The 52,537-nt window shown below is 45.1% G+C and overlaps 2 protein-coding genes across 2 annotated transcripts; both read right to left on the bottom strand.

Annotated features, from left to right (window-relative positions):
• Nucleotides 1-18,440: 18,440 nt before the first annotated feature.
• Nucleotides 18,441-19,327, bottom strand: LOC117355647 (NADH dehydrogenase [ubiquinone] flavoprotein 2, mitochondrial-like). The gene is made up of 2 exons (XM_033934530.1): nt 19,237-19,327; nt 18,441-19,191 (listed from the first exon to the last, which is right to left on the bottom strand). The coding sequence occupies exons 1-2, from the start codon at nt 19,261-19,263 to the stop codon at nt 18,496-18,498; spliced, it is 723 nt and encodes a 240-aa protein (XP_033790421.1). The 5' UTR covers nt 19,264-19,327; the 3' UTR covers nt 18,441-18,495.
• Nucleotides 19,328-20,834: 1,507 nt separating this feature from the next.
• LOC117354959 (zinc finger protein 729-like) lies at nt 20,835-52,251 on the bottom strand. The gene is made up of 5 exons (XM_033932917.1): nt 52,066-52,251; nt 51,426-51,552; nt 39,401-39,520; nt 22,349-24,899; nt 20,835-20,850 (listed from the first exon to the last, which is right to left on the bottom strand). The coding sequence occupies exons 1-5, from the start codon at nt 52,087-52,089 to the stop codon at nt 20,835-20,837; spliced, it is 2,838 nt and encodes a 945-aa protein (XP_033788808.1). The 5' UTR covers nt 52,090-52,251.
• Between the last annotated feature and the right edge of the window lie 286 nt (nt 52,252-52,537).

Genomic DNA, 52,537 nt, shown 5'->3' with positions numbered 1-52,537 from the left:
TGAAGTCCTATCTTCCCATCGAAGTCCTAACCCTCCGGTCTTGCACATGCACGACCTGTTGGGTTTCTATACTTATTACCTGGTTAGCTTTCTATACTTGTGTTACATCCCAGCTCCTCCCTCAGTATCCCACAATCCCTTTATCCCTCAGGAATCCGTCCAATCCCTGTTTGAATCCCTGTACCGTACTCTGCCTGATCACTTCCTCCGGTAGCGCATTCCAAGTGTCCACGACCCTTTGGGTGAAAAAAAACTTCCTTGCATTTGTTTTGAACCTATCTCCCTTCAGTTTCTCCGAATGCCCCCTCGTACTTGTTGTCCCCTTCAGTCTGAAGAATCTGTCCCTATCCACCCTCTCTATGCCCCTCATGATCTTGAAGGTCTCTATCATATCTCCCTTGAGCCTCCTTTTTTCCAGAGAGAAGAGCCCCAGCCTATCCAACCTCTCGGCGTATGGGCAGTGTTCCAGCCCTTTTACCAGTTTCGTTGCTCTCCTTTGGACTCTCTCAAGTACCGCCATGTCCTTCTTGAGGTGTGGCGACCAATAATGAACGCAGTATTCCAGATGTGGACGCACCATCGCTAGATACAATGGCATGATGACTTCCCGCGTCCTGGTTGTTATGCCCCTCTTTATGATGCCCAGCATCCTGTTGGCTTTTTTCGAGGCTGCTGCGCACTGTGCAGATGGCTTCAGTGATGCATCCACCAGCACACCCAAGTCTCTCTCAAGTCTGCTGTCTCCCAACAATGCCCCCCCCCAATTTGTAGTTGAACAACGGGTTCTTTTTCCCTTTATGCATGACCTTGCATTTTTCCACGTTAAAGCGCATTTGCCATTTGTTTGCCCAGTCTTCCAGCTTGTCCAGGTCCCTTTGCAGGTCCTCACACTCCTCCCTGGACCTAACTCTACCGCACAGTTTGGTATCGTCAGCAAATTTTATAACCTCGCACTTTGCCTCCTTTTCCAGGTCATTGATAAATATGTTGAAGAGTAACGGCCCCAGCACCGATCCCTGTGGCACACCGCTCGTGACTCCCCGCCAGTCAGAATATTGGCCCTTCACTCCGACCCTCTGCAGTCTACCCGACAACCAGTGCTTGATCCATCTGTGCACATCCCCTCCCACCCCGTGGTTCCACAGCTTCCTAAGCAGCCTTTCATGTGGCACCTTGTCGAAAGCCTTTTGAAAATCGAGGTAAATGATGTCTATGGGTTCCCCATTGTCCACCCAACTGCTTATTCCCTCAAAGAAGTACAGAAGGTTCGTTAGGCACGACCTTCCCTTACAGAATCCGTGCTGGCTTGTTCTCAGTAGGCCATTCCTCTCGATGTGCTCGCAAATGCCGTCCTTGATAATAGCTTCCACCATCTTCCCTATAATTGAAGTCAGGCTCACCGGCCTGTAGTTCCCGGGGTCACCCCTCGATCCCTTCTTGAAGATAGGTGTGACATTCGCCAATTTCCAGTCCTCTGGTACCTCACCAGTTTTCAAGGATAGGTTGCAAACATGCTGGATTGTGCCCGCTATTTCTTGTCTTAGTTCCTTCAGAACCCTTGGGTGGATCCCGTCCGGGCCCAGTGATTTACCGCATTTTAACCTGTCTATCTGTTTGAGGACATCCTCCTTACTTACCTTTATGTGCTTCAATTTTTCAGCCTGTTCCCCACTCATGAGCTCCTCTGAGTCCGGTATATTAGATGTGTCTTCGCTCGTGTAAACCGACGAGAAGAACGTGTTCAACCTCTCAGCTACCTCTTTATCCTCCTTAATCACTCCCTTCCTATCCCCATCGTCCAACGGCCCCACCTCCTCTCTCGCTGGTCGCTTCCCCTTTACGTAACTGAAGAATGCCTTGAAGTTTTTCGCCTTCCTGGCCAGCCCCTCTTCGTATTCTCCTTTCGCTTTTCTAACCTCTCGGTGGCATTCCTTTTGGCATTTCCTGTGCGCCTGGTGATTTTCCTCCGTTGGGTTCTTTTTCCATCTCCGGAAGGATACTTTTTTGTCATTTATTGCCCTCTTTACTTCAGATGACATCCAAACCGGGTTCTTTGATCGCTTGTTCTTGCAGCCTTTCCTGAAACTGGGGACGTACATTCTTTATGCTTCCTGCAGGGTGTCCCTGAATAGGGTCCAGGCGCTTCCCACAGTCTCCATCCTAAAGATGTTTCTGAGCTTCCTCCCCACCATTTCCCTCATAGCAACATAGTTCCCTTTCTTGAAGTTGAGCGCAGTTGTTGCGGTCCTCCTTACTATGGGTGTCCCCCTTTCTAATGTGAATCTGATCGCGTTGTGATCACCATTGCCTAGTAGTCCTCCCACTTCTACCCCTCTTGCAGGCCCCCCTAATCCGTTTAGGATGAGGTCAAGAGTAGCATCCCCTCGCGTCGGTTCTTTGACTAGTTGCTCCATGAAGCAGTCCCTCACAGCTTCTACAAATCCTGTTTCCCTAGTGCAGTTGGAGTGACCCGTACTCCAGTCTATTCCCGGGTAGTTGAAGTCCCCCATCACTGTTACACTTCCAGTCCTGCATTCCTGTCTCAGTTCCGCTTCCAAGTCGTGTCCAACTCCTTCTGGCGTACCAGGTGGGCAATAGTACAGCCCCGGTTTTATGCCTGCACTCTTGTTTCCCGGCAATTTGACCCATAGCGATTCCAGCCCCTCTGCCTTCGTTGCCATATCCATCCCGACCGAGTGGATAGAGTCCTTTATATATAGTGCTATGCCTCCCCCCTTCTTGTGGGTCCTGTCCCTCCTGTAGAGCTTGTACCCCAGCAGCGCCACATCCCATTGATTTTCCTCTGTCCACCAGGTTTCTGCAATTCCAATTATATCTAGGTCCTCCCCCTTGGCCACGACTTCTAGTTCACCCATCTTGGCCATGAGGCTTCTTGCATTTGCGTATAAGCACCGCAGGTCCCGTAGGTCCCGTCGCTTTTCCTCCACCTCTGCATTTACCTGGGCCGCCTGCCCTTGGATTTCGGGCAGTTCTCCCGTTCCCTGTGCTTCTGCTTTGCCCTCAGCCTTTACCCTCTTAGCTTTCAGCTTCCCCACATTCCCGCCACCCCACTTCCCCGCTTTTCCTCTGGGTTTTCTAGCCTTACCGGCCCCCTCCTGGGCTATCATCCCTTGAGCCTCTGTTTGATCCCCCTCGCCTTGTGGTACCTCTATATTACCCTCAGCTTTCGCCCTCGTGCCACCCAGTTCCCCTGTGTCTCCATGCCCCTTAGTCTTCTCCCAGCAAGCTCCCTTTACCTGATGTTTCCCTCGCTGTCTGATCATAAGATCCTCCGGTCCCTCTGCTTCCTCCCTGCAGTCAGCCCGTTCAGCATCTGTTCTGGATACTGTTGTCCGAAGCGTCAACATCAGATCAGCTGTCGGCTTTCCCCCTCTCCTAAGTTTAAAGCCCTCTCGATCTCCTTCCTCACATTGGCTGCCAGTAGTCTAGTTCCCGCTGTGCTCAGGTGCAGGCCGTCCCGCCGGTAGAGCTTGCTCTTTCCCCAGAAGGACGTCCAGTTCCTCACAAAGTGGAAGCCCTCCTCCTGGCACCATCTCCTCAACCATGCATTCACAGCCTGGAGGTCTGCCTGCCTCTTTGCATCTGCTCTCGGTACAGGCAGGATCTTCGAGAATGCTATCCTCCGTGTGCTCCGCTTCAGCTTTCATCCCAGGACCCTGAACTGGTCAGTCTGTGTGGCCATGCTGAAGTTCCTCCGGCTCACATCATTCGTTCCGACGTGCATTATTACCGCAGTCTCCTCTCCTCTCTGCTCCGTCCAGGATCCTCTCGATCCTATCAGTGATGTCTCGTGTCTTGGCCCCTGGGAGACAAGTCACTAGCCGGTCCTCCCTTCCTCCAGCTACGTGACTGTCTACCTCTCTCAAGATCGAGTCTCCCACTACAATAGCAGACTTCCCTTTCCTCAGCAACCTCCTCTGCCTCAGGTCCGTGTCCTTGGTGTAGTGCGGTGTCTCTCCCTCGGGGTCCCGGTGAGTCACGGTCTCCTCCCATTGCGTGGTTCCTCCGCTAGGTCCTTTCCCGGTGTCGCCTTGTGGATCCTGGGTCTCGTCTGCCGACATCCGTCTGTGCAGCTGCTGGTCCCGTTCCTCCACCTTCCTATAGGCCTCCTCGATGAATCTCTCGAGGTCCCTCACCTGGTCCACAATGGGGCCTGTTCCGTCTGTGTTCTGGGTTGACCAGCTCGTCTCCTCTGTGGTGCGCAGTCCCTCCAGTTCCTGGACCCTGACCCTCAATCTGCCGTCCTCCATCCTCAGGCTTTCCAGTTCCTGACACCGACTGCATATGTACTCCCGCCTTCCCAAGGGGAGGTAGTCGTACATATTGCACTCTGTGCAGTATACCGGAAAGTACCTCTGGGATCCTGGGTCCTCCATCGCTCTCATAAAGTGCTGGTGTGCTCCTGCTGATTGGAGCCTGTTATTTTGTTAGCTTCAGAATCCAACTGTCGTCACTGCAGGCGCTTCACAAAGGTGCGCACTAAGGCACATGCGCCTTTGTCTCGCGCCTTCATCGGCGCGCCGAACGGCTGAGCGCCGTTGGCGCTGTGCTCTTTTAGATGTTCCCTTTCGGTCAGGGAGAGGGGCGGAGCAGGGCTCCCACGCTGCCTCTCTTCGGGAACAATCTGGATAAGCTGTCTCCCGCTGGTGGCCTGAAAGGGGGCCCGGCTGGCTGCTGTGCTCTTTTAAATGTTCCCTTTCGGTCAGGGAGAGGGGCGGAGCAGGGCTCCCACACTGCCTCTCTTCGGGAACAATCTGGATACGCTGTCTCCCGCTGGTGGCCTGAAAGGGGGCCCGGCTGGCTGCTGTGCTCTTTTAAATGTTCCCTTTCGGTCAGGGAGAGGGGCGGAGCAGGGCTCCCACACTGCCTCTCTTCGGGAACAATCTGGATACGCTGTCTCCCGCTGATTTTAAAATGATAGAAATGGATCCTTTAGGAAGGTGGGTACATATTGAAATGAGCATGGGAAATAATACCCTGGATTTATTTAACATCTACGCTCCTAATACGAATCAGATGGAATTTTTTAAGAACCTACAACAAATTTTACTACCACTGGCTACTTCTAATTTAGTGGTGGCTGGAGATTTCAATGCTGTAATGGATTCAATTATGGATAAAAATCCAAGTAGAGTTATAAAATCATTAGGGTTAGATAATTTGGTAAAATCTTGTGATTTAATAGATATATGGCGTATTCTTCATTTTAATGATCGGGAATTCTCTTTTTGTTCACAGGTCCATAATTCTTTTTCAAGAATTGATTATATTTTTGTTTCAAATAATTTAGTGAAGAATGTAATAGCTATTATAGATCCTATTCTCTTATCTGATCATGGTGCTGTATGGATTGAGTTAAAAGATGGGGAAAAGGATTATTCTAAGCCGGTTTGGAGATTTGATAATTATTTGGTAGCAGATTCAAATTTTATTGATGATTTTAAATTAAAAATGATTGAATTCTTCCAAATTAATGAAACTGATGATATTAATATAGAAGTGTTATGGGATGCATTCAAAGCAACCATGAGAGGTAATGTTATATCATACTCAGCATATATTATGAAAAAAATTTAAGAAACAATTTACTGAATTGGAAAAGGAAATTAAAATATTGGAAAGTAATTTAATTAATAGATGGGAATGGAATACTTTGCAATTATTATTAAAAGCAAAAGTTAAGTATAATGAGTTATCTTCTAAATTTGTAAGGAATGATTTATTTTCTCAACAAACTCAATATTATGGAAATTCAAATAAGGCAGGAAGGTTGCTAGCAAATTATCTTAAAGCAAAGAAAAGAAGAGCAAAAATTATTGTAATAAAAGATAAGAATGGACAATCACATAATAAAATTGATCAGATTCTAAAACAATTTTTTAGTTTTTATAAAGATCAAGTTTCAAGTTTATTAGTTTTTAATATACCGACCATCAACAAATATCTGGCCGGTTAACAATAAAATTTAAAAGGTAAAAAAGATAAGAAAATAAAATAATTGGCGTTTTAAAATAAATAGTGCGAACATAAATGTTATCGACAAGACAAACTTGAGAGTGAGGGTAAAAGGGAGGGGAGGGGAAAAGTTACATGTTTAAGAAGAAAAGGAAAAAGTGGGAATAGGGTAAAACGTATAGGGTAGGGTCGCTTTATTAAAGCGGTTGGATGCTTGAAGAGAAAATAGAAGTAAGGAAAAGAATAGAGGAAGGAAAAAAAAGGAAGAAAGGAAAAAACAAAAACAAAAAAATCTGTACTCTTCTAAGTCTTACAGAGATAGAGAAAAGGATGGTTTGGAGTTTTTGAGTTTATTAATGGGCCACAAATTCCTGAACATATAAAAGGAAGTTTAGAAGAACCTATATCTTTAAAAGAATTAGAAACAGCATTGAAGTCTCGTAGAGTTGGATCTGCTCCAGGTGGTGATGGATATACGGTAGAGTTCTATAAATCATTTCAAATTACTTTGTTACCCTATTTGTTAAAATTATATCAATACCAACTGAATAAAAGTTGTATATCAGGTACTATGGCAGATTCATTAATTATTGTCTTACCAAAACCAAACAAAGATCCTACTTTGGTATCAAACTACAGGCCTATTTCATTCATAAATGTAGATGGTAAACCTTTAGCCAAAGTTTTGGCATTAAGATTAGCTAAAGCTCTCCCTTTTATTATTGATACTCACCAAACAGGATTTGTTGCAAGAAGACATTCTTCTAATAATACCAGATTGGCTTTTCATACTTTAAATTTAACAAAGAACATTCAAGATCCGGCATTCTTAATTTCTTTGGATGCAGAAAAAGCCTTTGATAGAGTTGAATGGTCTTTTATGTATCAGGCATTAGAATGGTTTGGTATAGGGGCTGGTTTTATTCAAATGATTCAGACATTGTATAGCTCCCCTGGTGCAAGACTATATATTAATAATAATCTATCGGATAGATTTAGTTTGCAAAGGGGGGTTAGACAGGGTTGTCCTTTATCTCCTTTGCTTTTTGATGTTGTTTTGGAACCCTTGTTGATAGCTATTAATCAGGCAAAGGGGATACAAGGAATTCCGTTTTCAAATTGGGAATATAAACTCTCCGCTTATGCGGATGATATTCTGCTTTATTTGAGGAAACCAGAGACTACTATTCCATGTTTGCTTGAATTGATTGAAAAATTTGGAAAATTTTCTGGGTACAAGATTAATTGGAGTAAATCTGAAGTTCTTCCACTCAATGTACATTGTACCAAAGGATTATTTGATTCATTTACATTTGTTTGGAAAGAAGATGGATTAAAATATTTAGGAATTACTATTAAAAGTACTCTTGAGGACACAATAAAGGAAAATGAAAAACTTTTATTAAAGAAAGTAACAGAAATGTGTGAGCAATGGAATCCTTTGCATTTATCTTGATGGGGGAGAGTTCAAACAATTAAAATGATGATTTTGCCTGTGGTCTGTTATCAAATAAGTATGATACCAGTTTTTTTTCAGGGGTCATTTTACAAAAAGTTGTTTGGTTAGGGAAAAGACCTAGAATTGCTTTAGTATCTTTACAAAAAACAATTGTGGAAGGGGGGTAAATTTTCCAAATTTTTATAGGTACCATCAAGCCTATATTTTAAGACAGGGTATGTATTGGGTCCTTCCAGAGCTCATGGAGAATGTCCCGGACTGGTTGTATTTAGAATGGCGACTCATGTTTCCTATACATTTGGTTCATCTTTTGAGTATAAAAATGCCTAATAGATACAAAGGGAATAGAATCTTGATTGATACTTGGAAGACTTTGAGATATGTTACCAATTTATCACCTATTCCAATTTCTAAATCATTAAATCAATCAATTTGGCTAAACTCCAAGATTAAAATTGGTGGATATAAAATTCTCTGGAAACAATGGATCATTGCAGGAATAAGAACTTTAAATGATGTTATTTCAAATGGTACGCTGCTTAGTTTTTCACAGTTGCAACATAAATATAGTTTTAATAAGTCACAAAGTTTTAAATGGTTGCAACTGAAGCATGCTATTCAGGAGGGGTTCCCTGAATGGAAAGATCTTAATACTCAATACAGTTTGGAATTCCTATGTTTTCAGGCGGATTTCTTGGGTCACCAAGCCGCTCAGTGGTATAAATTGATATATGGTTATTTAAATAAAAAACCAAAAAACGGGTCTAAGAGACATTTTGGCATTTGGAACCCAAGCACAGTACCGGGTAAAGCTTTGGATTCTTGCCCAGAAATAGCTAAGAAGAAAAATTTTAAAAAAATATAAATTGAATCAGGTTGGGCAGACTGGATGGACCATTCGGGTCTTTATCTGCCGTCATCTACTATGTTACTATGTTACTATGTTACATTTGGAGCATTGAGATTAAGCATCAAATTTCTGCATCTCAATGGCCAAGAATTTGGTCTTGGAGAATTAGATGTACAGTGTCGGCATCTATGAGACAGACTTGGTTTTTTTTGTTGCACAGAGCTTTTTTGACACCAGTTCGTTTACAAAAGTTTGATAGCTCTAGATCTAATAAATGTTGGCACTGTAATCTAGAAGCAGGGACTTTGGACCATCTAATTTTTTATTGTCCTTGTATTAATGCCTTTTGGAAGTCAATTTGGTCTCAAATTAATTCTTTATTAGAAAATCCAGTTGCCCTGTCCTATGATACAATTTTGTTTGGAACATCGATGAGAGCAAAGAGCAAAATTTCAGCAAATAATAATAAATTGCTAATGATTATGACAGGGGTTGCCATTCAGAATATAACTAGAAACTGGAAAGATCATACAAGACTTAACTGTACCTTTTGGTGGAATTCTATATGTTATATATATATAATGGAACAAGTTCTTGCTATACAAAAAGGAAATTATAATCAGTTTAAAAAAATTTGGGGGCCATTGATTGTATATTCGAATGATTAGACACCTTTTAATAGAAAGAATAATATGATATGGGATTGGGAGGGTATAATATATTAGATTCAAATAAAGTGTTTATATGTGTGGAATGGGTGGGGGGAGGGGGGATAATATAGGATTTAATATTGTATGAGTCATACAAGTGAATTGTATGAATATTTATTATTTATTGTATACTTGTTATGAGATATAAAAATGAATAAAGAATTGGAAAAAAAAAGGGATACTGTTTGTTTTTTTGGCTGGATTACATCTTATTGATGATGTGAATTGTTTGGCTTTCTAAATAATTACAAAAAAATATATATATTTTTTTATCGGTATAACTCTTCATCAGCATCCCATTTCTCAACTCTGACCATTTTAAAGGATGCCAGTTCACTTTATGATTAAATAATTTTTATTGAGCAAGAAACTAAACGATCCAATATTTCTTACAATAAACAAGGCTTAATCACACATTTTTACCATCCCATTCCATCCTGAGTCCCCCCATCCCCCCCTGTCCGGAGTCCCAAAGAACTAGCTAAAATATACAAACAACTAATTAAACATATATCAATAATTCAAAATACGACTTCTAGACACAGATGTCATAGTATTCCAAAATGGTTCCCATATAGCCATAACCTTGTTAGCTTGGGAACGTCGAAGTGTCCTGGACCTTTCCTCAACAGGTGGTCGCCAGTTCACTTTAGCGATTGTTCTATACTAGGGGAAGGCAATTCCGGTTCTCGAGAGTCCCAGGCAGGTCAGGTTTTCAGGATATCCACAATAAAAAATGCATGAGATAGATTTGCATTTCAAGGAGGCAGTGCATGAAAATCCATCTCATACATATTAATTGTGGATATCCTGAAAACCTGACCTGCCTGTGGCTCTCGATGACCGGAGTTCCCTTCCTCTGTGATGGCGGTTCTCTCTCTATGAGGCCCATGTCGGAGATTTAGAGGATATATGCAGGGATCAGAGCTCAGGCAGAAAGCCACTGCTCAGCTCAGCATCATCACATGAACCCCTAGTGCATTGCTGTTTAAAATGGAAAAGTTGTGACTGCTAGCTTAAATTTTATTCTGGATAAAATGGACAGCCAATGTAGTTTTTGTAGTAGGGTTGTAAGTGTTCTTATTTCCACAGACCAAATATCAGTCTAACTGCAGAGTTTGTCTGCTGATCAGACACCTACCATCGGCAACCTCCTTCCATCATGTACCCAGCAGCTCAAACATCTTACTGTTACTGCAACAGATTAATCCATCATTGCTGGCATCAAGGAACAGTTCCAGCATTTAATAAACACTTATTTTCCTGATATACAAGAAATGTCTTGCAATACAAGTAGAAACTGAAGTCAGTGGAGACCTCAAATTAGTGTTCAAAATAAATAATCCTCAGGTTCAAAAGATAAATACATCAGATTCAGTGCTGCTAATGGTTATATCTTAATGGTTGCCAGCTCTCTTTTCTCCATGAGAGAATTTGAATCTTAAATTAATTAAAAATATAAATTATTATAAAAAGAATTGAAAACATTAAAATTAATAAAATATTGATTTCAAACAGAGGTTTTGACCTATGATAATACCCCAAACCCTAAATTGGTGTCTTCTATTGACTACATTCCGAGGGTTCTTTGAGGTCTTTTCTCCTCTGTTTGGATATCATAGTGCACCATAGTGTTGAAATAGAAGTACACACAGTATACACACATCACAACTGAGCCGATGCTTCTTCTCTCTCGGACACTGCAGGAGTGTAGTGACTATTCTAGCCGAATTCCAGTCACCTTGTTGGGTCCAAACACGGAGTTGCTGCTGACTAGCTTGAACTCTGCTCAGTAGCTCTTGATATGCTTTCTTCCTGCTGTCCCCCGCAGGATATTTTGATACAAATGTAGTATGGCGTGTGTCAAAAGTGCCGCTTTATATTTGACCGTTTCATCGATGCAATTTTATCATTGCACTAGCTGATGCCCCGGCGTTGCACGGGTATTTAATTATAGCAATAACACTGTAAATTGATTCAAATAAAGATACTTTATAGTGGTGAATGAAATTATTTTTTTACAGCTTAATAAAAAGTACAATATTCAAATTATAATGTGAAATATTTGACAAAATGAATACAATACAACTAACACAAAACGTGATTATAAACAACATTTTTAGTTTCACCTCCAGGAGCAAGAACATATAAATTATTGGGTGAACCCACCCTTGAGCAAGCAACATAGAGTTGTGGGCGGCGAGACCCCCAGAACATATCAGCCCAGGTAGTGAGGGACCTGCATACCAAGTTTCGTTCAAATCGGTCAAGCCGTTTTTGAATTACAGTGAGAATGGCAGCTTTTTACATTTTTTCCATTGACATGAATGGGTGAAATCTGATTTTCTGTTTGTAGCTCCGCCCACGTGTGCAGGTGGGCCGCGAGACCCCCAGAACATATCATCCCAGGTAGTGAGGGATCTGCATACCAAGTTTCGTTCAAATCGGTCAAGCCGTTTTTGCGTGATCGCGGCACATACACACACACATACACACATACATACCTCCGATTTTATATATATAGATACTAGCTGATGCCCCGGCGTTGCACGGGTATTTAATTATAGCAATAACACTGTAAATGGATTCAAATAAAGATACTTTATAGTGGTGAATGAAATTATTTTTTTACAGCTTAATAAAAAGTACAATATTCAAATTATAATGTGAAATATTTGACAAAATGAATACAATACAACTAACGCAAAACGTGATTATAAACAACAATTTTAGTTTCACCTCCAGGAGCAAGAACATATAAATTATTGGGTGAACCCACCCTTGAGCAAGCAACATAGAGTTGTGGGCCGCAAGACCCCCAGAACATATCACCCCAGGTAGTGAGGGATCTGCATACCAAGTTTCGTTCAAATCGGTCAAGCCGTTTTTGAATTACTGTGAGAATGGCAGCTTTTTACATATTTTCCATTGACATGAATGGGTGAAATCTGATTTTCTGTTTGTAGCTCCGCCTACGTGTGCAGGTGGGCCGCGAGACCCCCAGAACATATCACCCCAGGTAGTGAGGGATCTGCATACCAAGTTTCATTCAAATCGGTCAAGCCGTTTTTGCGTGATCGCGGCACATACACACATACATACACATATACATACCTCCGATTTTATATATATAGATTAGACACACTGCAGAACCTTCTCTCTCCACAAAGGCGAATTCCTCTGACCATTCCTGCTGAAAAGTACGATACTCCTCATCTTTTTTTTCTTTTAGCCATCTTCTTCAATAAAAGGGATCTTCAATAAAAGGGCAGGGTAGCCAATTACAGGTATAGCTGGTGGGATGGACCCTTACAGGCTGTCAAGGCAGGTTAGGCCCAAGTCGGGTGCTTGATGTTCGGCCAATGGTGGAAAGTGGCATGATTTGTGGCTGCCTGTGGATGCGGCTTCAGGCCCTTTCGGCCATGGATGCTGCGGGGGCCGCAACTGTAGCTATGCCAAAGCGGGGGCCTCAATTTGTGGCAGTACATTTTGCTGGCGGGCCACTGACTGTAGCTAGGCAGAAGTGGGAGCCTCAATTTGTGGCTGTATGTTGGCTGCGGGGGCTACCAACTTTAGCTAGACTGAAGCCTCAATTTGTGCCTGCGGCCCGTTCTTCCTCAGATGCTGCAAGGTAGGGCGATGGATCGCCTGTGAATGTTGCGATGCCGAAGCCGGATACTGCGATAAAATAGAAATACATAGACAAAGGTTAAATTGAACCAGTAAGAAGCTGGATTCTGCATACAGTGCACCACAGAAACAGTGACACATGTCTCCTAAAGCAATAAATAAATAGAAAATGTTTTTCTACCTTTGTCTTCTGTGGTTTCTGCTTTCCTCATTTTCTTGTAACTCTCTTCCTTCCATCCAGTCTGCCATCTCTCTTCCCCTATATGGCATCTTCTCTCCTTCTGTGCCCCTTCCAGAAACTGTATGCCTCCCCCTTCCATCTCTCCTTTCACCCCATTGGTCTGGCATCTCTCTCCTCTCCTTCCCTCTCCCACACCTCTCCTCTGCAATCCCTTTCCCTTTTTTCCCTCATTTTCCTTTTCAATTTATTTTCTGCATATGTCTTGTTTACGTTCTTACTACCCTCTCATCAATGTCCTTTTTTACTGTCTACCTAAAGCTTGCCACCTCTTTTCCTCACCCCTCCAGTGTTTCCCTAACTCAATCCTTTTCTCCCCATTATGTACCCTCCTTTTATTTATCCTTTCCTTCCATCATGTACCCTCTTTCTCCAACCCTTCCATCTCTCTGTCCACTTCCATCCAGCATCTGCTCCCCTCTTTCTCACCTCCCATTTCCTTCCTGCATTTGCTCCCTTATCTCTCCCATCTGCACTTCCATCCAGCATAGGCTACCCACAACCATCCAATGTCTGCCCTTTCTCTCGCCATCCACCCCTCTTCAATCAGCTACTGCCCCCTTTCTCTGTACATCAATTCCATTAGCACCACCCTTCCATACCACCCTGCCCCCTTTCCCTCCACCACTCTTCCATTCCAGCAGTCCTGCTCCTTTTTCTCCCGTCATGCAGCAAGGTCCGACGTACTTGCTTTGGAGTGAACTCATCAGCCGCATGCTGGAAGGTCCCGCGATGACTCGTCTGCTGGCTCTGGTCTGGAAGAAGTAAGTTACGTTGGAGGGGGTGGACCCGGCAGACGCAGGGAGTTGCGGCAAAGTCCCGCAATGACTGTCTGCTGGGTCCACCCCCTCCGACGTAACTTACTTCTTCCGGAGCAGAGCCGGCAGATGAGTCTTCGCGGGACCTTCCTGCACCTCAGCATGGTTGCCAACTCTGCTGCAGAGAAAGTAAGTCAGAGGTAACATGACCATTTATTTTTTCATCAAAAGGGGGCATCTATTAATTGACTGTGTATCCTTTCTTTCATTTCTTTCTTTCTGCACTCAGGCTCAACAATTGTCCCTTTCTATTCCCTCCCTCATTCCTTCCCATGTCCTTAGTGCCCCCAGTGCCTCCTTCCCAGGTCCTTAGTGCCCCAGTGCCTCCTTCTCATGTCCTTAGTGCCCCCAGTGCCCTCATCCTGTGTCCTTAGTGCCCCTAGTGCCTCCTCATATCCTTAGTGCCCCCAGTGCCTCTTTCCTGTGTCCATAGTGCCCCCAGTGCCTCTTTCCTGTGTCCTTAGTGCTCCCAGTTCCTCCGTCCTGTGTCTTTAGTGCCCCCAGTGCCTCCTCATGTCCTTAGTGCCCCCGTCCTGTGTCCTTAATGCATTAAGTCTGAGTACTAATGACCTAGTTCCTTAACTCGACCCTCGTAGGGATCCCACGAGGATGTCCCATTTATTCTTAAAGTCAAGCACGCTGGTGGCCTTGATCACCTGCACTGGAAGCTTGTTCCAGTGATCTACAACCCTTTCTGTGAAGAAATACTTCCTTATGTCACCATTAAATTTCCCTCCTCTGAGTTTGAGCGGATGCCCCCTTGTGACCGAGGGTCCTTTGAGAAAGAAGATGTCTTCTTCCACCTCGACATGTCCCGTGATGTATTTAAATGTCTCAATCATGTCCCCCCTTTCCCTGCGTTCCTCTAGAGTGTAGAGCTGCAATTTGTTTAGTCTTTCTTCGTACGAGAGACCCTTGAGCCCTGAGATCATTCTAGTGGCCATCCGCTAAACCGACTCAACTCTAAGCACGTCTTTACGGTAATGTGGCCTCCAGAATTGCACACAGTATTCCAGATGAGGTCTCACCATGGTTCTGTACAGTGGCATTATGACTTCAGGTTTGCGGCTAACGAAGCTTCTATTGATACATCCAATAAGTTGCCTTGCCTTGGATGAGGCCTTCTCTACTTGTTTGGCGGCCTTCATGCCTGCACTGATGATTACTCCCAAGTCTCTTTCTTCTGAAGTCCTAGCTAGTGTTTCTCCATTTAAGGTGTAAGTTTTGCATGGATTTCCGCTGCCGAGATGCATAACCTTACATTTCTTAGCGTTGAAGCCCAGCTGCCATGTCGAGGACCAGTTTTCCAACGTAAGCAGATCCTGCGTCATACTATCCTGCAGATTGCTTTCACTTACTATATTACATAGTTTGGCGTCATCGGCGAATAGTGTTACTTTACCCTGAAGCCCTCGGGTCAAGTCCCTTATGAATATGTTAAAAAGGAATGGACCCAGGACCGAGCCCTGTGGCACTCCGCTGGTCACCTCCGATGTCTCAGAGAGGGTGCCGTTGACCACCACCCTCTGAAGTCTTCCACTCAGCCAATCATTGACCCATGCAATTAGTGTCTCACCTAACCCCATCGATTTCATCTTGTTTAATAGTCTACGGTGTGGGATGCTTTACTGAAATCCAAGTACACTATGTCCAGAGACTCTCCCGAGTCTAGCTTTCCTGTTACCCAATCAAAGAAGCTGATAAGATTGGATTGGCATGACCTACCCTTAGTGAATCCATGTTGACTAGGATCCCTTAGATCCCCCTCATCCAAAATCGTGTCTAATTTACATTTAAGTAGTGTTTCCATGAGTTTACACACTATTGATGTGAGACTCACTGGTCTGTAATTCGCAGCCTCTGCTCTGCAGCCCTTTTTGTGTAGAGGAACGACGTTAGCTGTTTTCCAGTCCAGGGGGATTCTCCCCGTACTTAGGGAGAGATTGAAGAGCATGGCTAACAGTTCCGCCAGGACATCGCACAGCTCTCTGAGCACTCTTGGGTGCAATTTGTCTGGTCCCATGGCTTTGCTCACCTTGAGTCTTGACAGTTCGCTGTAAACATCAGCTGGTGTGAACTCAAAATTCTGAAATGGGTCTTCCTTGCTTGGCTTTGCTTCCAGCTGTGGCCCGTGCCCAAGTGCCTCGCAGGTAAAGACTGAGCAGAAGTAATCATTCAGTAGTTTGGCTTTTTCGGAATCTGTTTCCACATAATTCCCGTCTGCTGTTCTAAGGCGTACTATCCCGTTTGTGTTCTTTTGCCTGTCACTAATATACCTGAAGAAGGATTTGTCCCCTTTCTTAATGTTCTTTGCTAGAGTTTCTTCCACTTGAAGTTTGGCCTCCCTGACTGCTGTTTTGACCGCTGCAGACCTTGTCCTGTATTCAATGTTAGCTTCTTTCTCCCCGGTGCGTTTGTATGAAAGAAATGCTCTTTTCTTTTCCTTGACTAGGTACGAGACCTCATCAGTGAACCATTGGGGTTTCTTCTTTCTTTGTTGTTTATTTACCGATTTTATGTAGCGGATAGTTGCCTCGTGTAGTGTCATTTTCAGGGTTGACCACATAGCTTCCACATCATCTGTTACTTCTTGAACCTGCAGCGTCTGGTAGACAAAATCACCCATGCTTGCGAAGTCAGTGCCCCAGAAATTGAGTACCCTTGTTTTTGTTTGTGATCTAGGGAAACCCTTTCTAAGGTTGAACCATACCATGTTATGGTCACTGGTTGCCAGCGTTTCTCCCACCGAGACCTCCGTGACACTTTCCCCATTCGTAAGTACCAGGTACCCCTGCCAACCGATACACTAGAGCAGTTTGCATATAGAGTGTGGGTCATCAATGCGGTACTTAACGAACATGAACATTGGCCCAGTTCTTCAGATTATGGTCAGAGAGAACATAAAGAATTTCTATTAGAATTATTATCCCCCGAGATTACTAAACACCTTCTGTTGTTTTCGGAGGACCCTAAAACTACCCCTTTTGACACTTTACTGCTCAGAATTGGGTCTGTGTGGAAGACCCAGCCAGCTCAAATTATTTCAGTATCAGAAGCTAGAAGGTGGCGTGCTGAGGGAGCACCCCAATACAAGAAAACACCACACTCAGGAAATAGAGGGCATGGTAGAGGTAGTTACAGAAACTCCTCCTCTTACATTCCTTTCCATGAACTCAAAGACCAAAAGGAAAGATTAGAAAAAGAAAAAATTAAATGGGAACAGGATTGACACACAATGCAGATAGAATTGGACAGAGTAAAAAGTGATTAAAAGCTAGGAACAACAGTGCTAGTGCATAGGGATGTCCTGACTTTCTGTGTCCAAATACCAAGGTGACTCAAACCTTCACAGCCCTGCCGGACTCCTATCACTTTCCTGTGGACTCATTTTTGGAGATGCAGGATAAGGGAAAGAAGTCAGACTCTGAATTCAGCTTGAGGTATGTGGCACCTTTGATTTTGGACACTTGCGGCCGCCCCAATGTTAATACTACCATATAGTAGTATAGGGTCAGGATAAATTAACTTTGATTGATACAGGGGCTGGAATCAGTTTTACAAACAGAGCACCTCCTACTGGAGATCAGAAAAATGTAGAAATGTATGAGATTCAGGGTATAAATGACACAGCTTCAAAATGTGTTGCTATCCCTGTGAAATGGGGCATCCCGGTTCAAAATGAACAGAGCCAGCACATTTTAGAAACTACTGCCAGCACGAGTGAGAATACAGGCAAAGAAATAGTTGAGGTGGCTGGTCTTGCATTAGGTACAGGAATTCCAAATGCTTCTAAACCTTTGGTTCATGAGGTTATTCCTGAGCAGTTAGCCACACAGTGTTGCCTGCCAGTGCAGCCGCATGATCATAGTGTAACTCACTCAGAGGCTGCAGATCTTTCAGTTTGGGCACAAGATTGTGGGAAAAAGTACACTGAAATTTTGTTTGAGGCCGAAGATCCTCAATCACAAACACAGCATCCAGTATTTCCTCCAGCAACAGAACTAAGATGGAGGAGAGGGGTCTGAGTGGACCTATCTCTTTAGCATATGGCTCTCCAGCTTGGTCAGATGCTAAACCAGCGGGCTCAGTTAAGCTCACTATACACTCTCAGGCCCTAAGATTTCAAAGCCTGTAGTACCAGTGGCAGTCTCTTACTCTGACATTACTGTGAAATTTAACCCTAAATGTGCATTTTTCTCTGTCCTAGACATGACTAATGATTTCCGGAATTTGCCCCTTGCCTCTGAATGCCAGGACACGACAGTGCAGACAAAAGAAGACACATCTAGCCTGCACCTGACTTCTGCACCGCAGTGCCCACTCCTCCGAGTGCAGTGGAACCCAGGTGGCAGACATGTGGTCAGGTCGGCCTGAATGGAACATGGACGAAGTTTGCTTTAAGTGACCTTGAGGATGCTGCTAATTTAAAATGTTTTTTTCTTTTTCCTAGCAGCAGTTCAGTTATATACATAGCCATCCCAGACCAGTTTTGGCACAAAGATATTTTTTTTTTTTTAATGGTGTACATTATTTATTAAACAGATGGCAGGGATTTAAAGCATCAGACTTTTAATGAAAGTAAAACCAGAAAATTAAGTCTTCTCTCATGCTTTTAATGGTCTCTGTTGCATTAGACACTTTCACAGTGCAGATATTGTCAAAATTTAATAGATGTACTTTCTGTAGAATAAGTTATTGAACTGATGATATCAAGAAGGTTAAGATTTTATTTAACTATATAATATAATTGTAGTTCAAAAAACAGAAAATGCATACAAAATTCACTTAATTTTGTACAGTTAATGCATAGACACTTAAAGGTCTTGTCGAACTCCAAATCCAGGGCCTTTTGGTGGTTCTGTCAGTGAAGCCAATCCATCAGCTGGTTCACAAGAGAAGCGTCCATTCCTTGGGCCTGGTTTTGGTTCCCTGCCAGCTCCTAGTTCATCAATTATATTTTCAATATTTTTTGGTGTCAGGTCTTCATAATAGTTATCATTGATTTGCACCACTGGTGCATTCACACAGGCACCAAGACATTCCACTTCTGTCAACGTAAATAATTTGTCTGCAGTAGTTTCTCCAACTTGTATACCGAGTTTTTTCTTAATAGCTTCTAGTATATTATCAGAATCTCGAAGCATGCAGGGTGTCATCGTGCAGATCTGAATGTGGTATTTTCCTACTGGCTTGCGATTGAACATTGTATAAAATGTTGCTACTTCATATACTCTCATGGCTGGCATTTGTAAAATCTCAACAACCTTGTTCATAGCAGAAATAGGCAGCCATCCATTCTGCCTTTGAGCCAAATCCAGTATTGGGATCACAGCAGCTGATTTATGTCCCTCTGGGTAGTTTTTTATAATAGCTTCTATTCTCGTGTAGTTTTCTGCTGTGAAGTCAAATGGCGTACTTGGATTATTCTCAGGTGTATCTCTGTGCACAAACAAGGCTCCTTCAGCTCCACTGCACAAAGCTGTTTTATGGAAGTAGCGGGCCTGTTTCCCATTCAACCGCCTCTTTCCTTGGAGCTGCCTTGAGCGATTACTCACTGCGCGCTGCAGGACTGTCCGGAGCATGGCGGTGTCGTCAGACTGGTCTCGTGAGGAAACGTAGCAGGAGCTTGCGCACTGACAACAATCTTCAAACACCCAAGCGAACAACGATTCTCCGCTGCAATGAACCGCGCTGGGCTACTCCGAACACGTGGGTGGGGCGAAGCTCACAAAGATATTTCTAATGTATTCCAAGGATCCTCTTTATCACTGCAGAGATAGACGCTCCAAAGAGACATTAGCTTTATGCCTTTTCTGAATATGAGATGGTTATGATATGCATTATTTGTACTACTCATGTGTTCATCTTTGTTTTGGTTTTCTATAACAATGTGTTTATTTGCAGAGTTAAATTCGGCCCTGCACACTTGACAGATGGAAGAATAGCTTCACGCCTAAAGCTTTGTGTTCTATGTTTTGTCTGTGCCATGTGGTCTGTGTTTTGTCTACTTGTTTTAGTTTAGTGGGTACCCCAGGATACATAACATTGGCCATTTCTAGAGCTCTTTCCCCCATTTTTTTTTTTTAATAACCCAATTGCACAATGTTCTTTTCATCTATTGTTTCATATCCTAAATGTAGCTTAGTTAGGGGTTATATTTTTAAGTAAAGGTTTTACTTTATACCGTGTTTATTCTATGGTGCTCACTAGATTCAGTACACATTTCTGACATAATTTTTTTTTTAATACATTCAGTACAGAATTATGGTCTCTCTGAAGTGCCATAATAGTTATATGCAGCATACAAAAACATATCTTTTTGGACTGTCTGATTAAGAACCTTAAGTAACTGAATATTGTCTCTCTTTTGCCATAACTATACCAAGTAAATGCATTAATATTGTCACATGTTGCCACATTCAGTACAGGCAACCTGGTCTCTCTCTCTCTCTACATTCAGTACAGGCAACATGGTTTCTTTCTCTTTTTCTATCTCTTATTTGGATCACACTGGAGTACAGCTGTTGAATGATATCTGGACTCTTTTCAAGCCGGTGTATCCCTCCCTGTACACAGACATCATTTCATCCCAAGGGTGAACACCACCAGTTTCCAGTGACTGACAGATCCTGTGCAGACATCATTTCATCCCAAGTGTGCATCTCACCAGTTTAAAGAGACTGTCAGTTCCTGCTGGACTAATTCAGCTTCCTGCACCCTGACTGCAAAGACTTTAATACCTTCTTACACAATGTTTCCTGTTCGTTGGATCTATGGATTCAGGACATCCACCTTCCTAAGAACGCTTTGCTGTCCTGTTCAACTTATTTACTGCTATGGACATTCCAGACTTTATTTCATATGCTGTGCATCCACTACCTCTTGGTATGGGGAACGAGACATTTTACAAGCTGCTGAACTTTACTGAACTCCATACTTACATTGAACAACTTAAGAAAACCTCCAAAGAAGTGAATCATACTATCACTTTTAAAAATGGACAGATTGCACAAACTAGAAAATTTGCTACAAAACGCTCATGTCTCAGTTTCGGAACTTTTCTTTGGGTATTCTCCCACTGCACACCACGTATTTAATGTTTTAATTCACCCTATCAGTATCTTAATTATTCTACAAATTTTGTTATGTATTGTTATGATTTTCCTTTGCTGTAAAATGAAACACATGTACACTTCTTTACAACGCATATCCCACAACCTTCCTTCTAGCTTTTAAGGCAGTTATACATGAATTTCAATTATCTTCTCTGACACTTGCTAATTTGGCTAATTTGGTTCCAATTTGGTTTTAATTTGGCATGGCCTATTGCATTGCATACCAGGGTCAGACATAATATATTATCTCATATCCCATACTCCCTCATGACATTTTGGTACCTTAATGCCTGAACCTCCTGAGAAAGCTTCCTGCATTCCTTATGCACCGTTCATTCGCTCAACGACGGGTAAGATATACCATATTGGGTGCCCCGCCCAGATGACTATACAACCTAAGACAGAGGTTTGAACTCATAATGGGAACACTGCTTATCTTCATAGCTTGGAGATTCTGCAGGACAGGGGACGTGCTGATATAATGTTGGAGGTAAGCAAGGCATCTGTGAATTGCAGACTGGCTGTTTATAGAAGGGTACCACAAGCTTCCCTTCATTTCAAAGAATAAAAATTAAAATTAAAAAAAAAGTATGGGAGATGCCAGCATAGCTATTGCTAGCAATCAGCATTTTCAGTTGGCATAACTAATGTCAGCAAAGGCCTATGGGAAATTATATCAATCTGACTCTGGAATGTTGATGCAGAATTCTGTGCTCCTGCACAGAATTCACATACATTAATCATCCAGCCAGACTGGATTGTTTATCAGGAAGATAGGCTGCTTAAATGGGACACAGAAGCCAGAGACTAATCCCATCTACCAGGCCTGCAGGTATCACACCCTCCTTATCTAGTAAACTAACCATTGTTTCAAACAGTTTACAAATTCTAAACAGAAAGATACTGGGAAATACAATAGTTTCTATATTCAGATTAAGATTCCAAGCTATAAAAGCCTCCTTTCTGCAACACATATCAATCTCTTTCTCTATCTCTCTGTCTATCCTTCTCTTTATCTATGGAACCCGAAGCTTAGACCATCACCCCATCCCCCTTTCTCAATCTCTCTCTGGACCTCCCTGGAACTTCAGGAAAGCAGAAACCAGACAACAAAGGTAGAAAAAAAAATTCTATTTATTTTCTTTTTGCTTTAGGATAAAGTAGTATATTAGTTGTGTTGATAAAAAATTATAAACAAAGCCCTGCCAGCTGAACATCTCTTTCTCTAGTTCAGCAGCTAGAACTTTGATTTATAAGAAGAAAGCTAAATATTGCAGTACTGAGGCTTATATGGATGCTGCGGGGACGGTGATGGGGCGGTGAATGGGATGGCAGTGACGGTGACAGGACGGTGAAAGGGATGGCGGTGACGGGGCGGTGAAGGGAATGGCGGTAAGGGGGCGGTGAAGGGGACGGTGGGCAGGGGCCAGGGCCAGATTTTTTCCCCATGTCATTCTTTAGTTTGCACCCTGTGTGGATCATACTGTGTATTTTTAGATTTGAAAGTCGAGTGAAGCTTTTATTACACTCGGTACATGTATATGGTTTGTACCCTGTGTGGATCACTTGGTGTTTTTTTAGACCTGAAAGGCGAGTGAAGCTTTTATTACACTCAGAACACATATGTGGTTTGTACCCTGTGTGGATCATTTTGTGACTTTTTAAATCTGAAAGGTGAGTGAAGCTTTTATTACACTCAGAACACGTATATGGTTTGTACCCTGTGTGGATCACTTGGTGTTTTTTTAGACCTGAAAGGCGAGTGAAGCTTTTATTACACTCTGTACACATATGTGGTTTGTACCCTGTGTGGATCATTTTGTGACTTTTTAGACTTGAAAGCCGCGTGAAGCTTTTATTACACTCAGTACATGTATATGGTTTGCACCTTGTGTGGATCATCCTGTGTATTTTTAGATTTGAAAGCCGAGTGAAGCTTTTATTACACTCAGTACACGTATGTGGTTTGTACCCTGTGTGGATCATTTTGTGCCTTTTTAAAATTGAAATGCAAGTGAAGCTTTTATTACACTCAGTACATGTATATGGTTTGTACCCTGTGTGGATCACTTGGTGTTTTTTTAGATATGAAAGGCAAGTGAAGCTTTTATTACACTCGGTACACATATGTGGTTTGTTTCCTGTGTGGATGATCCTGTGTTTATTTAGATTTGAAAGGCGAGTGAAGCTTTTATTACACTCAGTACATGTATATGGTTTGTACCCTGTGTGCATCATTTTGTGCCTTCTTAGAACTGAAAGGTGAGTGAAGCTTTTATTACACTCAGTACATGTATATGGTTTGCACCCTGTGTGGATCACTTGGTGTCTCTTTAGATCTGAAAGATAAGTGAAGCTTTTATTACACTCAGTACACGTATATGGTTTGTACCCTGTGTGCATTATTTTGTGACTTTTTAAATCTGAAAGGTGAGTGAAGCTTTTATTACACTCAGAACACTTATATGGTTTGTACCCTGTGTGGATTACTTGGTGTTTTTTTATATCTGAAAGGTAAGTGAAGCTTTTATTACACTCAGTACACGTATGTGGTTTGTACCCTGTGTGGATCATTTTGTGCCTTTTTAAAATTGAAATGCAAGTGAAGCTTTTATTACACTCAGTACATGTATATGGTTTGTACCCTGTGTGGATCACTTGGTGTTTTTTTAGATATGAAAGGTAAGTGAAGCTTTTATTACACTCGGTACACATATGTGGTTTGTTTCCTGTGTGGATGATCCTGTGTTTATTTAGATTTGAAAGGCGAGTGAAGCTTTTATTACACTCAGTACATGTATATGGTTTGTACCCTGTGTGCATCATTTTGTGCCTTCTTAGAACTGAAAGGTGAGTGAAGCTTTTATTACACTCAGTACACATATATGGTTTGTACCCTGTGTGCATCATTTTGTGACTTTTTAAATCTGAAAGGTGAGTGAAGCTTTTACTACACTCAGAACACGTATATGGTTTGTACCCTGTGTGGATTACTTGGTGTTTTTTTATATCTGAAAGGTAAGTGAAGCTTTTATTACACTCAGTACACGTATATGGTTTGTACCCTGTGTGGATCATTTTGTGCCTTTTTAAAATTGAAATGCAAGTGAAGCTTTTATTACACTCAGTACATGTATATGGTTTGTACCCTGTGTGGATCACTTGGTGTTTTTTTAGATATGAAAGGTAAGTGAAGCTTTTATTACACTCGGTACACATATGTGGTTTGTTTCCTGTGTGGATGATCCTGTGTTTATTTAGATTTGAAAGGCTAGTGAAGCTTTTATTACACTCAGTACATGTATATGGTTTGTACCCTGTATGCATCATTTTGTGCCTTCTTAGAACTGAAAGGTGAGTGAAGCTTTTATTACACTCAGTACACGTATATGGTTTGCACCCTGTGTGGATAACTTGGTGTCTTTTTAGATCTGAAAGGTAAGTGAAGCTTTTATTACACTCAGTACATGTATATGGTTTGTACCCTGTGTGCATCATTTTGTGACTTTTTAAATCTGAAAGGTGAGTGAAGCTTTTATTACACTCAGAACACGTATATGGTTTGTACCCTGTGTGGATTACTTGGTGTTTTTTTATATCTGAAAGGTAAGTGAAGCTTTTATTACACTCAGTACACGTATATGGTTTGTACCCTGTGTGAATCATTTGGTGCCTTTTTAGAAGTGAAAGCTGAGTGAAACTTTTATTACACTCAGTACATGTAAATAATTTCTTATTTTTATGATTGCTTTTGTGCATTTGGAGTTCTTTCTGGTGTTTTTTTCCTTTCTCCTTATCATGGAGGAATTCAGAAGTCACTTTACCACTATTATGAATTTGGAAGGGTCTCTCTGCTAGGTGTCTCTTGTCCTCAGGGATGTTACCATCATTTCTCTCATACTTAGTGACTCCTTCCTTTGTGGCTCCTGCAGGGTATCTTTGTTCCTTTGATCCCTGCTTACAATTCTTTCTGCTAATGTTGTCAGGTCTCTGGGAAATATTCTCATAGATATTTTCTGACTGTGCTTGGATTTGGTCCATTTCTACCGGATCTTCTCTTTGACTCTTTATTCTCTGCCATTCAGGTTGGATCTGCTGATCTGCTGGATATAAACAGAAGTTATTTCTCATGAGTTAGAAAACAGCAGTGGTTTCTAAGATAAGACTTGATTATAATGAAAGATAAGTTATATAGGACCAGAATTGTCAGTTTCCTATTTGCAAAACATTTTTAAGCATTTATCTTTAGACAATGTAAGTTTGTGAGCTGTTCCTTGGAAATGGCAGTGAGTAGAGTTAAGGGAGTCAATTTTATAAAGGTGCCAAAAATCTGAGTGGTCCGACAGTAATCTATAGGTTTTGTGTTAAGTATAGGAATCACCCATAGCCTACTCATGCCCCGCCTATTTGCACACCACCCCTTGCACTTATATACAATAGCTCTTAGGTAGTAACTTATGGAATAGCACTTCAATGAATTTGAGCACTCCTACCACGTCAGCTCTGTTGTAGTATATAAAATATCGTTATCATCCACATAATCTGGCACCAACTATCCAAAGTGAACTGCCACTTTAAGAAATCAAAAGACTGTCCATATACGCATGTGATGGTGCCTTCCCACCCACTGCCAAGTCTTGGGACTATCAGTTTAGTAAGAAAGCTAAGAAGCCAAGAAGGGGAGGTGGTGGGATATGAGAATATCTGCCTGCTTTCCTTGGATAACTCCCGTTACAGATAAATAACTGTGCTTTCTCACAGAAGCAGGAAGCATATTCTCACATGTGAGGACTCCCCAGCTAATGAATAGGGCTTGAGGGAATTTGGCTTCTAATCAGAAATTAAACTTAACTTTGGAGCTGAACTGAGCATGCTATCTAATAAGATTTTCCAAACTGTAGTGGGTCATGAATATGTGAATTGAGAACCAGGCAGCCTTAGATGTCCTCAATAGAAGTGGAGGGTGGATGGGCTACTGAAGTCGCCATTGCAAAAACAAATCGACTCGAATCGATTCACCCGAAGTGAATCAGTGAATTGATTTGAATTAGAGAATGACACGGTGGCGGGTTACCCGCGGCTAGCCGCATTTAGCCGCGGGTAGCCCGCCGTAACGGGGAAGAAAAAATAGTGGCCTCTGCGGGACGGGGACAAGGCCATTCACCGCCCCGTGGAGCGGTGAATGGACTTGTCCCCGTAGTGAGGCAATCAAGGATCGCGCGGTCCCCGCCATCTCCCTCCCTCCTCCTTACCGCCGGTTGAATTTCTGCCGGTCCGTGCGAAAAAAAAAAAAGCCTCCTTCCTTTTCCCCTGCTCTTACCGCCATGCTCATGTTGCAGCTACTACAGCCGACAGGAAGTCATTCTGACGTCGGAGAGGACGTTCTGAGCCAGCCAATCGCTGCCTGGCTGGCCCAGAACGTCCTCTCCGACTTCAGAATTGAGTCGGAAAGACTTCCTGTCGGCTTTAGTAGCTGCAACATGAGCATGGCGGTAAGAGCAGGGGAAAAGGAAGGAGGCTTTTTTTATTTTTTGAGCGGCAGGGAGGCAGCAGGCTGGCTTTGGCTAGGGAGGGAGAAAGGTAGACTGGCAGGCAGGCAGGCTTCGGGGGTGGGGGTGGGACAAAGTGTGGAAGGCAGTGAGAGGGACATAGGAAGGAGGCACTAGGGGCACTAAAGACATGGGAAGGAGGCACTGGGGGCACTAAAGACAGGAAGGGGCACTAAGGACATGGGAAGGAGGAACTGGGACACTAAAGACATGGGAAGGAGGCACTGGGGGCACTAAAGACATGGGGAGGAGGCACTGGGGGCACTAAAGACAGGAAGGGGCACTAAGGACATGGGAAGGAGGCACTGGGGCACTAAAGACATGGAAAGGAGGCACTGGGGCACTAAAGACATGGGGAGGAGGCACTGGGGGCACTAAAGACAGGAAGGGGCACTAAGGACATAGGAAGGAGGCACTGGGGCACTAAAGACAGGAAGGGGCACTAAGGACATGGGAAGGAGGCACTGGGGCACTAAAGACATGGGGAGGAGGCACTGGGGGCACTAAAGACAGGAAGGGGCACTAAGGACATGAGAAGGAGGCACTGGGGCACTAAAGACATGGAAAGGAGGCACTGGAGCACTAAAGACATGGGAAGGAGGCACTGGGGGCGCTAAAGACAGGAAGAGGCACTAAGGACATGGGAAGGAGGCATCGGGTGCACTAAGGACATAGGAACGAAAGAGGGAGGGAATAGAAAGGGACAATTCTTGGGCCTGAGTGCAGAAAGAAAGAAATGAAAGAAAGGATACAAAGACAGAAGGAAACACAACCAGAGACTCATGAAATCAATCACCAGACAGCAAAGATAGGAAAAATGATTTTATTTTCAATTTAGTGATCAAAATGTTTCAGTTTTGAGAAGTTATATCTGCTGTCTATATTTTGCACTATATTTGTCTATTTTTCTATAGTTACTGAGGTGACCGAGCTTGCAGAGATGGGGCGGAAACAGGGTTTTAAAATTTTAGTCCTAGTAGTTTGCCGGTCCACAAAATAATTCTTTTATTTCTGCCGGTTCACGGGTGTAAAAAGGTTGAAAAACACTGATGTAGAGTATGCCGGCTTTATTTTTCGCCCAGCCGCACGCGTTCAAAAAGCCGCGCTTGCGCGGCTGCTTGAGTTGATCAATCTTCTCCTCTCTTACAACTTCCTGTTTCTGGTTGCGTCAGAAGAGAATATTGAACAAATGAGCACCCGCATGTGCGGCTGGGCGAAAAAGAAAGCCGGCATACTCTACATCTAAGGTGAGATGGAGGGAGGGAGATGGCAGAACACTGCAGTCGGTCGGGTGTCTGCTGTTTTTGTATCACTGCCTGCCTGCACTCACGTTCCAGATCCTCCTGCATTTTTAGTGTGCACAATTGACCTGATTCGAGCTATAGGTGAACATGGGGGACACGTCATTGCAAGGGAGGACAAGTCAATTGATTTATTTTATGTTCTGTGTTTACTACAGGGCAGAGGCACTGAAACAGATTCTCAGTGCAGTAGTAGTAGTGGCAGGACTCTCTTCTGTCTTCATGGTGTTTCGCAGTTCTGAGGCTTATATGGATGCTGCGGGGACGATGACGGGGCGGTGAATGGGATGGCAGGGGCGGTGACGGGGCTGTAAAAGGGATGGCGGTGACGGTGAAGGGAACATCGGTGACGGGGGGGTGCAGAGGATGTGGGCCGGGGACGGTGCAGTGACAGGGACAGATTTTTTCCCCGTGTCATTCTCTAATTTGACTCGCGAATTGGGCAGCACTACTGTTTTCTATCCAATAACCATTTCCTAATCCACAACTGAACTTTGCCACCTATCCCATGACGCTTTAATTTTCTCAAGAGCCTCTCGTGAGGAACTTTATCAAAAGCTTTCTGAAAATCTAGATACATTATATCAACCAGCTCACCTTTATCCACATCCGAAGTGAGGCTTACCGGTCTGAAATTTCCTAGATCTCACCTGGAGCCCTTTTTAAAAATTGGTGTAATATTGGCCATCCTCCAATCTTCAGGTATTACAGATGATTTTAACGACAGGTTACAGCAAATCAGCAATTTCATGTTTGAGTTCTTTTAGTACTAAACTAAACTAAAACTTAACCTTATATACCGGGTCTTCAACCAAAGGAAGTTCATAACATAGTAACATAGTAGATGACGGCAGATAAAGACCTGAATGGTCCATCCAGTCTGCCCAACCTGATTCAATTTAAATTTTTTTTTTTTTTTTTCTTCTTAGCTATTTCTGGGCAAGAATCCAAAGCTTTACCCGGTACTCTGCTTGGGTTCAAACTGCCGAAATCTCTGTTAAGACTTACTCCAGCCCATCTACACCCTCCCAGCCATTGAAGCCCTCCCCTGCCCATCCTCCACCAAACAGCCATACACAGACACAGACCGTGCAAGTCTGCCCAGTAACTGGCCTAGTTCAATATTTAATATTATTTTCTGATTCTAAATCTTCTGTGTTCATCCCACGCTTCTTTGAACTCAGTCACAGTTTTACTCTCCACCACCTCTCTCGGGAGCGCATTCCAGGCATCCACCACCCTCTCCGTAAAGTAGAATTTCCTAACATTGCCCCTGAATCTACCACCCCTCAACCTCAAATTATGTCTTCTAGTTTTACCATTTTCCTTTCTCTGGAAAAGATTTTGTTCTATGTTAATACCCTTCAAGTATTTGAACGTCTGAATCATATCTCCCCTGTCTCTCCTTTCCTCTAGGGTATACATATTCAGGGCTTCCAGTCTCTCCTCATACGTCTTCTGGCGCAAGCCTCCTATCATTTTCGTCGCCCTCCTCTGGACCGCCTCAAGTCTTCTTACGTCTTTCGCCAGATACGGTCTCCAAAACTGAACACAATACTCCAAGTGGACCTGTACAGGGGCGTCAACACCTTCTTCCTTCTACTAACTACGCCTCTCTTTATACAGCCCAGCATCCTTCTGGCAGCAGCCACTGCCTTGTCACACTGTTTTTTTGCCTTTAGATCTTCGGACACTATCACCCCAAGGTCCCTCTCCCCGTCCGTGCATATCAGCTTCTCTCCTCCCAGCATATACGGTTCCTTCCTATTATTAATCCCCAAATGCATTACTCTGCATTTCTTTGCATTGAATTTTAGTTGCCAGGCATTAGACCATTCCTCTAACTTTTGCAGATCCTTTTTCATATTTTCTACTCCCTCTTCGGTGTCTACTCTGTTACAAATCTTGGTATCATCTGCAAAAAGGCACACTTTTCCTTCTAACCCTTCAGCAATGTCACTCACCAACATATTGAACAGGATTGGTCCCAGCACCGAACCCTGAGGGACTCCACTAGTCACCTTTCCTTCCTTTGAGCGACTTCCATTAACCACCACCCTCTGGCGTCTGTCCGACAGCCAGTTTCTGACCCAGTTCACCACTTTGGGTCCTAACTTCAGCCCTTCAAGTTTGTTCAAGAGCCTCCTAAGAGGAACTGTATCAAGGCTTTGCTGAAATCCAAGTAAATTACATCTAGCATATGTCCTCGATCCAGCTCTCTGGTCACCCAATCAAAAAATTCAATCAGGTTCGTTTGGCACGATTTACCTTTTGTAAAGCCATGTTGCCTCGGATCCTGTAACCCATTAGATTCAAGGAAGTACACTATCCTTTCTTTCAGCAAAACTTCCATTATTTTTCCAACAACTGAAGTGAGGCTCACCGGCCTGTAGTTTCCTGCTTCATCCCTGTGACCACTTTTATGAATAGGGACCACATCCACTCTCCTCTAATCCCCAGGAATCACTCCCATCTCCAGAGATTTGTTGAACAAGTCTTTAATAGGACTCGCCAGAACCTCTCTGAGCTCCCTTAGTATCCTGGGATGGATCCCATCTGGTCCCATTGCTTTGTCCACCTTCAGTTTTTCAAGTTGCTCATAAACATCCTCCTCCGTGAACGGCGCAGAATCTACTCCATTTTCTCGTGTAACTTTGTCAGACAATCTCGGTCCTTCTCCAGGATTTTCTTCTGTGAACACAGAACAGAAGTATTTGTTTAGCACATTTGCTTTCTCCTCATCACTCTCCACATATTTGTTCCCAGCATCTTTTAGCCTAGCAATTCCATTTTTTATCTTCCTCCTTTCACTAATATATCTGAAAAAAATTTATCTCCCTTATTTACATTTTTAGCCATTTGTTCTTCCGCCTGTGCCTTCGCCAAACGTATCTCTCTCTTGGCTTCTTTCAGTTTCACCCTGTAGTCCTTTCTGCTCTCCTCTTCTTGGGTATTTTTATATTTCATGAACGCCAACTCTTTCGCCTTTATTTTCTCAGCCACTAGGTTGGAGAACCATATCGGCTTCCTTTTTCTCTTGTTTTTTATTGATTTTCTTCACATAAAGGTCCGTAGCCATTTTTATCGCTCCTTTCAGCTTAGACCACTGTCTTTCCACTTCTCTTATGCCCTCCCATCCTAACAGCTCTTTCTTCAGGTACTTTCCCATTGCATTAAAGTCCGTACGTTTGAAATCTAGGACTTTCAGTATCGTGCGGCCGCTCTCCACTTTAGCGTTATATCAAACCAAACCGTTTGATGATTGCTACTTCCCAGGTGAGCACCCACTCGAACATTAGAGATACTCTCTCCATTTGTGAGGACCAGATCCAATATCGCTTTTTCCCTTGTGGGTTCCGTCACCATTTGTCTGAGCAGAGCCTCTTGAAAGGCATCCACAATTTCCCTACTTCTTTCCGATTCCGCAGACGGAACATTCCAGTCCGCATCCGGCAGGTTGAAATCTCCCAACAGCAGAACCTCCTCTTTCCTTCCAAACTTTTGGATATCCACAATCAGATCCTTATCAATTTGCTGCGATTGAGTCGGAGGTCTGTAGACTATACCCACGTAGATAGAAGTTCCATCTTCTCTTTTCAGAGCAATCCATATCGCTTCTTCCTCTCCCCAGGTCCCTTGCATTTCGGTCGCTTGGATATTGATCTTTACATAGAGAGATACTCCTCCACCTTTATGACCATCTCTGTCCTTCCTAAAAAGATTATATCCCGGTATGTTTGCATCCCATCCATGTGATTCACTGAACAATGTCTCTGTGATAGCAACAATATCTAGATCTGCCTCTAACATCAGGGCTTGCAGATCATGAACTTTGTTGCTTAGACTGCAAGCATTTGTGGTCATCGCTTTCCAGCTATTTTTCAGCGATAATCTCCTTTTTCGTATGGATTCTTGTGTCGTTTCACTTTCCGTTGCAATACTAAGAAATGAGTTGCTGATATTGCTTATGTTGCAGCCTTTACTACTATCACATCTTTTCTTTTGCCGGGGGTGGTCTCTATAATTGTCCTTCGTACATACACCACCCCCACCTTCTAGTTTAAATGCATAGAAAAATAGTCTAAATTTCTCTGCAAGGTTTCTTTTTCCTGCTGTAGTAATATGTAGCCCATCAGTGCAATATAGCTTCTTGTCCTTCCATGTATTTCCCCATCCTCCTATGTATCTGAAGCCTTCTTGATGACACCAGGCTCTGAGCCATCTATTAAAATCCTCTGTGTTTTTCACGCTTTGCTCTCCCTTTCCAGGCAGTATTTCAGAAAAAGCTAAAGTCTTTACAAAAGGTTTCACGCCTTCACCAAGCTCCCGAAAAGCTTTCTGAGCTGCAAGTGTGGAGTTGTTGGCCAGGTCATTTGTTCCCAGATGGATAACAACATCAGTGTTAAAATCCTTAGTTTCTTCCTTAATTATAGTCAGTATTTGCCTGGAACTCCTGGTAGCTGAGGATCCTGGAAGACATTTCACTATTTTGGTCTCCTCGCCCTGTGTTCCAAGGTTAATGCCTCTGATGATGGAATCCCCCAACAGTAATAGTTTTCTGTTTTTGGCTTTTTTATTTGTACTTAGGGTGCGCTTGTTCTCTTGAGTTACCTTCATTGGTTCCAGTCCCACCTCCCTTCTGTTTTCCTGAGTATCGCAGTGCACTAGTGGAGCGAAGGAATTCTGTAGAGGTAATATTAGTGAAGGTGGATGTTTCTGTGTTACAAGTCGCAGTCTTCCTGAGCCTACTGTGACCCATTTATTCCTGGGCTGTTTTATTCTTTGAGGTAGAGGTGGTAAGTTGGTATGATTTTGTGGAGTGATGGAAGCTGCTTTAATTGTATTCAATTCCTGTTTAAGTTTGCAGAGCTCCTCCTTAATACTGGCAATTTGAAGACAGATGGGGCAAGCCTTAAGCCTCCAAATAGTATGTCTTGGAATTAAAGCACCACAGTGATTGCATAGAATAAAGGTCATCTTGATTGGTTGTGAAGTGACTTGATTTGAGTAGTCCTGATTAGATGGGTCTCTATATATGAATAGTGGTCCCTGGGGTTGGTGGGACTATAAGTCTTACCCTTATTCCTATGAAGGGAAAGGGAAAGATGAAATGAGATTTAACAGAGGAAAGAGAAGGGTTTATTTTTTTGTGCTTTTTTTTTTTTTTTTTTTTTTAGTAAGAAACAGGGATGAGAATAGAAATTAAGCAGATATAATGCTGAAAACCAGTGAAAAGAGCAGAATATGAAATGCAGAGCAACTTATCTTATTGAAGTTCCAGGGCAGCCTTGTTCACAGCAATGTCCCAAAGATAAGCTCGACGAGGTTAGTACCCCTTCTCAAAGCCCCCCCCCAAGGCACTTAAATTTAAGCACAGAGCACTAACAATCATGTGGGTGGGTGGGTGCTTACGTGCATACATTCTAGGAGAGCTCAGTGGAAAGAGGTGCTCTCTGGGGAGAGACATGGGGGGTGTAGTTACAGTCTTAACTTACAGAATGACGTGTTAAAATGACACATTTAGGGGGGGTCACGTGATGCATCGGATCTGAACGGACGTGTGCCCTTGAGCTCTCTGGTCCCCGGTCTCCGAAACTCTGCTAAACTCCCGACAAGTGGTTGCCCGATCAGCAAAAATCTCCCTGGAGATCTTCCTTTAGTGCTGTGCGCGAGTACAGCTTCGGGAACGGCGCTTTGGGTCCAGCATGCCGGTGCATTCTGCGAAGACGCCAAAGCCTAAGTCTGCTTTCACTGCTATCAAAATGGCGGCGGCGCCGACCCCATCTTCGGCTCCAGCGAAGTGGGGTTGAGTGGGTGCAGGATATTTCCCACCTGGTGACCGCGGCACTAGAGGATCGGCTCCATAAGCTCCAGTCTGCAGTGGACTGCATAAACGAGCGTTTTGAGACACAGGCAGGCCGTATTGCGGCGGTGGAGCAGCGTGTCTCTGACGGGGAAGACGCGGCGCTGCGGGACCGCTCAAGTTTGGTCACCTTGCATGCCCAGGTGTCAGCGCTGACTGACCGCCTCAATGAGCAGGAGAATCGCCAACGCCGCAACAACCTTCGCGTGGTGGGTCTCCCAGAGCTCCGGGCTGACCAGGACCTGTACCATTTTTTTCAACTTTGGCTACCGACTAAGCTGGGCCTGGAGGCACCGCCGACCGGCTTTATCTGCGAGTGAGCACATTCCCTGGGCTCTCGCTCGGGGGATAATAACCGCCCTAGGGCTGCGATTGCTCGTTATCTTAACTGGAAAGAAAAGAACTTATTCTATAAGCTTACCGGAAAGTGGGTCAGTTGGACTATGATGGCAAGAAACTGTTGCTGTTTAACGACTATTCCCTTCATGTGGTCTCCATGCGTAAAGAAATGGCTCCCCTGTGCACCACGCTTCACAGAAGAGTGGTGAGGTTTGCGCTGGTGTACCTGGCATTGTTGCGCATTTGGAGAGAGGGGAAGCCTCACACCTTTGTCGATCGAGCAGCGGCGCAGAAATATCTCGATTCCATGCCGGCGGTGGCAGATGGGGGAGCCCCGGAGGTTGATCCGGCCCTTTGAAGTGGCAGTTTGCCATCAGCTTTTTTCTCTCTGTGGCCTTCCTCTATTTGAGAGGCATTGAACACCTGAGTTGTGGAGGGGAGTGCTGCTTCGACCCTGCTGGCTGGTGTGGGAATGAGCTGCGGGGTTTCGGATGTTTGCTGTCTGGCGACCTTCTGATCTGGTTTGGTTTCTTGCTTAAGACTGTTTTGGGGTAGCCGGCACTACATATTTGTTTGGACTCTCTGCTGTTTTCCCTTGCTGGGGCTTGTTTGGATTGGGCTGCTAGAGGATGGCCGATTTGCTCCAGCGCTGGCTGGATTTTCCTTTTCTATGGGCAGATACTGTCTTTTTGGGAGACTGGATCCCTGAGAGCTCAGCTATGGACTTTAGGTTGCTCCACTTTTTGGGAGTGGAATTTTTTGTTCTTAGTTTTTTCTTTTGTATTGGGGGTTTTTGGGGATGGCTCTGGGGAAGCTTTTCTCAGGGGGGAGAGTTGCGGTTGGGGGGAAGTGGAGGGGGGATGGTTGGGTGGGGGTGTGGGGGAGTGCCTGTTGTGATTGACTGTGGATCTGTGTGGTGGTTGTATGAATGGGTGGGGGTGAGAGATGTGTGAGTGGTGGTGCAGCGTTCTTGGGGGCGATTGGCCTTGCTTCCGTGTCCCGTGCTCTTTTTTAGAGTGTTTCAGCTCCAGTACTCCTGGAAGGGGGGCCTAGCTGGGGGGCTGCCTGTCTATTGTACTATATTGTCTCCTGTTATTATCTTTGGGGAACTTGTTCCTAATGACTAAGTTGACTATAGCTACCTTAAATGTGGACGGGATTCATTCTCCTATCAAGAGGAAGAAAGTTTTGACCTGGTTCCACAGGAGGGGGACTGATATCCCTTTGCAAGAAACCTATCTTTCCATTATGAAACACCTCAAGCTTCGGAGAGACTGGATGGGCGAGGTCTGCTTGTCTTCCTTTGGTACCCGGAAGCGAGGGGTTGCCATCCTTATTCATAAACAATTGCCCTTCCACACTCATAAAGTTCTCCAGGATCAGGACGGCCGTTATGTTATAGTGTTGGGAGAATTATGGGGGCACAAATGGTTATTGTGTAATGTGTATGCTCCTAATGTGTATAACCATAAATTTTTTTCAGCTCTGCTGGCCAAGATAGCCATGTATCCTGATTACCAGCCTTTGGTGGGAGGGAACTTCAACATTACTGTAGATCCTGCCCTGGATTGTAGTCCGGCAAAGATAGGGGCAAGGGACCATGGAGCAAAGGGGGTAAATTTTTTGCTTAGCCAGTTGCAGTTATTGGACACTTGGAGGATTTTGCACCCCTTGGAACGCACCTACACCTTTTACTCCCACCTCCACAATGTATGTGCTCGATTGGATTATTTGTTGGTATCGCCCTCTCTGCTCCCCAGGTTGTCTGGGATAGATATTGAGGAGGTTCCCTTGTCGGATCACTCACCTGTTGTCATGGAATTTCAGTTTACGGTGGAACCGGGGGAACAACATTGGAAATTTCCGTGTTACCTTTATCGAGATCTCGAATTTCATAAATATCTTTGGGAACAGTGGCTGGAGTATAGTTCTCACAATAACACTGCAGATGTTCATCCGGTGACCTATTGGGAGGCTTCCAAGGCGGTTCTGCGGGGGTTTATTATTATCTCTCACGCAAACAGAAGTCCCTGGATGCTGAGTTATTGGCTTTGTCGAGGGAGCTTCGACAGTTGCAGGCGCGTCACTGTACTTCTTTTTCAGCAGATGATAAACTTCGCTTGCTGACGGTACGGCGCCAGATAGATACAATCTTGATGCAACGGGCCTCTCGTGATATCTATTTTCAACGGTATAAATTTTGCGCATGGGGGGGGTAAGACCGGGAGACTGTTGGCCAATTTAGTCCAGCCTTCACGCACCCGTCAGGTTATTCTGTCCATCCGGGACCAGAAAGGTACTTATTTCACTCAGGAGCGGCAGCTTCAACAGCAATTCGTTCACTTTTATGAATCTCTGTATGCTAACCGACCGTTCTCGGACGCTGATAGAGATGCTTTCTTTCAGGGGCTTACGCTTCCTAAGTTGACAGCAGACCAGCTGGAACGTTTGAATGTCCCTATTAGCCCCGGAGAGGTACAGCTCGGTATTAATAAGCTTAAGTTAACTAAGGCACCTGGACCAGATGGGTTTGGCTCTGAGTACTATAAGATCCTGTCGGATCAAGTCTCTCCTGACTTGGCGGGGGCGTTTAATGCGCTCTCTGGGAATCGGGGTTTGGGAACTCCTAATATGGCCCACATTGTGCTTTTGCCTAAGCCTGGCAAGGACTCGGCCCAGGTGGGTTCTTATCGGCCTATTTCCCTCCTTAATCAGGATGCTAAACTTTTTGCCGCGATCTTGGCGCATAGATTGAATGCATTTTTGCTGCTGTTGATCCATGAGGATCAGGCAGGATTTGTGCCGGGTCAATATGCGTCAATGAATCTGGTCTGAGCTTTGATGGCCCTTCACTCCAGGCGTGGCCTGGAGGGAGAATCGGCTATTGTAGGCTTGGACATGGAGAAGGCATTTGATAATATCTCTTTGCAATATCTCTTCTGGGTTCTGCGTCAGTTTGGCATAAAGGGTTCTATTCATCATTGGATCAGTAGCTTATACATACAACCGCAAGCCAGACTTTTAGTTAATGGTCAGTTTACTGAACCGTTTGCTTTGGGAAGGGGGACGCGACAGGGCTGCCCGTTGTCCCCGTTACTTTTCGTGTTAGCTATCGAACCACTGGCTGCAGGATTCGCGGCAATCCGACTTTCCAGGGCATTCGCATTGGGGACAAGGAAAGTCGCATTAATCTTTTTGCCAATGATATTCTCCTTTATCTTGAGCAACCCCGTCAGGATCTGGGGCGGGTCCTCGCTTTGGTTCGCTCCTTTGGCGATCTTTTTGGTCTGCGAGTTAACTGTGATAAATCTGAACTTCTTCCGTTACGGTCCACTAAGGTGGAGCCTTGACATGAGAGCGTAGAGATACACCGGTGAAGGGACCGATGCATTACCTTGGGGTGTATTTAAGCCCGGACCTCCAGCTTCTGTACCAGCATAATGTGACATGTCATTTGGAGGCGATTCAACATTTGTGTGATAAATGGAGAGATCTTCCACTGGGTGTTTGGGGTCGGGTGGCTTTGACTAAGATGGTACTTCTCCCCATGATTCTATATCCTTTGCAGGCTGTGCCTCTTTGGGTTACTGATAAAGAGGTGCGTCTGTTTCGTTTGATCATTTCCTCCTTCATTTGGCGTCATAAGCGGGCCCGGATTAGTTATGTCACTCTGGTTTTGGATAAATTTAGGGGTAGTTTGAACCTTCCTGATCTTCGATATTATAATGTCGCCGCTCTGTTTCGCTTTATTCATGAAGGATGGTCGGGTTGTTATAAGTTCTACCCCCAGGGTTGGGTAGACTCCTGGTGTGCCCCTCACTCGGTCTTGTCCCTTCTTCATGCTCCGATGTCTGCTATACCGGGGGGAGGGGCTAAGTTTGCGTATCTCCTACCCCTGCGGCGTGCATGGCGGTGGTGGCGGTGTCGGCAGGGGAAACTCCGGCAGCTTCCCTTTTGTTACAATTGTATGGCAATACTGACTTTCCCCCAGGAGTGGGCCACTCCTGGTTTCGGCAGTGGGAGCAGAGAGGGGGTAGAACTCTTCAGGTTTTCCTTACAGTGGGGGGGGGTCAATTTCCTACTTTTGCCCAACTGCAAGTTCACTGGCAACTGCCCCAGACTCATTTCTGGGCTTATCTTCAGGTCCAGCATTACTATTTATCTCTTGGTCATAAATGGGGGGATGCTTGGCTCTGTGGTCCCTTGGATGTTCAGTTTTTTCGGGTATCTCCTGCTTTTAATAAATTAGCTACCTGGTATCGGATTCTGAAGAATGCATCGAATATGGGATCTATTGACCGATTGGCTTCCCAGTGGCAATCAGAGCTTGGCACTCTCCTGGATCGTAAGGCATTCCTTGATCTTTTTGCCACTATGCACGCCTTGGGGGGTTCCACTTATTTTCGGGAAATGCAATTTAAAATTCTGCATTGGGCTTAGATTTCTCGGGCTCAGGGGGCTCGTATGGGCCTCTGGGAGGGAGCGGTTTGTACTAAATGTAATCGTTTCTTAGGTACCCTTACGCACCATTTTTTTGGAATGTCCCTCTTCCGACTTATGGCTGCGAGTTCTTCCATTTTTGGAGCGCATTCTTCAACGGGATGTGCCATGGTCTTATGTTTTCCTGCTCTTGGGAGATCAACGTGATTTGATTGAGGGAGGGCTTACGCTTCCCCAACGCAGGGTTCTTTACATGGCTGTCTTGGTGGTAAAAAAGCTCCTGTTGCAACATTGGGTGGCTGACTCAGTGGCCTCTTTTCCGCAGTGGCTTGCTCGATTTGCTGAGGTAGGGCGGTATGAGCTTCAAAGCGTCCCTAGGTCTGGGACTTTGGTTCTCCGCTGCTATCAAGCTTTGTGGAAACGGGCGTTAACTGTTTGTTCCAGCTTGGAGTCAGTGGACACAAAATCCCTACCTTGATTTTTCTTATTGGTGGGGCCGTTGCTCTTGCTCTCTCTCTTTGTTTTGCTCTTTCCCAGGGTGGCTGCACTTGTATGTGTGTGAGGGTGTGAGCGTTTGGGTGTTTGGATGTCTGGCGGTATGGTTGTGGAATGTTTGTTGTCTGCTTGTTGTGGTCTGAGGCCGAGTGCTTGGGATTTGTGTGGGTTTGCTTGGGGGGGTCTGGTATTTCAAAATGTCAATTGTGATAGGCATCCACCCATTGGGTTCTTGTACTGTGCACCGGTTGCTGTCATAGTTTTCTAGTGCTGTTTTTTCTGCCTGCTATGCTTTCTGCTTACTCTGATCCTGGTTGTATGTTCCCTTTGCAATTGTTAATAAAGACAAATTAAAAAAAAAAAAAAAAAAAGACACATTTAGGTGTTCGTATTTACGCCAGCCAGATGGAACAACATCCAGAGACCCTGCTGCTTCTGCACACAGACCCATTACACAGCAAAGCTACCAAAGGAACCTGGATCGTTCTTTCCCTCCACCTCCCCAGAGCCTTCACTTACAGACCAAGTGTCCGATCCTTATCTCTAAAGAGCCAGCACCCCAAACACTGACCCTAGAGAAGGTGCCTAGAGAAGGCATTTTTACCCCAGTGCCTCACATGAGTAGCTGCTTTTTCCAGTTTCTCTTTCCTCTGATCCAGGCTCACTCCTGATGTTCGGCTTTTGCCTTGGTTTGATATGGGATAAAATTTTAAGAGTGAAGGTCGGAGAACCTGTTCCTGGGGTAAGAAAATTGGTTCTTAAAATTTTTATACCTCATAAAAGTAACATAAACCCTCTTTACTCATCTTTATAGTCTAATTCCCACTCTAAATAGTGCAAAGTGTTTCCTAGTGCAACAGAAATATCAGTCATGACCAAGAGGTATTTATTTGACCCTCCTTTACTGCTAATTTAAATATTCAGCTCCTCCTTCTTTCACTCTTACTCTCTATAGCAGCGGTCTCCAACTCCAACCCTTTGCAGGGCCACATTTTGGATTTGTAGGTACTTGGAGGGTCTTAGAAAAAAATAATGTCTTATTAAAGAAATGACAATTTTGCATGAGGTAAAGCAATGTTACTAACTGTAACAGTTGTTATCCAGGGACAGCAGGCAGCTATTCTCACTAATGGGTGACGTGATCCAACGGAGCCCTGATGCGGACGCCTCACAAGCAGTCTTGCTTGAAGAAACTCGAAGTTTCGAGTCGCCCGCACCGCGCATGCGCGAGTGCCTTCCCGCCCAGCGTAGGGCGCGTCTCCTCAGTTCAGATAGCTAGCAGAGAAGCCAACCCAGGGGAGGTGGATGGGATGTGAGAATAGCTGCCTGCTGTCCCTGGACAACAACTGTTATGGTAAGTAACATTGCTTTATCCCAGGACAAGCAGGCAGGTATTCTCACTAATGGGTGACCTCCAAGCTAACCACAATGGAATGGTGGGAGAGTTGGCAACTTAGGAGAATAAATTTTGCAATACTGTTTGGCCAAACTGTCCATCCCGTCTGGAGAAAGCATCCAGACAATTATAGAAATTTGTTGAGCACCCTGAGATCCAAGATAGGGCGCGGATCGCCCGTCTTCTTCGGAACAAGGAAGTACCGGGAGTAAAAACCCTTGTTCTGTTGAGCCAAAGGAACCGGCTCGACAGCCCGGAGCTGCAACAAAGCCTGAGCTTCCTGAAGAAGAAGGGCGGTCTGGGTCAAGTTGGAAGGATACTCTCTTGGAGGATGTTCCGGAGGAACTTGATGGAACTGAAGAGAGTATCCCTCCTTGACAATGGAAAGGACCAGAGGTCGGTAGAAATAGTCGTCCATCGATGGTAAAAGTGATGGAGATGACCTCCTATCGGTGGAAAAACTGAAAACGGCAGAATGGCGGATGTTATGCTCTCCATGAGACAGTCAAAAAGGCCGAGGAGCCTTGGGGATAGCAGATGGCTGAGGCTTCTGTTGCTGCTTTTGGGTATGCTGCCTCTTAACAGGCTGACGGATGGCAGTAGCCTATTTAGGTGGGAAACGCCGCTGGTAGATCAATGATGGGCATGATGGACAAGGAGGAGCAGGCTTAGGCTTCGGACGAAGAATGGACTGGAAAGACTTCTCGTGGTCCGAAAGCTTCTTGGTCGCCGCCTCAATGGACTCATCGAAGAGGTCAGTACCAGGCAAGCCTGTCCTGGAGATTGGGGTCCATGTCGATGGTCCTGAGCCACGTCAGCCGGCGCATGGCCACCGAGCAAGCAGTAGCCCGAGCAGATAGCTCAAAGGCATCGTAGGAGGACTGCATCATCTGCAACCGGAGCTGGGATAATGAAGCCAGAACCTCCTGGTACTCAAACTGTGCTCAAGAGTCCAAATAGGGCATGAACTTCTGAAGGACAGAAAGGAAAAATTCAAAATAGGTGATGAAGTGGAAGTTGTAATTAAGAACTCTGGATGTCATCATGGAGTTCTGATAAATTCTCCTGCCAAACCTGTCCATGGTCTTGCCCTCCCTACCAGGTGGAACGGTGGCATACACCTAGGAGGGGTGAGACCGCTTCAATGAAGACTCCACCAAAAGGGATTGATGGGAGAGTTGGGCACTGTCAAACCCCTTATGGTGGACCGTGCGGTACCTGGCATCCAATTTGCCCGGCACAGCGGGGATGGAATAGGGTGTCTCAAGACAGCGAACAAAGGTCTGATCCAGCAGCTTATGAAGAGGAAGCTTGAGGGATTCAGCAGGTGGTTGAGGGAGATGCATAGTCTCCAGATACTCCTTTGAAAATTTGGAACCTGTGTCCAGTTGAATATCCAAATCAGCTGCCATCTGCCGAAGAAACGAGGAGAAAGACAGCTGGTCAGCCAAAGCAGGGCCTCGAGAAGGACTCAAGGATGACAAGGCCTCTGGATCCAATGAGGACCAATGTTCCTCAATTTAAAAGGCAGAAGAAGTGTTTCCTGCTTGCAGCGCACAACTGTGCCGACAAACCTCCCTGCCCCTTACCTTCGTGGACGGTGATTTCTAAATTGTCTTCCTATGAGCAGCTGGAGCGTTGAAGTTGCATGTGGCTGCCGGAAAGGTCATCTCTGATGCAACTTTGGGGTGATGAATGGCCTTGTCCCGTTAGTCACGGTAAACACAGTTTTTCCCCCAACGTTTTGGCGGGTTACCTGTGGCTAGCCGCAGGTAACAGCCACCGTGTCATTCTCTATTGCATACTTTAATCCCTGCTGGGTTAAATAGTGAGCTTAAATGGCAAGCCTTTCTGTAGCATTTTGAAAATCAGTTGCGATTGATTGCCACTAGGTGGCAGTACTGTGTAGAAAATAAAGTATTGACGTTTTTTACTATATGCTCTAGTTTCCGCGTGTTCCAGCTATTGGCCACGTCTTTACTTTTTCACCTCTTGAAATAATTTTTCTAAGTAATGAATTCTTTATGAACGCCACAATCAGGGTTTCTTTCATTCATTCATTTTTTTAGCTTACCTTAGTTTTTCTGTTTTTTGAATAAGTGCGTCTTTTGAGTTGATAGGAAGGGTAGACTTGGTTTTGACGTGTTGACGCTCAGCTCTTTAAAATCAGCTGGTATCGGCGTTTCTCCTGATAAGAGACTTGTGAAAGCGTCTGACTGAACATTTGAGCTGCTTTAAAGGTAACCAGCGTGTAGAAATGCCGTTTTTAACTAAATCATTTAGAATATAATTTTATCAAGTAAGAGTACTTATATTTTTTAGAAGTAACACGTTTTTCATTTCTTATTTAGTTTTAGAGTATTCCTTGCCGGCCAGTCCATTCAGTTGAGTGTGGCTGTATTCTAATGCTGTTTGGTTTTCTGAAGCAGGAGCACGAAACGTGGGCACGTTGAAACCAAGCTTTAAGTTAAGCAATTTTTGGATTTTCTAATATTTATTTGGTATGAATTTGGCACTATTTATTGCTTTAAAGTATGAAAGATTCAGCAATGGTTGGGTGGTGAGGTGGCAAAATAGGGGGGTTTTACCTTGTGAAAAAGACCCTCCATGTCTCTGAGCTGATCTTTACATATGTATAGCATGATTTAAACTTTATTTAGGCACATTTTCTGGGTGGCTGCAGAAAGTTGCTAGTCGGCTGACGCTTCTCTTCCTGCCCAGTGTGCGAGATCACGCCGGCGTCAGCTGACTTGCAACTGGAATCCGGAAGATACGTGAAGGCAGGAGTACCGGCATACGCAATGGCAGGCAGTTGCCCAGATTGCGAGATCGCAGGCCGCAAAATAGCAGCCGGTGGGCAGTGAGTTTGAGACCGCTGGTCTATAGGAAACCTGGGGGGGGGGGGGAAGGGGTTTATTCTTAAAAGTTAATTTTAAAGGTTTCTGAGGCTAAGGACAAGGTCCCTCACCTCCAAAAAACCCTTCCCTGACTTTTTGGTGTTTCATTTTTTGCCACCACGTGCCATTTTAGGCACTAAAAATCGCTATCACAGCAGCCATCTTGGATTTTCTGATTTGATTCTAAAAGCCTCTGCCTCAAAACCCCTCATTTTTTTATGAAAAAAGGCATAGATGGACCTCTCAGGTGGAGATCCTTTAGATTCATGCCAGATTTGCCGCAGAAGTCTGTCTGAGGGAGGTCATTGTTCCACATGCAGTGCGGCATTTGAGGGTGGCGGGAGTTTCGGAGCTTCACCCCTTCTCATGCTTCTGGGGGGATTGGAGCCTAAATGGAATGTTTCTTGGATCAGAAACTCCGGCTGGAGCCAGAAATAATAATAATAATTTTTTTATTTTTATACCTCAGTACCTCTCACTTCTATGTGGTTTACAGTAAAAGAAAGCTGGACAACACAGCAATAACACATCAGTAGCATTAAAATTCATACTTAATAATGTCAGACAAATTCATCAAAAAGATAAGTTTTAACATTTTTCCTAAAGTCTTGGTAGGAATAAGAAGCCAACTCAAATATACAGGTTCCACATACAACTGTGTCTATTTAAACAAGAGGAAAAGACCTCAGAAGCCTGCCCCATATAGAATATACAATTCACTTAATGGTTTTTCAGCAGGACAGGTTCTCTATCATTGGTCTCAAAAACCTCTTGTATCCAATTGACAAACGCATGCATTTGTGTGTTTAACACTCTAACATTCATTTCAATCGGCAATAAAGTGCACTTATCTCAATCTGTGATAAGAGCCCGACGGGACCCGTTTCACCAGGGTATTGGCTTCGTCGGGGGACTTTTTTTGAAAACTAAAAAGCAAAAAAAGACAAATGCCAAAAATGTATTATAACATTTAAATGCGTTTAAACTACACCTCGAGTCTGTGCAGAGAGTAAATCCTGGAGCAGAAACGAGGCAACTTGTGGTTGAGGGGGGACGCAAACAGATCTATCTGCGGGGTCCCCCACCGAGCAAACACCTGACGCAGAGTCGAGGAATGGAATGTCCATTTGTGAGGTTGCAGAAGGCGGCTCAATTTGTCTGCCAGACAGTTCTGTTGGCCCTGGATGTAGACCGTTCTGAGAAAGATGTTGTGATGTATCGCCCAATCCCAAATCTTCAAAGCTTCCTGGCAAAGAGACAGGGATCCTGTATACCCCTTTTTGTTGACATAATACATGGCCACCTGGTTGTCCGTCCGAACCAGGAACCTGTGGTCTTGAAGCAGATGACGAATGGCTTTCAGAGCGTTGGAAATGGCTCAAAGCTCCAGTAGATTTATGTGACTGCAATGATCCGTGCTGGACCAATGGCCTTGGGTACGGAGACCGTCGAGGTGAGCCCTCCATGTGTACGCAGAAGAGTGTATCGTGAGGACCTTCTGCGGAGGGGGTGCATGAAACAGAAAACCTCTGGAATGATTGGAAGGGAGCATCCACCAGCAGAGAGACTGTCTCAACGAAGGAGTTACAGCAATGAGTTGAGAGACGGGATCCCGGTCCTGCCGCCACTGCGATGCCAGGGTCCACTGAGGAACTCGGAGATGAAGTCAGGCAAAAGGAGTCACATGAACCGTAAAGGCTATGTGACCCAACAGGACCATCATGTGCCTGGTTGAAACAGTCAACAGAAGCGAAACCTTCTGGCAAAGGCGAACGAGGACATCCTGATGAGTTCGAGTTAGGAAGGAGCGGTGGCTTAGCGTGTCCAGCACCGCTTCTATAAATTGAAGAGACTGAGAGGGACACAACTGGGACTTGGGGACGTTGACCTCGAAGCCCAGACTTTGAAGGGTTGGGTCGCTGCAATAACCTCCGGTCGAGACAGCGCTTTGATGAGCCAGTCGTCGAGGTATGGAAACACCTGAAGACCCTGCGTCCACAGGGCCGCTGCCACCACGAGGCACTTCATAAAGACCCTCGGGGATGATGCGAGTCCGAAAGGAAGAACTCGGTATTGCAGGTGGAGATTTCCCACCCGAAATCTCAGAAATCTGCGAGAGGCTGGATGAATCGGGATGTGAGTGTAAGCCTCTTTGAGATCTAGCGAGCATAACCAATCCCCCTCGTCCATCAGGGGGTACAATGTGGGAAGGGAGAGCATGCAAAACTTTTCTTTGACAAGAAACTTGTTCAGTGCCCTGAGATCCAGAATAGGACGCAGGTCCCTGGTCTTCTTGGGGACTAGAAAAAACCGGGAGTAAAACCCTGTGTCCAGTTGGCAAAAAGGGACTTCCTTGACTGCTCGGAGGCGAAGAAGAGCCTGAGCCTCCTGAAGAAGAAGGGGAAGTTGCGACCTGTTGGAAGGACACTCTCTTGGAGGCAGGTCTGGGGGTACTTGCAGAAAACGAAGTGAGTACCCTTCCCGGATGATGGTGAGAACCCATAGGTCCGATGTAATCATCTCCCATTGAGGACAAAAAAGACTGAGATGACCTCCTATGGACAGGAGAGAAGGTTGATGGACGTAAGGAGGTGGCATGCTCAGACCAAGATTGTCAAAAGGACGGCGCTGGTTTAGCCGCCGCAGGGGTCTGAGGCTTTTGGGGGCCCCTCTGCTGCTGCTGACGTCTGGGCGGTGGACGGGAAACACCGGTGTGGACTTCTAGGGACAGCGCCGAGGAGGCAGCTTGTACAACTTAGGAGGAGGAGCCTTCGCCTTAGGCCTTACCAGGGAGGCGAAGGACCTTTCATGCTACGAGAGACGTTTGGTAGCCGCCTCAATGGAGTCATCAAACAGCTCATTGCCCAAGCAAGGAAGATTCACCGGACGATCTTGCAAGTTGGGGTCCATGTCCAATATGCGCAGCCAGGCCAAGCAATGCATAGCTACCGCAAAGGCCGTAACTCTCGATGACAATTCAAATGCATCATACGTGGCCTGGAGCATAAAGAAACGAATCTGATAAAGCGTCTCTTAAAGCTGGCGGAACTCAGGCAGGCAGTGAGCCGCCAAATCAGCCTGGAAAGAAGGCATGGTCTTAATGCAGTGCTTGAAGTAGGATGTAAAGTTTAAGTTATAATTGAGGACCCTGTTTGTCATCATCGAGTTCTGGTATAGACGACGGCCAAACTTGTCCATGGTACTTCCCTCCCTGCCTGAGGGGACAGCAGCATAGACCTTGGATGGGTGAGACTTCTTTAAAGAAGATTCCACAACCAAAGACTGATGTGACAGCTGCGCCTTCTCAAACCCCTTGCATGGGACCGTCCAATAGCGAGAATCCATCTTGTACAGTATAGCAGGAATGGCATAAGGGGTCTCCAAATTCCTGAAGAAAGTCTGCTTCAAGACTGGGTTCAGCGGGAGGTACAGAGATTCCCTGGGCGGATGAGGAAGCTCCATCTCTGCCAAATATTCCAGGGTATATCTGGATTCAGACTGGAGATCCAGCTGAAGAGCCTTACCCATGTCAAAGACGAACCTGATGAAAAAGGAAGCCTTGGAAGAGGAAGGCCCCTCCGGAGGCGATGATGATCTGGAACTTGGGGCAGCCCAAAAGGAGGGAGAAGCCTTCCTCGAATACTCAGCAGGCATATCAGTGTCCAATAACAGGGTCACCGAGGAGGCTATGCTAAAAGACAGCGGAGGCGAGAATGCTTACGCTTAAGCTGCCTTGAAGGAGAAGACCCCAGAGTCTGAGGGACGGAAAACTGCGGGGCAAACCTCGGAGAGCCCTGAGAGGAAGGAACCCTCCGGAACGGCCTCGAGGAGGGGGTCCTCGACTTGCCTCGACTCAGAGACCGAGGAGGCATGGGAGACCGCCGAGGTCGAGACCCAAGCCCCAAGAGCACAGGGACATCGACAGGCCTCAAGGTCCGAGGCACTGGGGACCGACCCCTCTGAGGAGGGGAGTCTTTCGGGCGCTTGGAAGGTAGGTGCCTCGAGGACGAGGCACACTTCAAATGGTGCTTCGATTGAGGCTTGGCGGCTGGCAACTCAGGCCTCGAAGTATGTGAAGAAGAGTCACTCAAGGACAAGCATCGAGACCGGCGAGGCTTGTCCCAAGGGGCCTTGGCAGAATGCTCAGGCTGGCTCGCAGGAAGCAGGGTCGAGGCAGGGGCAAGCTGGGCCAAGATGGAGGAGATTTGCGTGGTAAAGAAGGTCTTAAGCATATCATCAAACATAGGCACCGAGACCAATGGATCTGGTCGGGCAGGTGCAGCTGTGCGCCCCAATGAGGGCGACCTCGAGAAAGAGTATTCGCGTTGTTTGGAGGCATGCTTGGAGGGAGGTCTTTTAGAGGCTGGCAGGACTGCGCTCACTGCCTGGGTCACCAGAGACACCGTGGAAGGCTTCTTCGGTAGGGAACCTGAAGGAGGAAGAGGAGACTTACCCGAGGCCGAGGCTTTAACATGTGTAGCAGACGGGGCCTTCGAGGCCAAGGGTGACTTGATCGAGGTCGAGGCAGAGGTCGTTACCGGGGCCGAGGCAGAGGTCTTGTCCCTGGCTGCTCCATAGCACGGAAGAGCTTGAGGATCCAGGCACGCCGCCTACGAAGGGCCCACTGTTGGAGAGTGGCACAACGCGGGCAGTTCTCGGTCTGGTGGTCGGAGCCCAGGCTATGTATGCACCAACGATGGGGGTCGGTAACTGAAATCACCCGACCACACTGAGTGCACTTTTTAAACCCGGTAACAGGCCGGAACATAAGGAAAAAGGCCAAGCAGCCTGAAGGAAACCCAGGGTCCCCTGGGCCGAACAAACGAAAAATAAAACTTTTTTTTTTTTTAAATGTGTCGCACAACGACTCACACGCACAAAACAATAAAGCAAGCTGCGGTGCAAGAAGGCACTTAGATCGATGCAGAACTGAGAGACAGGGCTTTCTGGCTCCGCAGAAAACTAAGAACTGAGGCCATGCTGAGGAGATGCGCACCCTAACTCAGGCAGCCAGGCACTCACGCATGTGCAGTGCAGCACTAGCAAACTTTGAAGATCTTCAATCAAGTTTGCTTGAAAAAGCTGTCCGCGATGGGGCTCCGTGGATGACGTCACCCACATGTAGAGAATATGCTGCCTGCTTGTCCTGGGATAATGAGTCATATCAAAGAGGCTCATTCACACCACACTCCCTTTCTCTGCATTCATTCACCCCTTCCATTCCCACCCTCAAGCCAAAATCGCACACTCTCTCCACTACTCACACTTAGACAGCTAAACACACAAACACATAGCGAGCCGCAACTTCTCAGTCAGCTGGGCAGCTCAACCCCTACAAGGCACTTAGCTATAAACAAGTGTTGAACCGCAAAATAATATACAACAGTGCTAAAACTATAAAACACAGCAATGCCATTGTGAACATATCCTTCCCTAGTAAGGATAAGTATCAGATAAACAAAAGCAAAGAGGCACAGAGCAGTTCAAGTATCCAATGTTGAAGGTGGCTAGTCTCATCAGAGACCCGGTGGTCCTGACCACCAGTCTCAGCACTCATGACAGGCGAGCTCCGCTCTTGCTGTTCCACTGGCAGCCAACATCCCATGTCTTTCAGGGCCATCCAGGCATCCGCCACAGTATCCACTTTACGATGTTTCCCATTAATAGTGAATAGCAGCCCAAATGGAAAAAGCCATCTGTAGCGGTAGCCCTCTGCTCACAAGCAATTGGGTAACCTCCCAAAAGGATCGTCTTTTTTGCAGTGTAGTAGTAGCCAAGTCTTGATAAACCCCGACCACTATCCCCTGCCAGGTAAAGGTGGGACGATGACGTGCCGCCTGAAGAATCTTTTCTTTCACCAAAAAGTCTCCAAAGCAGGCAACTATATCACGGTTACCTGTCCCATGAGATTGGCCCAAATGTCTATGTGCTCGATGCAGGGCAATATGGGACTGATCCACCTGATCCTCCTCCCCAAACAAGTGTCTACAAAATTCCAGCACCACTTCACTTGCATCTTTATAGTGTTCAGTTTCAGGGATACCCTTGAAACGCAAGTTATTGCATCTTGATCTGTTCTCCAAATCTTCAACTTGCCGGCGCAGTTCATCAAGCTGTGTCACCGCCGTTTCCAGCACTACTGAGGTCTCCTGCAAAGATGTCTTCATGTGGTCCAACCGACCCTCAGAGGCCGAAACTCTGCCTCCCAGATCACCCACCTCCGCCCGAATCTCCGCCAGGGCTGCCTTAACAGCTGAGCGCAGTCCCACCATTTCGGCCTTAAGGTCCCAGAACCAGTTCAATGGTCCCCTCCGCTAGCGGCTCACCCTCCAAAGAAGTAGCCTTAGAGGAGCCAGCCTGCGAGGCAGCGAGCGGCTGCGCCATCTTGAGTAGAGTCGCCGGGGAGCTATTCACATGTGACTGTGGTTTCACACTTGTAGTGCCCGGGAATTGGAACTTTTCCAACTTTTTCTTACTCGCCATGCACTCAGCGAATTTACTCTCCAAGGGAAGACTCGCACCCTGCAGCAGAAAGTAGTTATAAAACTGTAAAGCTCGAGCCGCAACGGAGCTCAAAAATTAAGCAGCCATACTTCCAGATGACGTCACTTCCTCCTCCCTCCCTGTCTGTCTTTCTGTCTCCCCGTTCTGCCTCCCTGTCTTTCTGTCTCCCCAAGCCACAGACGGGGCTGTTGTTTGGGAACAAGCCCCCAAGCCACCCCTCCTATGGACACCCTTTTTTGCCTAAATAATAGCAAAGCAGTTTTGTTTTACTGTTGAGGCTTTTTCTCCATAGAATTGTGATTCCCATAGTCACTAATAGGGACCTTCCATTAGACATATACTAGAAGTATTTGCATTTAAAATTTTGCAACTGGGTTCAGATTTTTTCTCACCCTTATTTGGTGCTATTTATCAATAGGAAAAATATTTGTGCCACTTCAGCTTCTGATCTCTAACCCATGTGTCCTGAGGTAACAGAATATCAGCTTCTAACCTTTTTTTCTTTAAATATACTTATCTTGTGATTAGATTTTAAACCATTTGCCTTCCAGGATCTTTACATAGGTCTCCCCTACCCCCTTCTCTACCACCCCTCCTATTCATCCCAAGACATAGCTTCTACCCATTTTGGCTCCAATCTCAAAATGGCTGCCAGGACCTCTACTATTACTACTATTTATCATTTCTATAGCGTTGAAAGGCACATGCAGCAATATACATTTGATATGTTGTAGATGGGCCCTGCTCTGAAGAGCTTACAATCTAATTTGGACAAAAATGGATTGGATAATTTCTTGCAGAGAGAGTGATAGGATGAACATAGGTAATTTTACAGTGAGTGGGAATTAGGAGGTGAAAACAGCCTAAAAAAAGGTGGGCTTTTAGCTTGGATTTAAATACTGCTAGAGATAGAGCCTGATGTAATGACTCAAGCAGTCTGTTCCATGCATATGGCACAGCAAGATAGATGGGACGGAGTCTGGAATTGGCAGTGGAGGAGAAGAGTATGAATAGGAGGAATTTGCCCACTGAACGGAGTTGGCAGGGCAGAGCATAGGGAGACATTGAGGAGAGATATTGAGGGGCTGCAGAGTTATAGGTCAGTAGGAGGGGCTTGTAGGTCAATAAGAGGAGTTTGAATTGTGTTCAGAAATGGATGTAGGGGATTGTAGGTCAGTAAGAGGAGATTGAATTAAATTCAGGAACAGATGTAGGGGCTGCAGACTTGTAGGTCAGAAAGAGGAGTTTGAATTGTATTCAGAAACGGATGGGGAGCCATTGAAGTGACTTGAGGAGAGGAGTAATGTGAGTATGGCTGTTTTCATGTAATTTAATTAGTGAAGCAGAATTTTGCATGGTTTGGAGGGGAGAGAAATGGGTGAGTGGAAGACCTGATAAACAAGTTCCAGTTAGCGAGAGGTGATGAGAGAGTGTGGATAAGGGTTCAGAAAGGAGAGGTCAGATTTTGATAATATAGAAGCAGCGACAGGCTTTAGCAGTTTGTTGGATCTGAGCGGAGGAGAGGAGTCAAAGACGGCCCTGAGATTGCAAGTTGACGAGACAGAGAAGAGGAGACTGTTGTCCACAGAAATAAATAACAGGGGGAAGAGGAAGTGGGTTTAAGAAGGAAGATTCAGTTTGATCTTATCCGTATTCAGTTTTAGATCGCAGTGAGGTATCCAGGCATCAGTGTAGATAGGCAGGCTGAGACTAGGATCTGGATTCCTGTAGAAATATCTGGTGTGGAGAGATAGATCTAGATCTGGGAATCATCCCAGTGATAATTCTCATCTCCTTTGTAACATCATACCATTCCTATTCACTGGAAGTAAATTTATCTCTTACCCAGAGAGATCAGCATCTGATAATTCTCCTTCATCACCTCCCTGTAGAGCTTCTTCTGATCTTCATCTAAATACGCCCACTCCTCCTGGGTGAAAGAGATAGTGATGTCCTCAAATGTCACCGGTTTCTAAAATATAAACCAGAATCACACTCAGCATCTTCTGCAGCACCTCTATAAAGAAACTTCACAGGGTTGGTGCTCATTGGGGAGAAGGAAAATGTACATAATTTGCAATGACATAACACACTATCCCACAACAGAGTTATATTTCAGGAGACCTTCCAGTCCTGGAGCTCATGAGGCAGAGGGAAATGTTTTTGGTGTATAAAATTCACAACTACATAATCCCCAGAGCACTTCTCAACGCTGGGCTCAGCAGGATAGAGGGAAAGATTTCTGTGTGTATATAATTTGCAGACACATAATTCACAGTCCCAGAGCAGGACTATAGCAAAAGGAAGCAGTCACATCCCACAATCTCCCCTTGTGAGACTCTGATCTCTCTCCTTCCCCTCAGGAGGGTCCCAAAGTGTCTTTCCTCAGTCCAGGTCTGCTCAGGGTCCTGACTCTGCACTATCCCAGGTCAGAAAGCTGCAGCAGTGTTGTAACAAGAAGGAAGAAGCTGGGGGACTCTCCTACCTGGGCAGAAGCTCCCTCGGGCATTTTCCTCTCTTGTTTTGTACTTTCCAGGATTAGAAATGAATCTGGGGCTCTTTCTCCGGCTGAGGGTTTCTCTCCTGTCGTGTGGCAGAAGGAACAAAGAGACAGGAAGTGAGATTTGGAGCTCTAAGGCTCGTTTCCTGTTGGGCACAGGCTGATGACATCACAAAGGGGAGGCGGTGCTTCACAATGATTGAGAGACGCAGACTTGTCTTCTCGGTTCTGCTCCTTTCAGTGCTGATTGGTCAGAAAATTGATCCACTAGCACTGAGAGGGAGAGGAGGAGGAGGAGTTTCAGCTCCTACTGGCACTCATTGGTCAGAATGATCCTGGCGCGGGGAGAGAGGGAGGGAAGGAGGAGCAAGGTTGGAGACAGGCAGACCTTGCCCCCCCCTCCCTCCATGTTTTATTGGGGTTTTTTTTATTAGAATTTCCAATAAATGTTTACAAC

Source organism: Geotrypetes seraphini, chromosome 2, assembly GCF_902459505.1.
Source record: "Geotrypetes seraphini chromosome 2, aGeoSer1.1, whole genome shotgun sequence".
Taxonomy (NCBI): Eukaryota; Metazoa; Chordata; class Amphibia; order Gymnophiona; family Dermophiidae; genus Geotrypetes; species Geotrypetes seraphini.
This window is presented reverse-complemented; position numbering and strand designations above follow the sequence as displayed.

Coding starts and splice junctions, on each gene's coding strand:
- LOC117354959 (XM_033932917.1), bottom strand. CDS start 52,089: ATGCCCGAGGGAGCTTCTGCCCAG. Junction 51,553..52,065: donor CCGAGGGAGCTTCTGCCCAG/GTAGGAGAGTCC, acceptor TTTATATTTTAG/AAACCGGTGACATTTGAGGA. Junction 39,521..51,425: donor TCAGATGCTGATCTCTCTGG/GTAAGAGATAAA, acceptor TTCTTACCCCAG/GAACAGGTTCTCCGACCTTC.
- LOC117355647 (XM_033934530.1), bottom strand. CDS start 19,263: ATGCTCCGGACAGTCCTGCAGCGCGCA. Junction 19,192..19,236: donor GGACAGTCCTGCAGCGCGCA/GTGAGTAATCGC, acceptor AGGCGGTTGAAT/GGGAAACAGGCCCGCTACTT.